Genomic DNA, 72,089 nt, shown 5'->3' on the forward strand with positions numbered 1-72,089 from the left:
AGGCACACTTAACCAGCATGGCTACCACAGCATTCTGCAGCGCCATGCCATCCCATCTGGTTTGCGCTTACTGGGACCATCATTTGTTTTTCAACAAGACAATGACCCCAAACACACCTCCAGGCAACTTGACCAAGAAGGAAAGTGATGGAGTGCCACATCAGATGACCTGGCCTCCACAATAACCCGACCTAAACCCAATTGAGCTGGTTTGTGATGAGTTGGACCGCAGAGTGAAGGAAAAGCAGCCAACAAGTACTTAGCACCTTCAAGACTGTTGGGAAACCAATCCGGGAGACTACCTCATGAAGCTGACTGAGAGAATGCCAAGAGTGTGCAGTCGGATTGTGTTCTGTAGGAACACCTGGTATTTCTATTTTTTTCCCTGATCAGAGAAGCTCTGTGCTTGATATTGCACCCACATGTGAATAATATTTTGTTTAGCTGGATTAGAAATATAAATTAAATCGCAAGCTGTAAACAGAGCCTTTTTGAGTGGTTTATTTTTAGGTGTTCTAAAATGTGTAAAAAGATCAAACCTTGGCCTTGCATTTACAGTAGGAACACTCAATTCTGGAAGTATAAAACAGACGTTTAACTGTAGGCTATTAATCAATGTAATAAACATCCTGATGTCTCCCCTTTCTCTCAATAATTATTTAAAATATATACGAAGACTCGATTAAACGGGACTTTAAAAACGTTTTAATTCAATGGAGGTTGGTCTTAAAAGAATGATTCCACCATGTGTATTTCTGTAGGGATGCAAAATACTGTAAAACTGGCAGCAGAAGCACATGGGCTAATAAAGAAATATGTAAAATTAGTCGAAAGAGCTGTGCTACTTCCTTGTGTCGTCAGCAGTGGCTGTTGTGCTGCCAGGAACTTTATGTGGAAATTAAATCCATCATGATTTAAACTAAGATGTTAGGGGGTAGGAGTGAATGGTGGTGGAATGATATATAGTAGGTAGGGTCAGTGTTTATAAGGGAGTATACATATCTACAGTAACGACTGAAGTGTATATCTAAAAGTGAGACTGTAATGATAGGATACAACGGATGTGGAAGCTAGACCATATCCATTCCCACATACGTTATAGCCTGTCATTGCAGCTTCACTTTAGATCTCTGCATACATCATTACTGCGGATACATATGTCCTTGTAAATCACTAACTCTACCTACTCTGTCATTTCACCACCATCCCGCTTACCCTTACATCTTTCTGTACTATAGTGCCTACTTATACATTTTAATGCATCAATACCCACCAAACACCACAAACGCAAGTAATAAGATCAACGTTGAACATTTAATTGACTTCACTATATAAAACATACAAATTATTTTAATGAAGCTTAGCAAAGAAATCTCTTATGTGAATGAAGTTAGCAGTACGTGTCTAGGGTGAAAAGAAAACAACCCAGTGTGGTTGGTCTTTATAAGAAATTGCCTTGTGACCGTTAAAAACATTAAAAGTAATCATTACTTTGTTCAGATGTTTAATTCAAAACAAGGCATTTTGTGGTTCTCTCCACACTGCGTAATTAATGGACAGGATCAGACGATTGAAGCTTGTTAAATTCAGTGTGTTTGAAAATATTACATGATATTAACAACTGCAGGCAGTCCTGGTTTGTACTTTCATATTCCTGACCAGTTTAGCCTCGTGGCAATTGTCCCAGATCCACAGATTTTATATATATATATATATATATATATATATACACACATACACACAACCCAGTCAGTAATGAATAACTAAGCACAATTCAGTAAATTGCACAAATGATGATGCAGTCAATGCCCTTTATCTACTACATTTTGATTACACTAATTGAGTGCCGGGTGGCCCTGAGGTTACAAAGCATACTTAGGACATTACCGTCATGGTACTAATCCAAGAACAGCATTGCTCTGCACCTCAAGTTCACTTCATATCAGGTTTTACAGATTTTCCTCTGTGGCAACAGGTGTATTATTAATTCCTGACCCACTGAAATAAAATAATTTGCCTGTACATGATTAAGTAGAAAATGAAAACCATGACTTAACGTGTACCTGAGAAAAGGAACCGTGAAACCATGCTCTAAAACAAATCTAGTCTATTTCATTTGATTTGTGCAGAGCGCCTGTAGAAATTCCTCTCTTTTCCTCTCCAGTTCCCATAGAAAGTTCTGCGTCCGCTCTTCCCTTTCTGTCCTGCATTGATGCAGTAGCCTCTGATAAACCTTTGTCTTCTCTCCATCACTGTGCTGTACACTGCATAAATTTTTTTGGACCCAGGCCTGGTCAATTTCTTTTTGAAGTCTAGCTTGCTCCCTGCTGTATAGCTCCCTGGCCTTCTGTAGAAAGAGAAATAATTTCCAGAGCGGAGGTATCATAAGACAGAGACGTGAATAAGCAGAGTAGCAACAGCTGCAACAAGAAATGGAATGACCCACAAGCAGGAGTTTTTGCTCTTCTAATGAGAAACAATAATGCACCCACCTGGATGGCGCTATGATTGTACTGGTATCTCAACACAGCCTCACAGAGGTTCCAAAAGGTGTACTCTGGCCACAAGATGGACTGAAATACCAAGCAGGCATGCGATGTCTACAAGAGACAGATAATACATTATTTTACAGAGTAGTGAAAGATTGATCATTGGGATTTGGGATAGTGGTACAGATTAAAATCCTTTCATTTACTAAATGGAATGGTGAATGTCTCTCACAGGGATGGGGCCACTGCGGTTGTGGACTCTTTGAATGCTGCAAACTCTTTAGAGTAGCCCTTTCCCTGTGAGACTCTGAGGCGTTTTGGTGTGGGCCTGATTTTCACTGGCTGGGTCAAATTGCTATTTGCCATTCCCACCGCCCATGTTCTAGTTAATGGGTTTGTTGCAGGCTCCTTTGCCCTGTCTCGGGGCAAGAGACAAGACTGTCCATTATCGCCCTCTTTTTGTGCTGGCAAAAGAACCTTTGGCTTGTAAACTTCGGGTGCATTTGTGGCCTTCAACTGGGGCAAAAGGGGGACAAGATGGCGCTATATGTAGATCTTTTATTGCTCTTATCAGATTATGAAGTGTCCTTGACTAATATATTACAGATAGTAAATTTTAGGACTTATTTTGGTCTTTGTATTTATTGGGACAAGTTACCAATTTACCCTTTTAGGGGTCCCTTTGGTCTGCCCTCATTGTTGTGCTGATTACTTGGGTCTCCAATAACTTGCTTGACTATATAGCCCTGAATATTCGCCCGCAACCAGACTATGTGCATTACACAGTTGGTGCAAGCTCAGTTGTTGTTGACAGGCAAAGCTAAGATGGTAGAACAGCCTAAATTTTTATATGGTTTTCAAATCTGTTTATTACTCATACATTTTTCGTAAGATTGACAGTCACCTGTCATCTCTGGTCTGGATGGATAAGCACCCTCATTTTAAATTGGCTACTCTTACAGTAATAAAAGCAATGGGAGGACTGGCACTTCCAAATTTCTATTTTAATTACTCAACCCCCTTCCCCAATCCTCAACCTGCAGGCTTTAAGAGGTCGGGAATCTAGTTATGGGCTTTCTATTTTGACCCAGGCAGCTAAGATTTGGAATTGCTCAATGTCATTTTGGGTGCCTTGGGTTTAAACATGATACCCCTCTGAACATGATACCCTGATATATCTCTGTGGGTTAACAGTGGAATAATAAGAGATATGGTAAGACCTTACACCTTTGTTATCTCTATTTCTACGAAGTCTCCATAGGGATCCACAGGAGACCTTGGGGTATAGGTTGATGATGCCAGTCACCTCACCGGGCTCTTCTCCTATACCCCGCCCCCAGGCCAAGGCACCTCAGCCACGTAACAAGCCAATGGCCCGGAGGAGGAGAAGAGAGAAATTCTGGAACACACAAGTATCACTTTCTCACATTTAGAAGGAGACGGAAAAAACGTTGACCAGAACACAACCCATCTGCAGCACAGGTGCGACAGGGTGGGAGTCCTGTGGATCCCTATGTACTTCGTAGAAATAGAGATAACAAAAAAGGTAAGGTCTTACCATATCTCTTATTTTCTACAGCAGGGTCCAAAGGGCTCTACAGGAGACCTTGGGGATGTCCCAAAGCAGTTTCCTTAAGGGTGGGGACGCTCCTGTGCAGAAATGAGAATCCGCCGCCCGAAGGAAGCATCCTGAGAGACAAAGGTATCAAATGCATAATACCTTAAAAAGGTATGGACAGAAGACCATGTGGCTGCTTTACACAGCTGCCACGGCAAGCTGCCCACGAAGGACCCACAGACAGAGTAGAATGAGCCTTAACAGGACGGTACAGGAAGGCCCTCATGAATGTAAGCCTCTGAAATTGCCAAGCGAATCCAGCCTGCCAAAATCTGCTTAGTGGCAGGCCATCCCTTCTTACGGAAACCATAGAAGGACAAATGACGAGTCAGACTTCAGAAATGAATTGGTACGGTCAACATAAGTCCTTAGAGCATGTACCACATCCAAGGAGGCCTCACCAGCTGAGAGGTCTGGGGAATTAAAGGCCGGCGCTATAATTTCCTCATGTCGAAACGAGATACTACCTTTAGGTAGAAAATCAGGGCGAGTCCGAAGTACCTCCCTGTCCGTGTGAAAAATCAGAAAGGGAGGGTGACAAGAAAGAGCCCCCAAATCTGACACCCTTCTGGCCGAAGCAATGGCCAGAAGAAAAAAAACAAAACAAACAAACAGTCTTAGCTGCAAGCCATTTTAAATCCACTGAGCCCATTGGTTCAAATGGCGGCCCTTGTAGAGTCCTAAGGACCACAGCCAAATCCCAAGGAGCCACAGGTGGGACAAAGGGAGGCTGGATGTGAAGCACACCCTGCATAAAGGTGTGTACATCAGTAAGAGAAGCATTTGTACGATGAAACAGCACTGACAGGGCAGAAAACTGCAACTTCAGAGAAGCAAGGCGAAGACCGTGATCTAAGCCTGCCTATAGGAAAGCCAAACCCTAAATATTCCAAATATCTGAGGATTATAAGCTCTGGGGCGACACCATTCAAAAAAAGGTGTGCCACACACTAATAAATCCTTGCAGAAGCAGGCTTTCGAGCTCTGAGCATGGGGTTAACCACTGAGCTAGAAAAACCCCTGGACCTCAAGAGGGCATTCTCAAGAGCCACGCCGTCAAAGACAGATGACTCAGGTGCGGGTAGAGGCAAGGACCTTGAGACAACAGGTCCAGATGTAGAGTCAACAGCATTGGAGTGTCTATGGAGAGGATCCGAAGATCTGCGTACCAGTGACATCTGGGCCACGCTGGAGCCACCAGCAGCAGCATGCCTCCTTCTTGCTTGAACTTTCGAATCACCCGAGGAAGAAGGGAGAATGGAGGGAACAGGTACGCGAACTGGAAGGTCCATCTGACCGACAGAGCGTCTACCAGGAGAGCCCCCACATCTCTTGTCCTTGAGCCATACACTGGCAACTTGTGGTTGTGCCGAGATACCATTAGATCTATTTCAGGAAGGCCCCACTTGTCCACTAGGAGCTGAAATATTTCCTGGTGAAGGGACCATTCCCCTGGGTGTACGTCGTGACTGCTTAGGAAGTCCGCTTCCCAGTTGAGCACTCCCAGAATGAACACTGCCGAAATGGCTGGGAGATTGCCCACCGCCCAAGTCAGGATGCGGGACACTTCCACTTTGCCGCCTGACTTCGAGTGCCCCCTTGGCGGTTTATGTAGGCCACTGTGGTGGCGTTGTCTGACTGGACTTGCACAAGTTTTCCGTGAAGCATGAGCCTTGCTTGCTGAAGAGCCCTTAGAACCGCCCTGAGTTCCAATATGTTTATTGGAAGAACTGATTCCTCTATTGTCCATCTTCCCTGGAAGAGATGTGAGCCTGTCACTGCAACACTACCCTGGGGACAGGCATCCGTTGTCAGGAGGACCCATCCAGGATCCAAAAGGGGCGGCCCTTGGTAAGGTGACTTGTGTGAAGCCAACAAGTCAGACAGACGTACTTCCGGAGACAGTACCAATGTCGGGGTTCGTATCCGGCGTGGAGATCCGTCCCATCTGTAAAGGATCAGAGTCTGTAGAGGCCGGGAATGAAACTGGCCATACTACACCATGTCGAAGGTCAACACCATGGAGCCCAGTAACTGCATTGCCGAATGAATCGACACCCGGCGACTATGCAGGCAGCTGCGAACCCGCTGCTGCAGTGTGGATATTTTGTCCCTGGTTAAGAAAATACTCTGTTGTTGAGAATCCAACAATGCCCCAAGATGCAGCATCCTCTGTGAGGGCGTCAGAGAGGACTTCTTCCAGTTGATCAACCAGCCGTGGCTTTGTAGCACTGTGATCGTCAGCTGTAGATGCTGAAGAAGCAATTCCGGAGACCTGGCCAGCAATAGCAGGTCGTCCAGGTAAGGCAACAGACGGACCCCCTGCAGCCGCAGTTGGGCCACCATCACTGCCATAAGTTTGGTGAACACCATGGGTGCTGTGGACAGTCCAAATGGCAGGGCCTGAAACTGTAAATGGTGTTTTAACACTGCGAACCTGAAAAACTTCTGGTGAGCCGAAGCTATTGGGACATGCAGGTATGCATCCTGAATGTCCATAGACACCATAAAATCCCCAGGTTCCATAGCCAGTATAATTGACCGCAGGGTTTCCGTTTTGAACCGAAGCACTCGGATAAACTTGTTCAGGGACTGAGGTTTAGGATAGGCCTGTATGCACCATTCGGTTTTGGAACCAAAAAGAGGGTGCAATAATACCCCTTTCCCCTCTGGGAAGTAGGTACCGGAACTATAACTCCCTGCAGGAGCATAGAACGTATAACTTTCTGAAGTTCCAATTACTTTTCCTGATACATCTGAAGTCCCGTAGGGAAGAATTGATGAAGAGGTCTGTAGCGGAAGGAGAGGGCGTACCCTTGAGAGACCACTTCCCTTACCCAAGGGTCTGTTGTGGAATGACACCAACACTGGGCGAACTGAAGAAGTCGGCCTCCCACCTTGGGGCCCCCAAGGAGAGGCCCACCCCGTCAGGCTGAGGGTTTAGGGTCGGGCTTTGCAGCTTGACGCCTTTTACTCCAAGCCTGCTTCTTGGGCTTCTGGGAAAGGACTGAGCCTTGGACGGAAGGTCAGAAAGGATGGAGTTCCAGATCCCGACGGCATTGGGGCCGAGGGTAAACAGGCAGACTTGGAAGCCGCCAAAGTGTCCACAATTTTGTCCAAATCTGGCCCAAACAAGACCTGACCATTAGAGGGTAAACTCTCTAAACCTTTTCTTGGACTCCTCATCCGCTCTCCAAGATCGCAACCAAAGAGAGCAACTGGCTGACACAGCAGCCGATGAAATGCGATATGTTAAGAGACTTACATCCAAAGCAGCCTCATGCGCATATGTAGCAGAGTCTCTGAGGTAACTTACCAGTTCAATTTGTTCACTGGTGGCTTCCAAAGGCAAGGACACTTCCAAGGCATTAGCCCAACGTACCATGGCCCTGGCCAGCCAGCATATAGTCATAGCTGGCCTACCGACCCCCCCAGAGAGGGAATAAATTGACTTTAAGCATACCTCCACTTTTCTGTCCGTAACATCCTTTAATGATGACATGGACGACATAGGGAGAGTCGCACTTTTGACAAGGCGTATAATATGAGAATCCACCTGAGGAGGAGTTATCCATTCAAGGAGAAGTATTTCTCTAAATGGGAAAGTGGCCTCCAACAGTCTCTGCGGTTGAAATCTCCTGCTTGGAGTTTTCCAGGCTTCTTCCAAATGTTCAACTAGCTGATCCGACAGAGAAAAAGCAGTCGCTGAACTTTTAACTTCCTTAAAGAAAGCATGTTTGGATTTGGCGGCTGGGGTATCCTCATCCCCAATATCCATGGCCACACGGACTGCACGAATGAGGCAGTGTACATAAATTTTGGATTTAGGCTCCGCCTCTTTTTGAGGGAGCTCTGATTCAGATCAGTCCTGAATTTCCCCATCATCAGTCGACACATCACCTGGATAGTAAGTAGACTGAGAAGACAGCACCTCCTTTCTAGCTGGACGCTGGAAAGACTCACCCTGTAAAATCTCCATCAGGTTTTGCATCGTGTTGGAGAGAGTATTAACCCAAACAAGTTCAGGCGACGCCTGGTAGGGGGTAGGTTCTAAAGGCATATTATGAGCCATAACCAGCTGTCGGGGAGTCCCGTGTGAAGTAGATGGCATAGCAACCTGCGGAGCGTACCCCAAATGTGGGGCCAACGGAGGTGCAGCAAGCCGACCCATCAGGGTAGTTAATGCTTGTGCAAAACAAGTCAAGGGCGGCTCTTGAGAAGAGCTGGGTCCAGTGAAAGAGAAAAGTACAGGGATAGTTAAAATGGCTGACAGAGAAAAGATTTTACAGTCAGACAGCGCTAGCAAGACACATACAATGCAAGAAAAACCTGTACTATATTCAACTATCAACTAACTAGACCTATTGTCTAGTATTAATAGTGCTACATACACTGACCTGCTTGGAGGAAGAGAGGTATGTAGGGGGGACCCAGGCTCCGCAGCTCCCGGTGAGACCAGCGTTTGTGCACAATAAAATGGCCGCTGGAGAACTCAAAGGAGGCATGCCTGGGGGAGGAGCGCTGACTACAACCGCCAGACCACAGTGGAAAGGCACGTAGCGCAGCGGGGGAGGGGCCGGCTGTGCAGTACAGGGAAAGCCCGCTCCCCTGGCGTGCTATTAACCCCTGGGATGCTGTGTGTTCTTACCATACGGCCCCATATCCCTGGTGGTCTAGTGGCAGCGCAGGCGCAGTGCCTGGTGTCACACGCAGCCTCTTCTCAGGGATCCCCCCAGCCCTGGGAAGTAAAATGGACTGTGCTGTCAGCGGGCACCCGCTGCGGATGCCCGCTGCTTACCTGAAGGTCCCCTGTGAAGTCTGGCCACAGTCCTGGGCGTCTGGGTGTTTTTGCTAGCCAAAATCCCCAGACACCCGCCGCGATCCCCAGCGCAGTACCAGCGTCTCGGCGCACGCGGGGTGCCCGAGTGGCAGCATGGGCGTCCGCTGGACTGCCCATGATTACCACTCTGCAGGAAAACTTTTCTGGGGCGGTCAACGCAGCCCCTCTTGAAGTGACCCAACTCCGGCCAAGCACCTACGAAACTGAGGTGCCTTGGCCTGGGGGCGGGGTATAGGAGAGAGGCCCGATGCATCCTGGGAGCACAAAACTAACTGTTGAGGTGCCCGACGACTGAAGTCATCAACCTATACCCCAAGGTCTCCTGTGGAGCCCTATGGACCCTGCAGTAGAGAACTGCATTTTGGGTGCCTTAGGGTTGAACACTATACCCCAATATCCCTCTGTTGTTTACCCGTGGGATAACTGCAAATCTCCGGTTAAAAATGCTCCTGCATACGTTGGGCTCCCGTAAATTTATTTTCATATGCCTATTCAGATATTTGGAGTGCACAGCACAAATCTTGGCTCATCTACGACACACTTGGAAGATAAATGTGGGTTCTCTGGAAGATGAGTGGGAGGAAGTCTTCTAAATAAATACAACAGGCTCTATGTTTATTCTTTAATGTTGGCTAAAGTTTGTATAGCTGATGCGTGGCTAGACCCCTTGGGTCTACTCTACACAGAATGGATATCTTTAATGAATAGTGCCATTGGTCATTAAAAGTATGTAGTTATCTATAAATAGGTCTAAATTGGATTGCATATGGGCCAAGTGGTTGGCCCCTAATGCATCTTTTACTGCCTGGTATATATTTAAAGGTTTCATACTATGTGGCATTAAATCATCATTCCTGTATCTAAAATAATGTATATGCTTGAGCTTGTCTTTTCTGTATGGTGAGCTGACTCTACTCATTTACTGTCCATTGATTCCGGTTAGTTTTTATGTTGTACTTGTTTACAACAACACAATAAAAAAAAAAAAAAAAAAAGGGGGGGGGGCGGATGGTGGGGGGGAGAATAGTGAATTTAAAACTTGTCCTCCAGACCCCACTACATAACTCTGTGTACCCAAGACACAGTGGGGTATAAATTAACCATAGTTCCTTTTATTTATAATTCATAAACAATAAGTGGGTATATATCTTACATACAATGTATTTCCTCCTGCAATACTCCATTGTAATCCTTATAATAGGTTAGCTCCCTCTATAGTCATAGAAAAAAAACCTCCCAGATTATATACAGTCAGGTGCATAAATATTGGGACATTTACAGAATTTCATATTTTGGCCTCTATTCACCACCACAATGGCTTTGAAATGAAACAAACAAGATGGGCTTTAACTGCAGACTTTCAGATTTAATTTGAGGGTAATTACATCCAAATCAGGTCAACGGTGTAGGAATTACAACGGTTTCTATATATGCCTCCCACTTTTTAAGCGGCCAAAAGTAAATAGACAAACTAAAACAATCCTAAATCTAACTTTCACTATTTAATACTTTGTTGCAAATACTTTGCAGGCAATTACAGCCTGAAGTCTGGAACGCATAGACATCACCAGACGCTGGGTTTCATTCCTGGTGATGCTCTGCCAGGCCTCTACTGCAAATGTCTTCAGTTCCTGCTTGTTCTTGGGGCATTTTCCCTTCAGTTTTGTCTTCATCAAGTGAAATGCATGCTCAATCGGATTCAGGTCAGGGGATTGACTTGGCCATTGCATAACATTCCACTTTTTAGCCTTAAAAACTCTTTGGTTGCTTTTCCAGTATGCTTCGGGTCATTGTCCATCTGCACTGTGAAGCGCCGTCCAATGAGTTCTGAAGCATTTGACTGAATATGAGCATATAATATTGCCCGAAACACTTCAGAATTCATTCTGCTGCTATTGTCAGCAGTCACATCATCAATAAATACAAGGGAACCAGTTCCATTGGCAGTCATACATGCCCACGCCATGACACTACCACCACCATGCTTCACTGATGAGGTGGTATGTTTTGGATCATGAGCAGTTCCTTTCCTTCTCCATACTCTTCTCTTCCCATCACTCTGGTACAAGTTGATCTTTGTCTCATCTGTCCATAGGATGTTGTTCTAGAACTGTAATGGCTTTTTTAGATGTTGTTTGGCAAACTCTAATCTGGTCTTCCTGTTTTTGAGGCTCACCAATGGTTTACATCTTGTGGTGAAACCTCTATATTCACTCTTGTGAAGTCTTCTCTTGATTGTTGACTTTGACACATATACACCTACCTCCTGGAGAGTGTTCTTGATTTGGCCAACTGTTGTGAAGGGGTTTTTCTTCACCAGGGAAATAATTCTTCTGTCATCCACCACAGTAGTTTTCAGAGGTCTGCCGGATCTTTTGGTGTTGCTGAGCTCTCCGGTGCGTTCTTTCTTTTTAAGAATGCTCCAAACAGTTGATTTGGCCACACCTAATGTTTTTGCTATCTCTCTGATGGGTTTGTTTTGATTTTTCAGCCTAATGATGGCTTGCTTCACTGATAGTGACAGCTCTTTGGATCTCATATTGAGAGTCGACAGCAATTGATTCCAAATGCAAATGTCACACGTAGAATCAACTCCAGACCTTTTACCTGCTTAATTGATAATGAAATAAAGAGGGAATAGCCCACACCTGTCCATGAAATAGCTTTTGAGTTGATAGTCCCATTACTTTTGGCCCCTTAAAAAGTGGGAGGCACATATAGAAACCGTTGTAATTCCTACACCGTTCACCTGATTTGGATGTAATTACCCTCAAATTAAATCTGAAAGTCTGCAGTTAAAGCACATCTTGTTTAATTTCAAAGCCATTGTGGTGGTAAATAGAGGCCAAAATATGAAAATTCTGTCAATGTCCCAATATTTATGCACCTGACTGTATAATGCGGCCGTTTCTCCTGTTTTTGTGTAATTTCCCAAGCGGTCTCTGAATACTAGTACTAAACATAGGTGGGAAACCGGAGCTGCCATGGACTATATTTTATGAAAGGAATTATTGGTAATTACAACTTTCCCCTTCAATACTCTAGGACAGCACTTATAATGGGACATAACCCATTGGAAGTGACTGTTTTCCCAAACTAAAAATCAATGATCCAAATGAGGGTGGGTCTATAAAGGTTTTCATATACAGATGCGTCCTCATCCACCTAGCCTCAATATGCCATGTAGCGCGACATGCCTGGCTACAGTGAGTCGCCAGTTCCCGTTTAACTTGGTTTGCCCCAGTTTGCTTCATGACACTACTGATTAATTGGAGTCTGTATACAAAGCAGAAGGGGACTTGGTGGGGAATAAAAGCCACAGCCTCTGCATCGTAACTTAGTATACATATTTAGATGCAGCTTTGTGAAGCGGTTTGTCGCATCCGTTTGCGACAGACGCATTTTCGGGCAAATACGAGACACTTGGTACAAGCAGAGTCGCTTGGGACCCGCACGCCGAGAGGGGCTGTTTGGCGTGACTGTAGCAATAGTGTATGAGGACACATCTGTATGTCCATATGCTGCCTTGCAAAGTCCTGTCATTAAAGCCTGAGAAGTTGCCACTGCTCAAGTAGAGCAAGTTGTTAGAATTTTTGACACTTTATGGTCACATTTCTTGTTTGCCTGTATAATACCTGTCTAATGACTCAAGAAATCGCTCTTAGTAGTTCCCATGAATGCAGTTTTTTTTCTCTCCTTATCCACCTGCTGTCCTTAAAAAGATGACAAAACTATTTCCTTGAAATAGATTGTATTGGTTCACATTGGGAATTCATTAGAGCATTAAGCACTACACGGAGGCTCCATGGGGCCGCAAAGAAAAAGCGTGAATTGCTCAATGCTCTGCACTACTGGTTATACACTTTTTGATGGGATCCCCTACACCAGTGTTGGCTAACCTTGACACTCCAGCTGTTATGGAACTACATAACCCAGCATGCACTGCTACAGTTTTGCTATTAGGGCATGCTAAAACTGTGGCAGGGCATGCTGGGATATATAGTTCCACAACAGCTGGAGTGTCAAGGTTAGCCAACACTGCCCTACACCTACATTTGGAGAGGTGTAGCCTTTTTTTCTTGATGTATACATCATGTCACACCTGCCTATTTGCTATTTTTATATGTCATACCAGTGATGTTTTATATTTGACTGGATGATATGAAGACATTTGGCATTTAACAAACTCAGTGGTGCTGGCTTTTTTTGGTAAACCTATCCTCTACATCCATATTTCTAAGACATGTCATTCTTTTAACATTTCTAACATAAAAATCTTCTTCAGTGACAAAGGAATCCATCATCCACACTATAATTTCTCAAAATGGTTCTGGAGGTAGACTCCTCTCTCTAGTCTGGGATTTGCAGGTTTTACAAAACATCTTAATTTTGAGCAGAATAACTTGCATCGCAAATTGCACAGATTTTATTTTGTTGTGACATGCTATTCTTCTTTCCCATAGCTTCTAGAAGGCAGAAGAAGAGCACATACAAAAATACCCCCAACTAAGGGTCTTCCAGCTGGGAAAGATCTCAGACTCCATCCAGCTTCCATACACCATTTCCTCTAGGAGCGTGTGCAAGAGAAAAGTAGTACTGCCGACATAAATACTGTTCAAGCTGTTCTGGCTCTTATTAGCCTCCCTGGCGCTACACCTATGACACTGTGCGCACATGTGCACAACATAAGTTTTGATTTGGGCGCACTTGTTGAATTTCTGCAACCAAAACTGCTCCTGGAGTAGACTGATGTACCTGGATAGCTAGTCTGTCCTCAGCTCATAACATTAGATGGTGAGTCGCTGGGAACAGTAATACGATAAAGTGCCTGAACTACAGGAAAAAAACAAAAAAACCCTGCTGCACTACAGTAAGGAAAGGCCCAGGGAAAGAGAAGAAACCACATTGCATACCATCATGGGGTGTGGTTTTTATGTACCCGTCTCCACCCAACTTAGAAGGGAGATAAGCAATTGTAAGTGCTGCCATGGAGTATTGTATGTACTTTACTGTAATATAGCCTAAAATAACTGTATAGTGTATTTGTGCGACCAATCACAAATTATCGTTCTGTCAGACATGCTAAATCGTGTGGCGCCTGACAGATTGGATAATTTGTGAGCTGCTAAATCGGCAGCATCTGGCAGTGTATGCACTGTCACGGCCGATCAACACTTCCCTGTTCCCTCACAGGAGTGGAACCCAGATATCGTGTGGCCATAAACTGTGACATCTCACAGTGTATGGCCACCAGATCCGATGGTTTAAGGCTGTCATATAAAATGTCTGTCGGTCTGACAAGCATTTTATCTGACAACATATGACCAGCATAATACATGTAGCAGGATAAAAAGTGTTAACGAAGATCTGGTTATAAACGTAGCGATGGGGTCCAACAGTTTACTGTACTATGTAGAATTTAGAATAAGGCTATTAGATTCTGGATGTAAATGTTAGTCCATTAGGGATATTTAGTTAATCCTAAAAATATAATAAAAAGTCTAAATAAAATTATACAGGTTGATTTAGCCATTCAATATGCATGCTTCACACAGAGATAGCTGCAGCAAGGTATTGCTACTCTGAGGCAGCACCTATTAACACTGACAGCTGGGAGAGCACCCATCCCCTTTTGCCATTTACACTTAGCAGAATAGCACACACACACACACACACACACACACCTTTCTGCATGTACCACATTGTAACAGAACACCAATTTCAATTATTTTTTGCCATTGTACATCCAATTAGTATTTTTTTTATTGGAGAAAAGAATTCTATGAAATATATAAAATCCACAAAGAGGATTTTTGGTCACTTACCGTTGTATCCTTTTCTGTTAAGCAGGCTGGGGGACACTGGACCATGGGATTGTGGATGGGGACCAAGAAGCTGGCACTTGAACTAAAACTTTTAACTTTAAATATAAGCTCATCCCCTCCGCAACTCTCCACAAGCCAGTGAACCTTCAAAAGAGCCCAGAAGGAGAGGTGATCACCCAGTGAAACTGTTAGAACAACAAAACAGTAGGGAAAAGATAATCAAGGTAAAAACCAGCCCGGCTGGAGCATGAGGGAGGGAACGCAGTGTTCCTCAGCCTGCTTAAGAGAAAAGGATTCAACGGTAAGTGACCAAAAATCCTCTTTTCTCTGGCAGCAAGGCTGGGGTACTCTGGACCATGGGATGTTCAACAGCCGCCCCCAGGGCAGAGAACAGTCAGGAAGCCTGACCGGAGAACTGCACGTCAAAAGTGGCCGTTGCTGGAGGCAAAAACCTGAAACCAGTAAAAAAAATAAATAAAAATAAAATAAAAAATGCGTGGACAGAACACCAGGTAACTGTACGGCAGACCTATACTGTCGTCCAAGGAGGTTGCCACTTCCCTAGTGGAATCTGCAGACATCCCCGCATGTGCCAGTTGCCATGCACTAGAATTTTCCCGAGTGCTGACTGAGCAAATTCAATGTGCCATGGACTGCTTCGCAGCTGGCCAACCACGTTTTTGTGCAATGCAAAGCAGCAGCAGAATTTGAAAGGATAACTGAAGACGTCTTGTCGCATGAAAAACCCCAGAGATTGGTCTATATGTAGCATAGCCAGATCAACCCAGTTCCGGAAAGTCGTTGATGGAGCAAAAACAATTCTCTGGGTGGTGGAAGTGGAACATCGAACCACTTCCTCCCGGAAAGTAGGAACCATACAGAGAACCGCTCAAAAGGTCATAGAATAAGAGAAAAGGCGGTCTGCAAGGCCCAGCCCCCCTTTCAGGAAACACGGTGAGCCGAGGCAAAATAGCCATACAAGCAGCATGCATGCGACAAACCTAAAGTCCGCCAAATACAAGGGCTCAATTGGAGCCTGCTTGAAAGCAGAGATGACCAGAGTAAGATCCCAGTGGTACCGGCGGACGAAACGGGAGTTGCACACCCTGCAACAAGGTTTAAATGTCTGTACGAAAGGCCGCACACCGCTGCAAAGAAAATGACCTGCCCGAAAATTGTACTTTAAACCAGCCTCCGAACCCTCCGAATGGATGCCAAGAAGCAAGAGAGGTGAAACCTGGGAGACATGAACTCTGCTCTGTTCACACCACCAGTCTGAGTTTGTCGATACTCTGCGGCAAGCTTGACTAAAATCGGACGCCGGCTCTGCCGCATAGTACAGACTACAGAGAAAGAAAACCTTAAAACCTGTGTTCAAAAGCCAGGGCATAAAAGCCAACCTAGGACAGTCCTTGTGCAGAGACGGATTCCGCAGAAGCTGGTGTGGATGGAGCAGAAGACGCCACCCGGGACCCAACGACAAGTCTAGAACTTTGGCGTACCATAACCTGTGTGGCCAGTACGGAACCACTAGGATAAATAGTCACCCCAGGATCCCTGATCCACTTGAGAGGCAACATTGGGATCGGGGAATAACAGATACGCCAGATGAACATTCCACAGAACTGTCGTGGCCTCTACAGAGAGAGTGATCGGGTCCCCGGATCTCGCACAAAACTGTGGAGCCTGGAAGTTAGGTCGAGAAGCCCAGAGCTCCACCAGTGGAAGTCCCTATATGTCCGAACAGATTGGTGAAAGACCACTGGATGGAGAGACCACTGGTTGGGAGAATGTGGTTCTGCTGAGGTAGGACCACTTTGCAATTTGCCACTACCGGCAAGAACACCGCTGAAAATGCCCAAGAAAGGGCTCTGCCCAGGAAATAATTCGGCCCTGCCTTTGCATTGTTTCTGCGATATCTGTGCCTGATGATCAACAGATGCCACCGCCTTGGCGCTATCCGACTGAAGATGCACTGACCGGTCAGCCAGGATGAACTGGACCTCCAAGAGAGACAGAAAGAAAAGATCGGAACATGAGCATGTTGACCAAATGTTTGGCCACCAAAGTACTCTTACGGCACCCTAACCGAAGAGACAGGTGTCCAGCTTGCAATAACTGAAATCGGATAAAATTAGAAACTGAGCGGAGAGGGACGCTGAGCCCCCCGTCCAAGATGGGAGAATCTCCCTCTGAAATTCTGCGAGTGGAAGCATCCGTGCTGAATGGTCACAAAGGTGGAGACCCTTGTGCCCCATAACGTCAAGCACCACAAAATTTACAGGCGAGGCACAAACCGTATCGTCCACTGACTGTCCAAGACTGTAGGGTCAGTGCGTGAGACACCGGCAAGAAAACCTTGCTGAAGAGAGGTGGCGAAGACCACCCCCGGGAACTGAAGGCACTGACAAGGGATCAGGCAAGAATTCCCAAAGTTGAGGATCCAGCCATGATCCTGAAGTACCAGAACAGTCCACTCCAGGTGTTCCTGTAACCGTGAAGCTGAATCAGCCTTCATGAGAAGATAGTCTAAATAAGGTATGATTGCGATACCTTCCTGTCACAGTAAGCTCGTCCTGACTTACATGAACTTGGTGACATGGAATCCTGGCTACACCAAAATGGTAGGGCCCGGAATGGATAGCAAATCAGACTGCAAAACAGAGGAGGGAAGGCAGACGTCTAGCAATATAGCCTGTTGGATTCCATGCTGTGGATCACTGACTTGAGAGATTCCTTCTGAAAGTGTTCAACCAGAACCTGGTGATCAATGCGCGAAGGTCCAAGATTTCTTCCGGCCAATCATTTGACGGTAAAGCCCCTAGTTTCCATTCCAAAGAGGACACCCTCCGAGTGGAGAGACTGGAAAGCCTGGACCAATGCCGCCCGCTTCTCGAGGAAGAGCAGTTGTGAAGAAACTCCGTATTGGTGGACCGCTGAGGTCGATGATGCCTGCACCCAGGCATTTAAAGACTACACACCAGAATGACGACTGGCAAACGGACTGGGTGGAGAGAGACTGACAGGCGCTAGGCTTCTTCAGATCCCTGACCACCGAGTACCGGCTGGCACAAGAAAATTTGGCCCCTAGGAGCCAAACCTTTGCTGGGGAAGAAGCAGTCTTTTACAGACTGACCTGGAGGGGACGCTCCATCCCAACAGGAGGAGTGAAAAACTGGAAACCGTGGACCTCACTGCTTTAAGAGAAGGCCTGCGCAATAAAAGTATTCAGGTCCGCCCACAGAGAACACCCCTACCAAAAGGAAGAGACCAAGTAACGGGTCGAATCTGAATCCGTCCCCAAGCGTGGAGCCAAAGTGAGATGGTCGTAGCTGAAACCTTGGAATCCACCTGAGAACCATCAAGCCCGGCCGCACACACAGTCAGCTGCACCGTGAAGCTGTTCCGCCAAGTCCAGTAGGGAAGCAGGGGACGAATCACTACGATGCCCAGCGATGAGTTTGCCAGCCCATATCACCAAAGCTCGAAGCCCCTGATAGAGGACCTGAGGCAACCTTTCATTAGGTAACTCACTGGATCCTTGAAAGGACAAAACACAGAGCGGGAGCCACATGGGTAGCTAAACGTGCCGCCGCAGTGTCAAGCCTGGGAGGCAATTCCCAGTTGGATGCATGATCCGGCAGTAAAGGATAAAAGGAAGCAAAGTTCAGAGAGATGGGGAAAGTCAAATCCAGCGCTTTCCAGGTGTCTACGAGGAGACTCGAAAAAAGAAGAAACAGCAACGATCTTCTTGCGCCGATGCAACGGACCCATCAATTTGGGAATCCACAACCAAACAGTCCCAAGAGTGGCGCCGCGCAGCCATTAGATCTTCTACACTGTGACTTGTGGAAGACAACAGTTCTTCATTCTCCAGAACCACAGCACCAGAAGCAGGCATCCTGGTTTCCCACACTGAGGAACCAGGCGCAGTAGCAACTCCAAACTGATCCTCTCACTGAAGCACCACCAGCATAGCCAAGTCGGAGACCGGCCCACAAAGCCTGTGTCCCACACTGGTCCCGCCAGGGTAGATGTGGCGCCCCTGGTCGGCTGCACCTCACCAGGCCCTGCATGACAGCGCAAAGCGTCCCTGAGACCACCTGTTCACATGCTGTGGCATAGTACCTTGAGTAGAGCGGCCGGCCTTGTAAAATCACATTGCCCCTGGCCTTGTAGGGAATCGTGTTTAAACCGAAGTACCCAGAGGAAACCCAAGCAAGCTCAGAGAGAACATACAAACGCCACAAAGTCAGGGCCGTATTGGGAACTGAACCCACAACGTCAGTGCTGTGAGGCAGTAATACTTAACCATTACAGCGCCTGTGCTGCCCCAACTTCAGGTAACGACGGTGTGACGTAAGCACGGCCACCCCCAAGCCCCAGAGGCTACTCACTGCGCCAGCTGTAAAGGTTGAAAGAGGTGGGTCACGTGCGACGCCCTGGGCAGTTCACGGACTCAATGCTATAGTGATACCATGAGCCTTGACTAGTGCCTATTACCACCCCAAAATGCACAGCAGATCTAACACTTAAATGACAGGTGGTACAAGACCAAGTCTCAGTGTCACAGAGTTACATTAAACCAAGACACAAAAGAAATAGATACTTAGCCTTCCACCACCGATAGCCACCGAGAGGAGGGGCCATCTCCCAGCTTGGATGAGATCAATTCGAGGAAAGCTGCTTCCGGCGTGCCACGCAGCCCCGGGCTGCACAAAGACTCCATCACCGCTTAGGGGGTAACTCAGCCATCTGAAACTCGGCCCTACAACGCATAGACTATATAAAAAAAATCAAATAAAAGTTACAATTGAAAGCCCCTTGGAATCGTGCCCAACTCCACAGGCACTTAGTACGCACTGGCTTGTGGGGAGTTGTGGAGGAGCAGCATATATTTAAAGTTACAAGTTTTAGTTTAAGTGCCAGCTCCTTGGTCTCCATCCACAATCCCATTGTCCAGTGTCCCCCAGCCTTGCTGCCAGAGAAACAGTGTTTTGTTTTTGCTGTAAAAGGTCTTACCTGCCACAGAAGAAAGTCACTGAGCCGGATTTCACCAGAGGTACGGATGAGAAGGTCAGGGTTTGGAGAATTTGAGGTGTACAGACAATGGTCCAAAAGACTCTCAGATATATCACTAGAAGAGAAAATACAATATTTTAAAGGAGAGAATTTTAACTTTTTTTGGCCTGTGACACAGATTAAGACCGGTATTCAATTAGTAGCAGTAAATTACCGCTGCTAATAGATCCTCCCGGGGCTATCCAATTAGCGCCCAAGTTCAGCCCGACGACGGCGCATATCAGGGATTTTTTTCAGGACCTGATTGGTCCAGAAAAATAATCCCCAAAAAGTGCTGTGTTTTTGCCGCTGCAAAGGCGAAATCACATGGGTCTGTGAATTTAACACTGATCCTATGTGCTTTCGGCAGAATAATCAGATTTGATTGGCCGATCAAATAGGACATTGGCAAAAAACGGGCATAATCCCGAAAATATATAGTGGCTAATTGGATAATGGCCATTGTCAGCATTGGTACCCATATTTAATAAATGGAATATGCCAAAATACTAAATCAGTGAGAATCTTAAAAAAAAGTTACTAAAATTATAAAATATTTGAAAGTTAACAATTTTCCAGCCACATATATGGTTGGCCTCATATGCGTAAAGACTGAAAAGAACCTATAACTTTTTCTTCCGATGCACAGATTGGCAGATAGATGCAATCTAAAACTTTCTCCTAGAAAGATACCTGGGATCTAGAAGACCCTCTTTCACTCCCCAGGCTGCCTCTCGCACTGCATTGCTGATCTCATGTCGGGATGTGTAAGCAAAGCAAACATTTAGAAAACACCTAAACACGCACAAATGAAAAAAAAACAAAACACAGGGACAGGTGTCAAAAATACATAGTAGATGGGAGGTAAATACAAAATCCGAAATATATGAGCCTGAAGGGCATACAATAACTTCTTGTTTGTTAGAACATTAAAAACAAAATTAAAATAAAATTGATTAACTCATCTACAACTAAAATATGAGATATTGTAAGAACTTATCCTTGTTATCTCTATTTCTACGAAGTCCATAGAGTTCCACAGGATATCTTGGGGTACAGGCGATGTCGTCATGCATTCAGGCACAATAGAGTTAAGCTTTCAGCCTCCCAGGATGCACTGGGTCCCCCTCCTATACCCCGCCCCTGAGCCAAGGCAAATCATTTTAAGTAACAAGCCACAGGCCGGAGGAGGAGAGGAAAGAGATAGAAGAAAGATCTGGAACACACAAGAATCACATTCTCACCAGAAGGAGACGGAAAAAACGATGACCAGATAAAAAGCCCATCTGCAGTACAGGTGTGACAGGGCGGGAGTCCTGTGGAACCCTATGGACTTCGTAGAAATAGAGATAAGGGTAAGTTCTTACCATCTCTCATTTTCTACATCAGGGTCCATAGGGTATCCACAGGATACCTTGGGGATGTCCCAAAGCAGTATCCTTTAAGGGTGGGGACGCTCCTGTGCTGTAAGGAGAATCTGACGCCTGAAGAAAGCATCCTGAGAGGCGAAGGTATCAAAAGCATAATACCTTACGAAAGTATGGACAGATGACCACGTGGCTGCCTTGCACAGCTGAATTGCTGAGGCGCCACGTCGAGCTGCCCACGAAGAACCCACAGACCGACAGACAGAGTGGAATGAGCCCTAACAGAGGATGGAACCGGAAGGCCTTCATGAATATAAGTTTCCGAAATTGTCATGCGAATCCATCCTGCCAAAGTTTGCTTAGTGGCAGGCCAACCCTTCTTACGGAAGCCATAGAGGACAAACAAGGAGTCCGACTTCCTAAAAGAATTGGTCCAGTCAACATAAACCTTTAGAGCCCGCACCACATCTAAGGTGGACTCACCAACCGATCGGTCTGGTGAATTAAAGGCTGGCACTATGATTTCCTCGATGATGTGGAAACTAGATACCACCTTCGGGAGAAAACTAGGGTGGGTGCGAAGCACTGCCCTGTCCCTATGAAAAATAAGAAAGGGAGGCCGACATGAGAGAGCCCCCAATTCTGAGACCCGCCTAGCCGAAGCAATGGCCAGGAGGAATACAGTCTTAGCAGTAAGCCATTTAAAATCCACTGAGCCCAGTGGTTCAAACGGCAGTCCTTGGAGAGCCCTCAGGACCACAGTTAGCTCCCAAGGAGCCACTGGTGGAACAAAGGGAGGCTGAATACGAAGCACACCCTGCATGAAGGTGCGGACATCAGGAAGAGTAGCAATCCTATGCTGAAACCATACTGACAGGGCAGAAACCTGCACCTTCAGAGAAGCAAGGCGAAAGACCGTGATCTAAGCCCGCCTGTAGGGAAGCCAACACTCTGGATATCCGGGATACCTGAGGATCATAGCCTCTAGGGCGACACCACTCAAAGAAAGTATGCCATACCCGATGGTAAATTCTTGCTGATGCAGGCTTCCGAGTTCTTAGCATGGTGTTAACTAAAGAGCTGGAAAAACCTCTGGACCTTTAGAGGGCTGTCTCAACCACCATGCCGTCAAAGTCAGACGACTCAGGTCCGGGTAAAGACAAAGGGCCTGATTCAGACCCACTCGCGAGCGGCTGTCCGCTCGCAAGTGGGTCGATGTTATGGACTGAGCATGCGCACGACGGAGGGAGCTCCGTCGTGCGCATGCGCCAGACGCGACGAGCGAAGGAAAGTCCTTCGCTCGTGTCCGATCAAAGGGGGCGTGCTGTCATTGTTGATTGACAGCACGCCCCCTTTGGTGGGCGTGCCTCCCTGACGGGGGCGTTCCCACGGGAACGCCTCCCGTCAGAAGCCGGCCCACTGACATCACTAGTGATGTCAGTGGGAGTGATTTGGGCTCTGATAGAGCCAAAATCACTCCGGAGCTTGCGGTTGAAAACCTCAACCGCAGGCTCCGGCTCGCAAATTCGATGGTCGCGATGGTCTCGACCATCGCGACCATCACAATGCACGCTCGTATAGCCTGTGGGTGGTGACCCACAGCTATACGAGCGTCCAGGAGGACGCTCCATGAAAATGGAGACCGGCCCTCATTCAGAGCGTGCGCTCTGCTCAGAGCGTACGGCTCTGAATGAGGGCCAAAGACCCTGAGACAACAGGTCCAGACGTAGAGGCAACCTCAGTGGAGCGTCTACGGAGAGAGCCCGAAGGTCCGAGAAACAGTGACGTCTGGGCCACTCCGGAGCTATCAACAGGAGCGCGCCACCTTCTTGTTTGAATTTTCGGATTACCTGAGGAAGAAGGGGGAACGGAGGGAAGAGATATGCAAACTGGAAGGTCCACCGGACCGGCAGCGTCTACCAGAACTGCCTCCTTGTCTCTTGTTCTTGACCCGTACAGGCAGTTTGTTGTTGTGTCGGGAAGCCATGAGGTCTATTTCTGGAAGGCCCCACTTGTCCACCATGAGTTGAAACACCTCCTGGTGAAGAGACCATTCTCCTGGAATGTACGTCCTGCTGGCTGAGGAAGTCCGCTTCCCAGTTGAGGACTCCCAGGATGAATACCGCTGAAATGGCCGGGAGATTGCCTTCTGCCCAAGTCAGGATGCGGGACACCTCCGCCAGCGCTGCCCGACTTCGGGTTCCTCCTTGGCGGTTAATGTAAGCCACCGTGGTGGCGTTGTCCAATTGTACCTGCACGGATTTTCCTTGTAGTACCTGTCTTGCTTACTGGAGGGCATTGAATACCGCGCAAAGTTCCAAGATATTTATTGGAAGCGCCGCTTCTGCCAGGGTCCTATCTTGGCCACTATCTTGTCTAAATCCAGGCAAAAATAGGACCTGTCCATTAAAAGGCAAGCATTCTAAGCCCTTCTTGGAATCTGCGTCCGCTTTCCAAGAGCGCAACCAGAAGGTGCGATGAGCGGCTACCACTGCAGAGGAGATTCTGGAGGAGAGGAGACCAATATCCAAGACCACCTCATTAATGAAAGTGCAGAGTCTCTGAGACTGCCAAATAACTCTGTTTGCTCCGCAGAAGAGTCAGAGTGTAGAGACGCCTCTAAACTATCAGCCCAGCGTTCCATGGCTCTGGCCACCCAACACACAGCCATAGCTGGTCTGGCCGCCCCTCCAGCAAGGGAATAAATGGACTTAAGACATATTTCAACCTTGCGATCCGTGGCATCTTTTAAAGGAGGTAAGGAGGACATAGAGGGCATGGGCAAAGTAGCACTTCTGACTAGGCGTGTCACATGATAATCCACTTGCGGAGGAGATTCCCACTTAGAAATAATTATCCGCAAATAGATATGCAAAAGCCAAACGTTTTTGAGGCTGGTACAGTTTACCCGGAGTTTTCCTCGCCTCCTCTACATGACCTACTAGCGGACCAGAAAGAGGAAAAACAGTGGCATCACCCTTAACATCCTTAAAGCAGGCGTATTTGGATTTGGTCACGTGGGATCGTCATCCTCAATAACAAAGGCCGTACGGACAGCACGTATAAGGCCAGGTATATAGACTTAGCCTCCGTCTCCTTAGTACAGAGGGGCTCCTGGTCAGAAAGGTCAAAAATTTCCCCGTCAGACGACACATCATCTTCATCAAACTGAGCTGTCTGCGACGCCAAAAGCCGCTTATGCGGCCGCAAAGATGACTCTCCCTGTAAAACGGCCGACAGGTGTTGCACTGAAGTGGACAAAGAATTAACCCACGCAGGCTCTTGTGAGACCTGGGGAGGTGAAAGTGGGAGACCCTGGGGTACCATCAACTGTCTGGGGAACCCCTGCATGGTCAACGACACCATGGATTGCTGTGAAAAGCCCACCTGGCGTCGAAAGCTGGCCCACAAGGGTTGTAAGTGCCTTAGCAAAACAAGCCCAGGGTGGTTCCTGCACAGGTGCAGTGACAGAAATCGGGCGTGATACAGATAACACGCCCTACATAACCCGTCAGCGGTTCCATCACCCTCCGCAAATGGTACATTACATTTAGTACATTTTAGCAGAAGAGAAGAATCCCGTTCACTTTCAGACATGATAAGTGTAACGGAGCTGTATGTGACACACCTCACAGACAAATGCTTGTATAGTGAGGCAATAAACACCCTGCAACACCGCACCGCAAGGGCTTTAGCAGAGAATAGGGATAGTAAAAATTGCTGAAAGTGAAAGTACAGGCAGCAGCGCTAGCAGATCGTCACATAGTGCAGGGTTTACTTCTGCATTGTATCAGCACGGAGCTCAACTATGCAGACACAGAGTCTGCTAGGAAACAGCGCTATATACACTGACCTTACTACTGGAGGAGAGGTATGCAGGGGGACCCAGACCGCGATGCCACAGTTTTCATCCACGTCCAGCAGCGTTTGCCAAGTCCAGGAAGATGGCCGCCGAGGAGTACAGAGAAGGCGGGCCTGGGGGAGGAGCAGCTACAAACAGGCACAGACCGCTGTAGAGAGGCTGTGTGCAGTGGGGGAGGCGCCAGCTGCTGTGCAGGGAAGGCGCGCTCCCCTGGCCTGCAATTAACCCCTAGGACGCCGAAACGTATCCGCACTGCTGCGGCCCGCTGTCTCAGAGGAGTAGTGGAAGCGCAGGTTAGTACCTGGCTCCACGTTGCAGCCAGTCCCCAGGGAGCCCCCTGCCTGGGAACTTGGGACTGCGTTGTCCGGCAGGGAACCCTCCACGGGCCTCCGCCGCTTACCTGTTCCCCTTTGATCCGGCCACAGTCCAGGCATTGGAGGTCACTGCTAGCTGTGACCCCCGATACCTACCAGCATCCCCGGATCGGTAGCAGCGTTCTGGTACCGGCAGGTTGTAGGAGTGACAGCATGGACGTCAGTACTGACTGTCCATGCTGTACAACTCAGATGTGCAGCCACAGCTGCATTGTTGAAAAGCTTCAGGGGCCATACAGCCCCCCTCTAGAATAGGTGCTCCGACTCCGAGCCGGCACCAACGAAAAACTGATTTGCCTTGGCTCGGGGGCGGGGTATAGGAGGGGGACCCAGTGCATCCTGGGAGGCTGAAAGCTTAACTCTAGGGTGTCCAGATGCCTGATGACATCATCTATACCCCAAGGTATACTGTGGATTCCCTATGGACCCTGATGTAGAAAATAGGAAATTGATAGCCCACTCATGGTTGACAACTCCGTCAAACTTTGACTGTAGCACACTCATCTGCATGCAAAGTATGGGAGAAAGATAGAAATGCTAGCATTTTACACAACCTATATTTTCTCAATATATCCCACACTTTTGACTCATACTTGTAAAATAGGGAGTGTCTTGCCAAAAGCCCACAAGTAATTCCCTTCAAGTTCAATTTACTTTCAAATTTCTCCCACCTATAAACTAGAGTTAGATGACTGTTGCAAGTTCCTGGGTGTGGGGTGGAGGAGTATCTGCTTATCCAAGCATTAGCCCTTTGCTATTCCACTACTGGCATTAAGCTTTATTGAGTAAATATAATCAATACTTGGAGCACTCATTAAAGCCATCTTAGAGCTTTTAAAAGCAATAGTCATCTACACAGACACATCCCCTGGTGAAATCTGACTGACAGAGAAACGTGTCAGTAGTTTTGAGATACAGATTTCACTATGGATCCCGGAGCTGTGCGAGACTCATCTGCAAATGGAAGATCTCTTCCAGCTGCGAGAATCATGAATTCTGACATGCTGTGAGAGCACAGATTATTAGCATGTGCTTTAAATTTTTTATCCATACTAAATGGCTTGGTAAAAGGTTTTCTTTGGTGGACTTGGTTACAAGACACGGGTTAATAGTCCTAAAGACTCATACATTTAGCGTCAAACATTCACTGCTATTTGTAATTGCAATACTAAATAGGGATAACAAAAGATATGGTAAGAACTTACCTTTGTTATCTCTGTTTCTAAGAAGTCCATAGGGTCCACAGGGTTGACCTTTGGGTATAGCTGGATCTGGTTCCATGGGCACCACGCAGTTAAAGCTTTGCTGCTCCCAGGATGCACTGGGTCCATCCTCCTCTATACCCCGCCCCCGAGCCACAGGCACCTCAGTTGGTAAGTAGCCAAGGCCGGAGGAGGAAAAAAACAAAACAAAACAAAAACAACTGAGAAGGAAGACTGGAACACACAAGAACCATACTCACAGAAAGGGAGACGGAAAACCGGTGACCAGCCACAGAGCCCATATGAAGCCAGGTGCATCAGGGTGGGTGCTCTGTGGACCCTATGGACTTCGTAGGAACAGAGATAACAAAGGTAAGTTCTTACCATATCTCTTGTTTTCTACTTCATGGTCCATAGGGGGTCCACAGGGTTGACCTTGGGGATGTCCCAAAGCAGTTCAACTAAGGGCGGGGACGCTCCTGTGCTGAAAAGAGAATCAGGAGCCCAAAAGGATGTATCCTGAGAGGCGAAGGAGTCAAAAGCATAGAACCTCAGAAAGGTCTGGATGGAAGATCATGTGGCCACCTTACACAGCTGAACAGGCGAGGCGCCACGGCTAGCAGCCCACGAGGGACCCACAGACCTAGTAGAATGAGCCTTAACAGAGGCCGGATCAGGCAAACCCTCCTGTGCATAAGCCTCACAAATAACCAAACGAAGCCAACGGGCCAAAGTTTGTTTGCCAGCAGGCCAACCTCTCTTGTGAAAACCAGAGAAGACGAACAAGGAATCCGACTTCCGAATGGAACTAGTCTGGTCCACAAACTTTGAGAGAACGGACCACATCTAAGGAAGCCACACCAGCAGAGAGATCAGGAGACAAATGTCGGCACAACAATTTCCTGATTAATGTGGAACTTAGAAACCACTTTAGGTAGAAAACCCGAGTGCAAAGCACCGCCCCGTCGAAAAATCAGAAACGGAGGACGACAGGAAAGCACCCACAATTCTGACACCCTTCTGGCCGAAGCAATCGCCAGGAGAAAAACCAGTCTTAACCGTCAACCACTTGAGGTCCACCGACTCAAGAGGTTCAAATGGAGGACCCTGTAAGGCCCGAAGCACCATTGCCAAATCCCAAGGAGCCACTGGGGGAACAAAGGGAGGCTGAACCCTGAGAACACCCTGGAAAAAATGTGCGGACATCTGGTAGAGTATCTATCCTACGCTGGAACCACACACATGATCCAGACACATGAACTTTCAAAGAAGCTAGGCGTAAGCCTAGGTCCAAACCAGACTGAAGGAATTCCAAAACCCTAGAAACATGAAACGCCTGAGGACCATAGTTTCTGGCCTCACACCCAGTGATCTCTCCAGGCTGTTTTTGGCAGGTGCACCACCCGGCAAGAAACCGCCTACACCCAGGACTTTGGGAGCCTGCAAGTGGGGACAGTATCTGGGAGCTGTATTTAAAAAAAAAAAAAAAAAGAAGGACCAGATCCTACAGACTTTCCAGCTTTTTCATAATCAGACGACTGGGCCCCTAACAAGAAGAGGATAATTAATATATAAAATGTTATTTCAAGTTTAAATCATAATGTCAGGGTTTAAATTTTTTTTTTTTTTTTTTTATTGCGAAGGCCCCCACCCGGCTACTTCTTGATGCCAACCGGAAAAATTTTTGGGGAGAGCACTGCACACCATTGAAAATAATTATGACACACTCTGTGGTAAATCCAGGCGGAAGCAGGCTTGCGCGCCTGTAGCATTGTGCTGATAACTGAGCTGGAAAAACCCCGGGACCTTAAGACGGATGTCTCAAGAGCCACGCTGTCAAAGACAGACGACCCAGTATGGGTAAAGGTAGGGCACCTAAGAGGTCCTGACGTTGAGCCAGAAGAAACGGAGCGTCGATGGAAAGGCTCCGAAAATCGGAGTACCAAGGACCTGGGCAAAGCCGGAGCCACCAGAAAAAGCGTGCTGCTGTCCTTTTTGAATTTTTGGAGGACCCGAGACAGCAGGGATATCGGAGGGAATAGATACGCCAGCTGAAACGTCCATTTCACTGACAGCGCGTCGACCAGGCTTGTGCCGGCGTCTCTTGTCCTGGATCCGTACACGGGCAACTTGTGATTGTGACGGGAGGCCATGAGGTCCACCTCCGGCAGTCCCCACCTGTCCACGAGTAGTTGAAATACCTCTGGGTGAAGAGACCATTCCCCGGGATGCACGTCGTTATGGCTGAGGAAGTCCGCTTCCCAATTAAGGACTCCTGGAATGAAGACTACCGAGATGGCCGGAAGGTGGCACTCCACCCTAGACAGGATGCGTGACACCTCCGACATCGCTGCTTGACTGCGAGTCCCCCCTTGATGGTTGATGTACGCCACCATGGTGGCATTGTCAGACAACTTGCATGGCCCTGCCTTGAAGAGCGTGACCGGACAACTGGAAGGCCCTCTACACGGCCCGAAGTTCCAGAATGTTGATGGGAACAACCACTTCTTCCGCCGTCCAACGGCCCTGAAGTGAAAGTGGACCCGTCACTGCACCCCAACCCGGGAGACTGGCATCTGTCGTGAGCAGAACCTAGTCCGGGATCCAAAAAGGGTGACCCTTGGTGAGATGTGACATCTGAAGCCACCAAGCAAGCAACAGTTGCACTTCCGGAGACAACACCAGCATCTGAGTCCTGATCCGGTGTGGTAAACCATTCCATTTGGTGAACACTCTTGGAGCCGTGGAAAGGCCAAAGGGCAGAGCCTGAAATTGGAAGTGAAGCTGGCATATAGCAAACCTCAGATGGTGTGAAGGTGCTATAGAAACATCGAGGTAAGCATCCTTGATGTCCAGGGAGACCATATAATCCCCGGTTCCATAGCCAGAATGATGGAACGCGAAGTTTCCATCCTGAATTTGGGCACGCTGAGGAACTTGTTCAGCGGAACGGGAACAATGACCCCTGTTTTCAGCAAGGACTGTATGGCTCCCTGAATCTGCAAGGCCTTGGTCTTGTCCTCAGGACGGATGGGGCACCGCCCCTGAGAGAGAATAAATTGATTTTAAACAAGTCTCCGCCTTCCTGTCTGTGGGATCCTGTAGGGATGAAATGGAAGTATAGGCAAGGTAGCGCTCTTGATTAAGCGAGTAACTTGAGAATACACTGCAGACATGGTTTCCCACTCTTTGCAATGACTTGCAGGAAACAGACAACTAGATGCTAAACGTTTCTGCGGCTGGAGTCTCTTACTAGGCGACTGCCAGGCCTCCGCCATATGATCAGTCAACTGGTCAGATAGAGGAAAAATAGCCGAAGTCACTTTTGCCTGCTTAAAATTTGGATACTTGGACTTAGGGGCCGGTGCGTCATCCTCTATAATCAAGAATGGACCGCACCGCCCTCACCAATGCTGGCACATTAATGGAAGATTTTGTTTCCACTTCCTGGAAAGGGGAATCCGAGTCAGAGTCCTCAGGCAAATCCCCCGCATCTGAGGCTGATAGTTGCGCAGACTGGAATGACATAACACGGCGTTTAGATGCCTTTTGAGGCTTGTCACTCCGTAACAGTTTAAAAGGCTGAAGATGAGGCCGCCAAACTCTGGACTGAACTGGAGAACACATCCACCCATGGTGGTTGATCCACCTGCGAGAGACCCTGGAAGGGAATGACGGACTGCCGCGTCACCAGAGAAAACTGAATATACATAGGTAACCCCGTATATGGATTAACAGTCTGAGGCCCATGGTGAGAATGCAATAATTGCGGTATACCCTGAGAAGGGGGGGATGGCTGTTTGGGGTAACTCCCTATGGGGAAGAACAGTCAGGATCGTCAGACGGTCCGCGATGGAAGCCAGCACCTGAGAAAACACCGCCCAATGAGGGTCCTGTCCCGTAGTTAGGGGTTTAGAGGGACCAGGTAACTGACTGCACCTCACGCACAGCCCATTCTGTGATAAATCCTCCATATTTACCCCTGCAGCGCAGCGTCTGCAGGAGAGCAGAGTGGGAGCCGCAGAGCGCTTAACTTCCTCATCAGACATGATAGATATACACACACACACACACACACACACACACAGTCAGGTCCATAAATATTGGGACATTGACAGAATTTTCAGATTTTGGCCTCTATTCACCACCACAATGGTTTTGAAATGAAACAAACAAGATGTGCTTTTTAACTGCAGACTTTCAGATTTAATTTGAGGGTAATTCCAGTCAAATCGGGTGAACGGTGTAGGAATTACAACAGTTTCAACATGTGCCTCCCACTTTTTAAGGGGCCAAAAGTAATGGGACTATCAAATCAAAAGCTATTTCATGGATATGTGTGGGCTATTCCCTCGTTATTTCATTATCAATTAAGCAGGTAAAAGGTCTGGAGTTGATTCTACGTGTGACATTTGCATTTGGAATCAGTTGCTGTCGACTCTCAATATGAGATCCAAAGAGCTGTCACTATCAGTGAAGCAAGCCATCATTAGGCTGAAAAATCATAACAAACCAATCAGAGAGATAGCAAAAACATTAGGTGTGGCCAAATCAACTGTTTGGAACACTCTTAATAAGAAAGAACGCACCGGAGAGCTCAGCAACACCAAAAGACCCGGAAGACCACGGAAAACAACTGTGGTGGGTGACAGAAGAATTATTTCCCTGGTGAAGAAAAACCCCTTCACAACAGTTGGCCAAATCAAGAACACTCTCCAGGAGGTAGGTGTATATGCGTGTCAAAGTCAACAATCAAGAGAAGACTTCACAAGAGTGAATATAGAGGGTTCACCACAAGATGTAAACCATTGGTGAGCCACAAAAACAGGAAGACCAGATTAGAGTTTGCCAAACAACATCTTAAAAAGCCATTACAGTTCTGGAACAACATCCTATGGACAGATGAGACAAAGATCAACTTGTACCAGAGTGATGGGAAGAGAAGAGTATGGAGAAGGAAAGGAACTGCTCATGATCCAAAACATACCACCTCATCAGTGAAGCATGGTGGTGGTAGTGTCATGGCGTGGGCATGTATGACTGCCAATGGAACTGGTTCTCTTGCATTTATTGATGATGTGACTGCTGACAAAAGCAGCAGAATGAATTCTGAAGTGTTTTGGGCAATATTATATGCTCATATTCAGTCAAATGCTTCAGAACTCATTGGACGGCGCTTCACAGTGCAGATGGACAATGACCTGAAGCATACTGCAAAAGCAACCAAAGCGTTTTTAAAGGCTAAAAAGTGGATTGTTATGCAATGGCCAAGTCAATCCCCTGACCTGAATCCGATTGAGCATGCATTTCACTTGATGAAGACAAAACTGAAGGGAAAATGCCCCAAGAACAAGCAGGAACTGAAGACATTTGCAGCAGAGGCCTGGCAGAGAATCACCAGGGATGAAACCCAGCGTCTGGTGAGGTCTATGCATTCCAGACTTCAGGCTGTAATTGCCTGCAAAGGATTTACAACAAAGTATTAAAAAGTGAAAGTTTGATTTAGGATTGTTTTAGTTTGTCCCATTACTTTTGGCCCCTTAAAAAGTGGGAGGCACATATAGAAACCGTTGTAATTCCTACACCGTTCACCTGATTTGGATGTAATTACCCTCAAATTAAATCTGAAAGTCTGCAGTTAAATCACATCTTGTTTGTTTCACTTCAAAGCCATTGTGGTGATGAATAGAGGCCAAAATATGAAAATTCTGTCAATGTCCCAATATTTATGGACGTGTGTGTGTGTGTGTGTCTCTGCATACGCACACACCAGGGAAGCTCAGTGTTTTACTCTTGGCGTACCCACAAGCATACAGCACACAAGCCCACAGATATGGCACAGTGTAGCAGACAATGGTATGTGACCAACCTCACAAATACATGAATTTATGTAATGGTGGGTACACACTGGCCGATATTGCTGAGCGACTGCACGATTACGACATCGTAATCGTGCAATCGCTCAGTAATCGTGCACTTCTATGTCGGAAACGACCAGCGATGCGCACTTCCGCTGGTCGTTTCCGACATTGTCCATCGCCTGAACATGCAGCACAATCTGACGATGTCGTCAGGTTGCTGCATGTTGGGGAATGGGGGAAGAGAGCCCGGCGCTGAACGATCTCGTTAATGATATCATTCAGCGGCTGTGCTCAATGCCATGAACAACATTGAGCACAGCCTGCCGGGGACACACTACGCGATATCACTCAGGGAGCATATCGTGTAATGTGTACGCACCTTAAGTGAGATCCAAGAAAAGCCCTTCCCACAAACACCTGCCAGGGCTGTAGGAGAAGCAAAGGGATAGGTATAGACTGACAGTATTTTGAAATAAAGCACAGAGTCAGCACTAGCAAGAGTCACATAGAATGCAGAAAGTTAATACTCACTGCACCTTGTCACTACAATCAACATGCCCAGATTCAGTGTCTGGGAGGGCTATCAGCTGTGTACGCTGTCCACGCAGGGGAGAGGTACACAGGGGGACCGGTCCGCATGCTGCCCGAGAGATCTGCGCTGCTGCCAGGGAAGATGGCCGCAGGAGGAATGCAGCTCAGCGTCGCCAGTCCCGAACGGAAAGGTGCGCTGAGCTGAGGAGCTGCTAGACAGGGAAGGCTGCCTCCCCTGGCTAGCAATTAACGCCCGGGATGCCGGCTCCCGCTGCCACAATGTATCCCTGGTGGTCTAGTGGACCCGCAGGGTATTCCTCTGGAGAGGGGGGGGCCCGCCGCCACTGCTAGCGCCTCCGGTCTGTCCCCAGAGACCGGAGGCAGAAGGATGCATGCACAGGCGGGGACCCGCGACTTACCTGTTCACCCGGCGATTCGGCAGCAGCCTAGGGATTCCTCCAGAGTCCGGCTAGTACAGACTCTGGGGTCCCGCTGCGATCCCCAGATCTATACTGGTGTCGCAGTACCGGCGGGATGTAGGAGCGACAGCTTGGACGTCCAATGGACAGTCTGATGCTGCCGCTCTGAAGACTAATACAAAAAAAAAAAAAAAGAAGAAAATAAATAAAAAAAACTCTTAAAATAAAATAAGCTTAGCCCCCCTGCGCTAAGGGTGACCCGACTCCAGCCAGGCACCAACTAAAACTGAGGTGCGTGTGGCTCGGGGGCGGAGTATACAGGATGGACCCAGTGCATCCTGGGAGCAGCAAAAGCTTTAACTGCATGGTGCCCGTGGATTCAGATCCAGCTATACCCCAAGGTCAACCCTGTGGACACTGAAGCAGAAATTATATACTTGAATTCTACATGATAACAGAATTCAGAGGTACTAGTTGCATACATATGATTAAGTGCCAGGCCAACGTCAAGGCTCCTCTATACCGGCGTCCCTAACATTAAGGGGTTCACGTCCGAGGTGTAAGGCACCCCAAAAGAATCCAGCCAAGCACCATTCCCAGGGCATCACACAAAAATGGAAGACAGGTGATAGTGAAGTGTAAAGTATAGATGTGTAAAAGATAAATCAATAAGTGTTAATATAATAAGAAAGAATTAAAATTACATAGATAATAAACAAATAGAAAAGTGATGAAAAAGTATTTATGTGAATTAAGTGGTGATGCTCTGAAAAAGGCCCAGCCAGAATAACCCTGGTGTCCCCACGCCCAAACGCTTACCCCAAAATAATTATTGCTACCAAATAGTAGCACCCACTCTGGGTCATATATTTACAATTAATGTACTGCATGATAACAGCACATATATAAGCCGAGAGCTGACTCACCGAGGAGGTACCCCAGAAACCTCCAAATGGCACTATACGGACCAGCACATCCTCCCAATGCTGGCTCCCTTCATGCCTTTCAGAAGTACAAATAGAAAGTATGGTGGTCGCTCAAATCAGCTTAATGATATTGCCCAGGTGCTTGTAAAGGGTGGGGTTTACAATGAACCAGAGCAAAAAAAAAAAGGGATATTACCTCCAGCACACTGCAGCAATATTGGCAAAAATACTTGAATCCTAGTTGCATACATTTGCAAATATATGATTAAGCGTCTTGACATTGGCCCGGCGCTTAATCATATTTGCAAATGTATGCAACTAATACCTCTGAATTCTGTTATCATGTAGGATTCAAGTATTTTTGCCAATATTGCTGCAGTGTGCTGGAGGGAATATCCCTTTTTTTTTCTCTGGTTCAGTGTAAACCCCACCCTTTACAAGCACCTGGGCAATATCATTAAGCTGATTTGAGCAACCACTATACTTTCTATTCAAGTGTCATACATAGAAATTGAGAGACTGTGCATACTATCTAAGGAGAGGGAATAATTAACTCCTAGCTCAAAAAAAAGGACCCATTATGGTTTCCAATCTATAGATTAGAGATGGGGTTCTCAACTCCAGAACCACCACCAAGTCATGTTTTCTGGATTTCTTTAATCATGCACAGGTGAGTTAATCAGTTTTGATAGGTCAGTAATTATCCCACATGCTTCCACAAACATATTTTACCAACAACCCATGTTTTCAGGAATTCTGAGAGTTGAGGGTGAGAACCACTAGACTAGAGAATTCTTTTCTACTAAAATTAGACTTTGTAATTAACAAGCAGATGTTAATTACCAAATCTAAATGAAATCACTGTGGATATGTTACTAGAACCTTTGACCTGGAGATATTTGTAGAATATTTTTTTAATTGCTTAGTAAACAATATAAAATAATCTCTTAATATTTCAAGTGTTATTTTAAGATACTCTCATTGCAGATATAGAAATAGATATAGAAATTAGGAGACCAATATCTGGCCACTCATTAAAGCCACTTGAGTCAATAAAATAAAATCCAGTTTGGCTTATTGTTCTTGCATATATCATAATGAAACACATAAGTTAAAAAAAAAAAAAAAAGTGTATTCAATTGATTTCCAGAAGGAACAAAAACTACTATTGACTACTGTCCACTGAAGTCACAGGAGCAGTGACTCAAATAACAAAATACAGTCACTTTTTCAAAGCACTTTCAGCAGCATAATTACAAGCACTCACTTAGAGTAGTCCTTAGTTTCCAGGACTGCCTGGGCAATAAGCTTCTGGATGTCCAGCGGAAGCAAAGTTAAGTCACCCAGCACTCTAATACAGACCTCATGCTTCTGAAGTTTATCCCTGTATACGGAGAGAACAGCAGTGGTCAAAATTAGAATGTAAAATATAATTACTGCACCACTTAAGGAGGTAGAGTAATTTCAAATATATAATTTTATCAAACAAGTATATTGTACCAGCCATTGGCCGCGTCGCTAGTTGTGCAGGGTTTTTTCTCTCTTCCCATCTTTCCCCCCCTAATCTTCCTGTATCCCCTTGGGCTCAAATTTACCCCTAGTCTTGCCCCGATTCCTCCCGTCCTCCGCCTCTACTTTTTACTACGGTTTCTGCTCTTTAAGTGTTCTCCCCAGAAATTTTTCCCAGCCGGGTGGCATCAAAAAGTAGCCGGGTGGGGGCCTTCGCGTATCTCCCTTACCATTCCAGCCCGACAGGTGTCAGGCTGCTCCCCCACTGGCTCTCAGTCAAAAGTGCCCATTATGCAGTGTCCCTTGTATTTGTGCCCCTGTAGATTTCCCCTTTATGCATTGCCCCCTGTAGTTTTGCTGTGCCCTTATGCAGTGCCCCCAGGCTGAAGTAGTACCCTTATGCGGTGCCCTCAGACTGGCCCCTTATGCAGTGCCCCCAGACTGGTCCCGGTCCCAGGCCAGAACTTACCTTAACTTGCTCGCCGCTCGCGCTCCCACTCCAGCTGCCTCGCTCTGGCTGGATCTAACTAGATCCAGCAGGCGCACGGGGCAGGCTCCTCACGTCGCCTGTGACATCACCCACGCACTGCATCACTGGGAACGCTTGCCTCTGAAGCGATCAGAGGCTTTTTTAGCCTCTGGTCACTTCAGAGGCCAGCGTTCCACAGCAGGGGTCGGCGGGGGAAAGTGCCAGGCGGTAGGCTTTTTCTAACGGGCGATGCGCCCACAGAAAACCTGGGGAGAACACTGTCTTTTCTTACCTCAGTATCGGTTTCATTCTCCTCTCCATCTTTTCTGTCCTCCTTTCCTTTTCTTACTGCAGCTGCTGGAGGTAGTGAGTGTGCGCGCCGGGTGCATTGTCTCCCCCCCCCTTTTCTATGTCTGCCCCCCTTTCCTGTTACTGTTCTAACCCTTATTTGGCTCTCCCCATTATCCCACTTTTCCTAGCTCGCTCTTTATTTGTGCTCCCCATCTAACTTTACTCTCTCTCATCCACTTTGTGTTCCTACCATCTGTCAGCTCGTATATACTCCAGTTTATCAAAAACATAAATAGACCTTTAGCAGCCAAAACAGCGTTGATCAGTCGAGGCATTGACTCCACAAGCCCTCTAAAAGAGTCTTGTGGTATCTGGCACCAATACATTAGCAGCAGATCCTTTAAGTCCTGTAAGTTGTAAGGTGGGGCCTCCATGGCTCAGACTTGTTTTTCTAGCACGTCCTACAGATGCTCGATCTGATTGAGATCTGGGGAATTTGGAGGCAACACCTTGAACTCTTTGTCATGTTGCTGAAACCATTCCTGAACATTTTTTGAAGCGTAGCTGGGCACATTAGGTCACTGCAATCAGGGAATACCATTGCCATGAAGGGGTGTACTTGATCTGCAACAATATTTAGGTAGGTGGTAAGTGTAACAACCACATGAATGCCAGGACCCGAGGTTTCCCAGCAGAACATTGCCAAGAATATCACACTGAAGGCTGACTTCCCATAGTGCATCCTGATACCATCTCTTCCCCAAGTATAAGCAAAAAATGCTGTAGGTTGATTCTTTAATAGGGAAGTGGATTGGATACCCACCCCAGTTTGATGTGTACTGTATCCAGTAGCAGCTCCAGGCACGGGCAAGCCGGTCAGTCGCCCGGAGCGCTACTGTTTCCAGAGGGCGCAGGAAACGCCCAGCTCCCTCCCAGCGCTATAGGAGATATTTAAGCTCTGGGGGAGGGAGCGGAGGGAAGGAAGGGGCGGCAACACAGGACGGCGTTGGGCGCAGCACAGCCTAGTGCCGGCCCTGACTGTATCCAGGGCCAGTCAGAGCCTAAAATTTTATTGGTAAGTGAAGATAGATTTCGGTGCCCCTTTGTGGACTGCACAATTAAGCCAAGAGCCTGAAAAGTGGTTTTGTCTCATGGGAAAAGCCGTACCTACGAGCCACAAATTAACTCTGGACACAGCGTGCGCCATATGCAAAGGGGCCGTGGCCTTGAGGCCATGCCTCACACCACCATTTCGTCACTTGTTTGGGGGCATGCCCAGCACTCCCGGAGATGCTGGGCTCCCCACACTGCGTAGATGCCATGTGCACGCGCTTCTGGGTTAAGTGCCTGGAGCTATTAAATTATACCTCTTGGTTAGCCAGCCTTTAGCACAAAAAATAGCTTTAGACCTCGGGATAATTGGCAGGAGGTATTAGAGTACTGCCCTTAGTATGCCCACACTACACTTCACACACACACAGTACCAGTCAAAAGTTTGGACATACCTTCTCATTCAATGGTTGTTTATTTAAATTATTTTCAACATAGTAGATTAATACTGAAAACATCAAAACTATGAAAGAACACACATGGAATTATGTTGTAAATAAATCAAAATATGTTTTAGATTCCTCAGAGTAGCCCCCTTTTGCTTTGATGACAGCTTTGGACACTCTTGGCATTCTCTCAATCAGCTTCATGAGGTAGTCTCCTGGAATGGTTTTGAATTAACAGATGTGCCTTGTCAATAGTCAATCTATGGAATTACTTGCCTTCTTAATGTGTTTGAGACCATCAGTTGTGTTGTGCAGAGGTAGGGTTAGTACACAGTGGACACCACTATTTGACTACTGTTGTAATCCATATTATGGCACCAACCACTCAACTCAGTAAAGAGAAACGCCAGTCCATCAATACTTTACATTGAATGAGAAGGTGTATGTATGTATGTGTATATATATATATATATATTTTTTATCATTTCATTAAACATTAAATTAATTTAATCAACTAAATCACTTTATATAATGCACCCCCCTTCCTCTCTATCCCCTTCTCCCTCCAAGACAGTGACAGGCAGCAGGTGAGTGATGACTGATTACCCTGACTTCCAAAAAAATGTGGGCGTTCTGGGAGGAGCAGCAGCTCCTCATCACTGGCACACGCAGTCAGTCAGGCACAACATTGAAGCTGGAGGACACGGGACCACAGTCAAGCACATGCAGACAAGCACAGCAGGCGGGCAGCGCCGGCGTGACATCATCACAGCACATTGTGCAGCCAGAGGGGGCGGAGCTGGAGATTTACAAGGCACTGGCAGCCATAGTCCTGTAACCGGGTTGACATTAATGTCATGTGTTCGTGGATCCGGATCGACTGTCAGTAGAGAGATTAAACCAGCGTTCATCTCTCTATCCCGTCAGTGGTGCCGGTACCTGAATTGCGACCTGGCGGCTTCACAGCGCCCTCTGCCGACTGGCGCCCTACGCGTTTGCGCAGTTGGCGTAACGCTTGGGCCGGCCCTGCCTGTATCACATAGAATATCATATATCTAATTAATATCAAATCTGACACATCAAAATCAAAGCAGCCTCAATTCATTGCAATGTATTTTGTACATGATGGATAAATATAAGCCGAGTTTTTCAGCACATTTTTTGTGCTGAAAAAGCCCCCCCCCGGCTTATACTCGAGTGGTGCTCCAGGACCACAATGAAAAGTACCTGCTTGAGGTGGCCGGCGGTAGCAGTGCGAAATATCCCCGGGGTACGCTGCCCTGTCTGATTCCACTGCGCTGGTGACCTGCTCAGCTCTGTATGCTTCCGGGTGAGCGGCGCCCGCAAACACCCCCCCCCCGTGGACCGTACGCCAGAGCAGTTAGCGGCGAGGGATGCTGATGAGAAGCCGAGATGCCCTCACTAGTTGCAATGCGCACATCCTGACAGTGGGGTCACTGTTATCCAGAGCAGCATAACTGTGCACAAAATACTAGATGTAAATAACCCTCAGCTGCAGCATTGTTGATACCATATTGGTTTTGTTGACTCTTTTCCCACTTACAGAGCTAGTTTACTGTTTGTCTTTGAAATAAATATTCAAAAACATTTAACCTACTGATGCCTCAATTAATGTAATTTTATTGGTATCTATTTTTATTTTTGAAATTTACAAGTAGCTGCTGCATTTCCCACCCTAGGCTTATACTCGAGTCAATAAGTTTTCCCAGTTTTTTGTGGTAAAATTAGGTGCCTCAGCTTATATTCGGGTCGACTTATACTCGAGTATATACGGTAATTAACGTCGTCCCATCATCCATACAGTCGATATCAATACCTGAAACCACAATCTCCAAGAGGTCTCATTTCTTAGTATTTTGCACAGAATCATACAACAGAGGTAATGAAAGTACATGAATGAAGCAGTCATAACATTTAGACACAGCAGAATATTAAATCCTATTTTGATGCGCCTTAAAAACACAGTACATTACAACATAGTGATATATAATAAATTTCTGTGGTTGCAGGGTGCACTGGTTTTATATGTCAATAAATGTATATAGAACAGGAATAGTCCTGTATCTCTCTACAGGACTATTATATCCTGAGACAAGTAAGGTCTGTTTTGCTTGGAAATGCTTATGTCCACTTAATGGGTATAGGAATATATATAGACCTATGTCAGTGAGTCACAGAAATTAGAAAAGCCCAGGGAAAAAAGGTATATATATTACACCACTTCTGCTTTCCCTTGTCTATATATATCGAACAAGGGAAGAGAGAGAGTGGTGAACATTAACCCCAAAGGAAACAACAGAGCGCTTCTGCTGTCCCTGCTCCTGACCTCGTTTCCCCTGTTACTATAGAGCATTGCGGAAGGAGAGTCTCAGTCCGGCTGGGATGAGAGGGTGCTATGGAGCAAAAGTAAGAAAAGATACCTCTGGTTAGTTAGTTATGAAGTCAGGAGTGCGGCTGCCGATGGTATATCAATTCGGCTGCTAAGTGTAAGCAGACCAGTCAGGTGGACGCACGTTTTGCCTCTACAGGCTTGGTCATCTGGCGATCAGGTGACACCGGTAGTAGGGTCTATGCATGGCCAGGGATTGCGGAGCAGCTTCAGAGGGATAGTTGTGTGACCACGAGGGGAGGGAGGGTTGTACTTTCTGGCACCATTATTTCATGTGAAATATGGTTCATTATTACTGGAGGGTGGGGGAGAAGCAGGGGAGCTGTGCAGAGCAGTGAAGGGGCCTCCATTTTACTGTATCCATTCAACTGTGACCATTTTGTGGACTAGTATAGTGTGTATAACTAGTGTTCCCTCTAGCTCCGGCGGCAGGCAGGGCGCCGGAGCTAGAGAGGGCAATCTTGTGCGCGCAAAAAGGGGGCGTGGTTATGAAAATGGGGCGTGTCTATAAAACGCATCCCCTTTTCGTCATACTTGGGGGCGTGCCCTGCGCTTACGGACATGCCGGGCAGCCCCCAAGCGCTGCAGAAAGGGAGAATAGATGTCGGGCGCATGCGCCCGGCGTCTACTCTCCGGCGGTGGCCGGGTCACCGCATGTTTGTCCACCCGCGGGACACTGTGTCCCGCGGGTGAGAACGGCTCCCGCAGGCTGTTAGGGCAGGGCGCTTTTTGCCCTCCTCCTGGAGGGCAGGGTGCTTTTTGCCCTCCAGAAGGAGGGCAGGGCGCCGCGCCCCGCTAAAACAGCCTAGCGGGAACGCTATATAACAGTTGCATAACACACAGAGCTGTGCTCCTCACTCACTCCTGTAACTTTTCGGGGGACGGTGGTCTGGGACCTACACTTTCATCCTGGCTGCTAGATTTTTAGAAAAATTTGTCAAGCCCTGGCTTAATATATAGCAAAATGACAACTGCCATAAAATAAACAAAATAAATTACCAGCCAAGAGATGGGCGACAAGGCCACCCTATATGGATATTTATGTGGGATGTAGTCAGAATCCCGATGGTGAGAATGCAGACGGTCACAATTCGAACAGATTCCGATGGTGAGCATTAGGGTTAGGGCCTGGGGAAGGGACGGTTAGATTGCAGGAGAGGACGGTTAGGAATGTGGTTAGAATACTTACCAAAATCCGTCTGAATATCGACAGTAAGGAAGTTGCTGCTGGTATTGTGACTGTCGGCATTGTGACTGTCAGGATCCTGTACGCAACCCATTTTTGCACGTTTTGGATTAGCTAACTGTCCACAATATAACATTCTGCTATTTGTATAAAGTTGCATGTATGGAGTTTCCAAACCCTCCCTTCTGTTCTATTATGAATAAACATCCACCTTCAGGCTTCTTACTTCTCTTCTAGAAGACGTGTAAACTTTTGACGGGCGAGTTCCATTAGGCCTTCCACCTCCTCTTCGGAACGCTTGAAATTCTCAATGCTGAAAGCATACACGGTCACCTCACAAATGCCAAGGTTTAAACACCAACGCAAGGTCTACATGAAAGGAGAAAAACAGCCATAAATTGGTTTCCCTTCTAATTCCTGAAGATACACTAGCACCATGGGGTTTACACCTCACAACTTGGAAGCTGAAAATGTACATATTAATCAATATAGCTTCTGTGCAAATTATATACCCAGACATTAGACAGTTTATTAGTTAATTCAGAAAGCATAGACCTGGAAAAAGGCATGCAAAGTGGTAACCTGAAGCAATAACCAAACCAGGTAGAAACCATAAAACCCAATTCATACGGGAGGCTGCATTTTCAATCACTGCAAATCTGAAAAGATGAACAAATGCAGCAAGAGCTGTCTTTTATTAGGAGATGCCCACCGCCGGCTTCTCAGTTATTCTACATGTGTCCGAAGCCACAGCATTGGATAAACAGCGGGACCATCGGACCACTGAGCTACCCTATGGTTGCTTAGAATGTCTGCCACAACTAAATTGGTTGAGGCCAGTAATCTGCGCTGGAAGATGCAGTCGCTGGCTTCGACACACCTCCAAAACAGCATGTGTGTTTAACGCCACTCTCTGTCAGCGCCCTTAAACTGTTTAAAAGCCTGGAACAAAAAGTATGGAAAAGCAACTGGCATATAAGTTCCAGCAAATTAAAATCAGCACCTAATACCATTCAATTGAAAATAAGAAGACGTGTCAGATTAAAATGTTATCGCCACCAGCAAGGAAGGTGAAACACTAAAGTGCAGCTACAATAGGAGTGCAATGAAGCGCAAGATTTTCTCATCCAGGAAGACTGTTGAAAGAAGATAACATCCCAAAGAGAACTGGTGGGGTGATGGAGTAGGGGCAACTAGAAGATGGAATAAATAAAAGATGGAAGAAAATTACCAGCAACATAAAGAAACACTATAGTATAGACCTAGCTCCAACTGGCACTAAGAACACAGACTTTAGCATCATAAGCAAACTCATGGCTTACCACTCACAAAACATACATGCAGCGGTAACCCTTGTTTCTCGTACTAGCCAAGATAGGACCGTCAAACACAGACAGATTTGGAAGGATGGACCATATCAGAGTACCAAGAATAACTTTGTTGGGAACTGATAGAAATCACAACCAATCTGAGTCTCCAAAAGGTAAATTAATCAGAACAGCCAGTAAGCTGGAGAGATGCAAATCCAGGTCCTTGCTCTGTAAAGATAGAGCTCGCAAATAGACCATTGAAATGGCTGGGACGAACGTTTTCACTCATCATGTTAGCTATCTTCATGATGACCTGGGTGTTAAAAGAGGCCACTTGATGTTTTAGCTAAGCCACCACAGTGGCTGAGCTTCAGGATTTTGATTGGCTGAGTGGGTTCATGAGAGCATGCCTTATGGGAGCAAAGGTGAACTGCCATACCCCAACCGTGAAAGATAGTGTTCACTGTGGCCAATAGTAAGAGAAGCACAGAAGAGTCTATCTACTAAACAGATGAGATTGATTAATACACAATCACATGGAATAAAGGAGTCCGTGAGAAAGCTGAATGCTGTGAGTTATGTAAAGGGCCAGAGATCTTAAACTCAAAAACACATGTGTAATTTCATGCAGGTCAACAAACTTCAGGATTGTCCCAGCAACCCGTATGCAGTACCATCTGGTTTAGTGCAGGTCGTTTAGCCGGCAAGAACCAACACAGAGAGCACACTTTGACTAAGGAAGTCACCAGCCACACGAGAATGCTTGGAAGATGAAATGTAGTATTCAATTATAGTCCTTAGAGATAGGGATGTGGAGATTTCCTTTGCGTGACCTAATCAACAATCAAAAGGACTCCATGTTAAATCACACCAAATAGAGAAACTTGTTGAGTGCTTTTGCTGGGAGCCAGAATTAAATTGGAGTTGAAACCAAACACATTTGATAAACTGTAACCACTACATCCAAAAGCCCCTGAATAGTGTCCCAAACGCATTTGCTGTTAACTGGGAGTTAAAAAACCTGGGACAGGAATGATCAGTCTAAAAGGGATCTCTCAAAATAAATATTGTACCCTCTAAAAACTGTGTTGCACACATTCAGTTAAGCATGGAGTGTGATTAGCAAACACACAGATTTATTCAATATTGGGGATTCCTATTACACTGGTGCTAAAAGCTGCTCAAGATTGAGCCCCCACCTCAAATGTCACCATATTTCCCGCAAACTCTTAAAATAATAATTTGAAGGGGCTCAACCTAAAGCGAAATATAACAACAAGATAGACAACACTTAAAGATACATCCCTTGCAGTGTGGTTGGTCTCAAGCAGGGTTTCTTTCTTCTCTTCCTCACTCACAGTCAATTGTTTTGTTCCCAAAACCATAGATAGTGTGTACATGTAAAGGCTCATACACATTGGACGATATGCTGCATGAGCGATATCGGTAGCGACGGGCCCGGCATTAGTAAGTGCATAAAACGTGCCAAAGCCAGCAATGATGAACGACGGTGTGGTGGGGGGAGCGGGGCGGCATCGTTAACCATATCCCCAGATTGAGCTGGAAGAAGGGAGCGTGGAAGAGCTCCTGCAGAAAAAAAAGACGTCCGAAGTCCTAGTGGGCGGCGGCACGGAAGAGAGCTCAAAGGCTGACGCCCACTAGGTGAAGAGGACACCAGAAGTCCTGGGGATGTGGCAGTCGCGCAAAAGAGCTAATTGGCTGCCACCTCCCAGGTGAAGACACTGGAAGCCCTAGTGGGTTGGCGCCCACCAGGTGAAGACGCCGTGGAAGTCTTGGGGGAGGTGGTAGCCATGTAAGAGCTTGAAGGTTGCAGTCCCCGCCCAGGTGAAGCTAAATAAATTATTAAAACATACGGGGTTATGTTGTTATTTTAATATTTCTTTTACAGGGGTACTATAGGTACCAGCGGGCGCTTAATGCCCCACTTGCTGGTACTTGTGGTTCTCCAAGTACCAGCATGTGGGGGAGGCTTGCTAGAACCTGTAGTTTACCTGCAAAAGACAATATTTTTACTTCTTCCTTTGCACTACACTTTTACATAATCAGCTATCAGCCCTAGCCTGGGGTGCCCTGGAGAGGGGCACCGCTTTATTGGGAGAAGTGGGGGGGGTTCCCTGGCCTGGGCTGACTAGTGATCAGGGGTAATGCTTTGGCCGGGGGACCCAGTGAAAGGGTCCCCCTGGCTGTGGCATTGCTACCCCCGCTAAAAAGGGTCCAGTACTGTTTATGGATAATACAGGGGACCTCTACGCTTTTTGTCCCCTGTATTTTCACAACCAGGACAGACTGTGCAAAGCCCGGGGCTGGTTGTGTTTTAGGGGAAGGGGGATACGCCATTAAAAAAACAAAAAAAAACAATTGTTTTCAATTTGTTTCTTTTAACACAGATGCATGCACTAATCTCCCAGATCAGTCCATGCATCTGTCTGATTTTTTTTTTTCAGATGCGTGCAGAATGGATCGCACTGATCGGTGCATGCAGTCAGCCATCTTTAGATCTTGCACGATAGTTCTTATGTCAAAATGTGCTGTTTAAGCACCATATCGTGTCCTGGAGTGCCAGGGAGAGTTCAAGGGAAATAGTTTACAATATCGCATCAAGAGCACATCGCTCCGTGTGTAGGGGCCTTAAGAAGCCGTTCAGGGCTGGGACCATGAGCGTCAGCGAGTCCTTCTGTCCCCCGCTGCTGCCACTGCCTCACACGCCTGTGTCCTGCCCCCCGCAGCAGTCTCTCCCTCTGCACCCCCGAAACACCTCCTGTGTGCTGTCCCCTCCACCACCAGCGCTAGTGTACCATTTTGTTGCCCTTGTCCCCTGCAGTTGGCCAAGTTTGCTGCTCCTGTCCCTGATGGTTAATAAATTCTAAAAAAAGCAATGAAATTCCATAGACAAAAAAACCTTACGGTTTCTTACCAGCATTTCCCAAAGTGTGTTAGGAAAAGTAGAAAAGAATGAATCAATTCATTATTATATCTTTATCCAGGAAGGTTCACATATAATATGCCATATAGTAAGGTATAATTTCATCTTACTTCATTTTGATTTTTTTTAGGCAGCAATAAGGTTCAGCATCTATCTATATAATAAGCAAAGTGTGTGTGTCCGTCTGTTTATCCTTTATGCACGGCCAGAGTTTTGTACCTAGCTCCACCAGATTTGGCATGGTGGTGTAGTTTGACCAGGATTAGGATTTTGCCTTGGTTTGAACTTCATCGGGGCCACACACTGTCACACAATCCCATAAAAACGGGATAACAGGTTCTGAGGCTGAAGGGCTGGCTTCATACACAGTGTCACACTCTGGCAGGCTCATGAGCAGCTCAGCACTCGATAAATTCAGTCTTTGATCCTGGCAAAGCTTAGCATACAGAGTTTACAAACAGCAAGGGATATTGATTGCAGCCACACATTGCCACTGTGGACAGGCCCCCTTCTGTCTGGAAATGGGACTCTAGTCCTGGCATTCTTCCCCTGATGACAGCCCTGGTAGACATGGTTTAAAATGTTGATCTGCAGAGTGATTTCAGGGGGTGATTCAGCTGCAGATAGAGTGACGGATCACACAGATTCACTGCACATGTGCAGTATGGGTCCACAATCCTTCACACAGTCCGGCAGTGGACTGTCAGTGATTGAGTCCGCTGCTTTTTCTGGATTGGTAGCGAGTGACGACAGATGTGTGTCACCAGCATTGGGGGAAGTGGAGAGGCCAGGATCTCCGTTGACTGCTGGAGATTTCCTAGCCTGTTACTCATCTGGGGCGGCTGGCTTGTCCCATTAAGGCTTCTGAATTTCTGCCACTCAAACTAAAAAAGCAATGGACGTGTTCCTTGCACAATACAGATACAGGGCCGTATTCAATTAGATGCGAAAAGCAGTTTTCTGCTGAAAAGTATCGCGAGTGACATAATTTCGCCATGCGATACATCTCCTCCGTATTCAATTCCGCTTTCTTTTCGCCGGTGCGGAAACTTAATGCAATGGAACCTGCGAAACAGTTTCGCCTATGAATAGGTGTCGAAAAAAAGTGCAGAATTGGGGTTTTGAGGTGCAAACCTTGGAAAACTCCCCTGCATCCTTGGGACAATCCTCCAAAAGGTAAACTTCGTCAAAATAAAAAAAAATACTTTAGATCACCCCAGGAAAAGTACTTTCATTTTGGGGGATGAAAAAGCCCAAAGTTGGGAGCCACATTTAAAAACTAGCGAAACAAACTCCAGGCAGGTAAATTTTTTACTATTTTTAAAACTTCACTTTAGCAACTTTAACATATGCTAGCACCCATTTTTATGTACCCCAAATTTGCAGGGACTACTTATTTTCAACAAAAAACACTGCTAAATGCTATTCTTTACCACTTATGCAAATATGCTAAATAGCAGCTATTGAGATCATTCAAGTACCCCAAATACCTTCAGCAGGCCTATTCGGGGATATATATATATATATATATATATATATATATATATATATATATATATATATATATATAGATCCCCCATGTCAGTGCATCTTTTGGGGAGTGTCAGGCCGGTTTCCCCAAATCTGACAGTACTTTTCGCATGTTACAGTTTCGCCGGGTCCCATTTTCACTGATTTCTAATTTAATAAGAGGATAAGCGGGGGCACGTGCGATACTTTTTCGTATGAAAAACCAGTGATGTCAGTGAAAAGTACAGGACTTTTCGCGTCTAATTGCATATGCCCCACGGTATGCCATCGCATACCGTAAACTGCAGATTCAACACACTCAGAGTGAGATTGCTGTCACTCACAAAATGGTGGAGCTGCTAATACACAGAATTGTGTGCTCATTTGAATACACACATGCAGTCTATGCAACGGAGGTCTGAGCAAAAGATAGAGCTGCGCAGATAGGATAAGAGTGGGGTGGATGAGGGAGACAGAAAGGCATGGAGATAGTGGTGGGCTGTGGAGATTAAGCAGCGCACATGGGGGGGGGGGGGGGGGGGAGCCAAAGTGATACAGATGGGTGGAAAACATTGGTGCGGATGAGGAAGGGGGGGGGGGGGGCAGAGTGAGACAGTTTGGGGGGACAGAGCAACGTGGATGGGGGAGTACAGAGTGGCATGGATGTGGGAAGACGGAGCAGCGCAGGTGGTACTTCCTACGGGTTGCTGTCTGAGGCTAAAACACAAGCATTTATAGTTGACAGTGTTTACAGCTTCAAAGTGAGTCAAATAAAACACACACTATTTGTCTCTATTGCAGATATAGAGGTATGGGAACCCCCACACAGAAACCCCATGTGAGGATTTGGAGGAAATAGACAAGAGTAGGGATTAGATATTTGCAACTAGGTACCTCTCAGACATCCACCTGCATCTTCCCACTATATCACTGGAGTGGTTGGACACAGTCAAGAGTGGGGGAGCTGCCATATTTACAGATATAACATTGACATAAGAGGTCTTATACTCAACTTCAAATTGACACTATGATGAAACTGGTTAGCTTACTGTATGTCTTTGTATATGGTCTGCAAAGAAGGCTGTAGTGTGAAGGATTTACCCTTTGGTGCTTAATCTCAATTACAAACTTAAATGACAGTTGTTCATATGATCCTTTGTAGCAGAGGCAGGCATAGCATCTAACCTCTGCAAGCTTTTCAAAGCCCTGGGAATGGCCCTCTTGTCTCTCCACATGGCATTTTTGGGCATATCTTCGGTTCCCATCCATGATGAAGGCAACATGTTTAGGCATTGGGCCAGCCTATTGTAAATAAATAAATAAAAAAAAAAGTCAAAATATACTGCATTATCGCAAATATTGTTAGACTAATTATACATATCATTAATAACTGGCAAATAAATGTGAATGGAGAATCCACAATTATTACATAGGCTAGATGTGTTATACTACTTTATAGTAAAATGTCTGTATTAAAGATGCTTACCTTCAGCACATTTGCACACAGCCGTTCAATCAATGAAAGCTCCTTGTCCCGAATCCAAGACATGATGAGTCCAACTTAGAAAATAAGAGCGTTATGCAAGCAACAAAAAAATGTGTACCAAACAATAAAAACCATATGTACAATTTGTATTTTATTTTCAGTGAACCTGTAAATGTTGGGGCTAAAAAAAAAAAATGAAATTATTCTCATAAACCTATGCACTCTACCATGTCAATCTAAAATCTACCAGTTCACTAGCGTGAAGGGTGCTGTTCCCTGCCTGATTTCAAAAGGGCAGAATGCATCCTGCCCTTTTGGCGGCGCCCCGCTAAAACAACCTGCCGGGTACCGCAGTGACCTGCGGGTGGGAAAAATAGCAGTGCAGCGATCATGTGCCCGGCATTTATTCACAGACAGGAGAACTTGGGTGCAAGTGTCGGGCACGCCCCCAACAGTGACGAAGAGACACACCCTTTTCTTGTGGTCACGCCCCTTTTTGGGGCACTCACAGAAGTGCCTCTATCTAAGTCCGGCGACCTACCCTGCGCGGGACTTTGAGTGAACACTAAACGCTACTCCAACTCTATAGATTAAAAGTAATTTTACCGTAAAAGTACCATTTATCACAGATGTATTCCTCTAATACAAGTCAAACAGAACATACCTTAAGCAAAAAGTCGGCAGTAGTTTTAAGACATGTCACTTTGTCAAAAGGCTTTGACCGATCGTTTTAAAGCAGTAACAGATATAAATGTTAAACCATCCTAGTTTAGAATTAATTTCGGTTGCTACTTTAAATAAATCAGCACCTCTGACAAACCAACGTTTAGTAAATCTACCCGTAATAGATCCGTGATTAAAGAGCTTACAATTTAGAGCGAAAGGAAATAAAAAACAGCCATAAAAAAAGTCCTGTCATTTTTGAGTGTAGATAAATAAGATTTTTTAAATGTGTGTGCACGTGTGTGTGAGAGAAATGAAAAAGACTGATACAAAAAGCAGGAATTTACATAAATAATGGTAGCCTTACCTGATGACATTCTTATTACAAATATAAGCTTACATTTTTTTTTTATATATATGTAATAAGCTTAATAGCAATCTTAATGAATATAAGGCAACACCCACTGGCCAAATTAATGATCCAGAACTAGCAATGACTGGTCATGTTTTGAGCATACTGTATCAAATTTTCTATAAAAACAAAAATCTACTTAGATGAATAACATAAATCGTATGCAATATGCACAAGAATTATATAATCTTCCTTGCTGCTCATGACAATGGAATACTTCATACCAGTGGTTTTTGAATCAGTGCCCTAGACCAGGGGTTCCCAATCATGGTCCTCAAGACACACTCAAGGGCCCCATACATCAGCGACGGATTGGCCCTATCCTGCAACCCGGCATCGCAAAAATCCAACATGTTGGATTTTCCCGATTTGACGATCGCGATCAAAAAAATTACGTGATTGTCTAATCGGGAAATTTAACATGTAAAATTTCAGCGATCCTGCGACGGACAGCTGAACATCGATGGGGGGCGGTCTGCGTTTTCACCCAGAAGATCTGCATTTTCATTTACATTGCTACATCGCAACAATCCGTCGCAGATGTATGGGCACCTTAACAGTCCAGGGTTTAAGGATATCTATGATTAAGCACAGGTGAATTAATTAATACCACATTTATTTTGATTTAACAATCTGTGCTCAAGCATAGATATCACTAAAACCAGGACTGTGTGCCTTGAAGACTGAAGTTGGGAATAACGGTGCCCTAGAGAAGAGGTTCCCAAACAGTTCAGGTATCCATGGTTGATCACAGGTGGTTGAATCAAATTGAATGAGGTACTAATTATGTCACCTGTGCTCACCCATGGATCTCTCTAAAACCTGAACTGTTGGGGAGCCTTGAGGACCACGTTTGGGAACCTCTTGTCTAGAGTACCAACATTTTTTCCACAGCACCACTAAGCTAAAAGTTTCTTATTGAGAAACTCAGCAAAAAATATTAAATGAGGGTTTTGTTTGTCCATATATTATATGATTGGCAGCCACCAGCATTGGTTTTGCCTACTGTACTGACCAAAAATTATTTTATTTGGTACTGGACCACCAACCTGTGGCACCCCTGCAGCACAAAGTTTGGGAACCAATTCTTTATACTGTATCATACAGGGTTATTTTCTGAGCTATAGCTATATGAGGTAGATAACAACTGGCGTATGAAACTATTATCATTATTTCAGAGAACCCTAACGCGAGGCATCCATGTCACATGAAAAAGAAATAGAATCTAAGCTGGTCATAAGATTTAGGAATGGTATTCTTCGGAACTACAAGTCCCAGAATGCTTTCCAGTGGTTATCCGAGCATTGTACTCCAGAAGCCTGATAACTACAGGTCACCCGAACAGCATCAAATAACCACGACCAGCTGCTTTATGTTACAAAGCTATCAGATAACAGTCACACAGAGAATTCCCTTACCCCAGTGTCATCACCTCCGTCTCCTTCCCATGAGAGACACTTCCGCAATCACAGGCAGCAGCAGCCGGCCACAGGCAGCGCACACTGCTGAGGTCACCCCGTCCTCGTCTTGTGACGTCATTGTGTGGGCGGAAACAATGGGCGGAGTCAGTGAGTGGACAAGACGTTATGTAATGTATAGGAATAGGACCTATTACAAAGGCGCCGGCCTGGGCTGCTGCACCTCTTGAGTCCTGCTATAATGTAGTGCCTCTTATTATAGAGATCCTCCCAAGTGACGTTGGTCTGGAAAAAGCATGGCTTTGCTTAACTGCTTTCCTCCTTGAAAGAATACTTAAAAAAATGAAATAACTAATTTTAAACCTTTATATGGAGTGCATCTATTCATATTTGTTTCTGTCGAGTTAAACCACTTTAGCAAATTGTCTTACAGTTAACCGAACTAACCAGGGTACTGCAATGCAGTGATAATCTCTCTCGAAGCGAGTGGTACTGTTAATTACAATGGATGATTGTTTTTATTTTTTTTGTACATATATGTAGAGACAAAGCGTAGGGCCATGGAATTGTAGAGATGGAAGCCTGGCATTGAATATCGCAAAAATTCGTCATCATCGCGATGGTTATAGTATAGGCCGAAAAGGGGACAGGGCCTCTCAGCACCTCCGCCCACGTCACTGTAGGGGTGTGCCCAGCACGTCCTCTATTCTGCTGCACACCAGCGGCATGTGCTACTCCTCCACAGCCAGCCATTGGATGGGCATCGGAAAGCTGCATCCATGCTCAGTGCTGTCACTCAACACCTTAGACCAGGCCTGTGGCTCTCCAGCCATTTTGAAACAACAAGTCCAAGCATGCTTTACCAGCTGATTATTGGGACGGTATACTGGGTCTTGTAGTTTCACAATAACTGGAGAGCCACAGGTTAGCCAGGCCTGCAGTTAGATGCTGCATTGCCGGGTATTGTTCCCAGTGCCGCAGCTCCACACATTTAAACACCTTACAGTAAGCCCTATTCCTGGCGCTTTACTATTTTTCTAGCACAGCCTGTGAAATGACAGTTAAAAGCTGATTGGTTGGCACTTTATCTCCCTAGAATTGATAAATCTCCCCCTCGGAGAGAATGGACATCTGCTCTGCACCCATCTCTTTTTGCACTTCAAAATATAAAGGTGCCCTGCTCAGCAGTACCATGTCCCAAAAAAATTGTCAGTGAGCCCAATGGGGCATATTTAATTAACTGCAAAAGCCACAGTAACAGGTCCCGTTGGCTTTGGCAAGTTTTCTAAAGAAGTAAATGCTTGCAGTCTATAGAATTGCGTGCAGAATCTGCCCCCTTTAGTAGCATAACATCAGAAATACTGATTATAGAATACTATAAGGATACAAATGGAAGGCTTGTGTTTTGGATAATGCATAGACTATGCTCTACCTAGTTAACAATTGTGTAACTGCTACTGTTAAAATATACAGAATGGTTTGTGGTGCTGGCAATCTTTTCCCTTTTTTATCCAGATTTAAATAAAGGGAAACAAACACTAAATAGGAGCCTTACTTGGGTGAGAGTGAGTAGGAATAAACCTAACTAAACTGTGATGTGTGGGAAACAGGGAAGAGCAGATGTCCAGATGTGATGTTATGGATTAAGGGGGTGAAGCAGAGGATCAGGAGGCGCAGCATGTGAGGTCCCCGATGGGAATACAGTAATCACATGCTACCTATGGTAATATGCAGCATCATTCAGCTGTGCACTGAGCACTTTAGTTGGTAGTCATCTTTGCACTGTTCTGCCACCGGAAACCCGTCAATCTAGGTAGTCAGTCACTAGAATTGTGGAATATAAAATCATGAGCAGTCTTAACCTGGCGGCGAACCCTGCCCCTCCGGTACCCAGATCACATGTTCTATCGACTCCACTTACACTACACTGGTGGTATGTAAATATATCAGAGGTTCCCAAACGCGGTCCTCAAGGTTCCCCGACAGCTCAGGTTTTAGAGATAGTAATGGTTGAGCACAGGTGGTTAAATCAAATTGACTGAGGTACTAATAAATTCACCTGTGCTCAGCCATTGATATCTCTAAAACCTGAACTGTTGGGGAGCCTTGAGGACCGCGTTTGGGGACCTCTGAAATATACACATAATGTCAGCATCTGTTCGTAGTAATAGCTAAATTCAGGAGATGGACTTCCTCAAAACTGTGTCAGTAGGATGCAGTGAGCATTTTGGGCGTTATTGATGCTTCCATAATTTCTATATTCATCAATCCAAATCAAAAGAGAAAAATAGACTGTCATATCTTGACATAATATAGCTGCAACATTACTAAATGAAGTACAAACAACTGGAGGAGGTCAATAGGCAAACAGCCAATCAGAAATGGCTAGGTAGTGCTGTTTGTCATCATCTTGTATCTTTACCAGATCTCCTGTAACTGCAAGAGATAAACCTTACAAGAAGTGTAGATGAAGATGCGTCCAAGTCTAATTAGGCTGCATCACCAGGGGTTATGCATGGTAGGCTGCATCACCAGGAGATATACATGGTATACAGGGGAGTAGCGAGGATGGCTCCAGTGGAGTGCCTGCTCAGGCCAGGGCGCTGGAGATCAGCCATTTGATGAAGGGCAGAGTACCTGCTGAGCTGAGCATGAAACACATAAAGAGATTAGTACCTCTAGACGGGGCATGGTGTGGATGGAGCGGCGCTTGTGGTTCCGCCCACACCACGCCCCCAGTATGGATGCACTGATCTCTTTATGTGCTTCAGGCTCAGCTCATCAGCAGGTGATTCCCCCCACCCCTCCCCAGTCGAATGGCTGATCTCCGGCGCCCTGCAACAGTAAGGAGGGGGGAAGGAGATCTGATTAAGGGGGAATATCTGTGTGTGTGTATGAGTGTGCGGGTTGGTCTGTGAGGTGGGGAGATCTTTGTGAGCGGGAGAACTGTGTGTGTGTGTGAAGGGGGGGATCTGAGTAAGGAGAAGATCTGAGTGAGGGGGGAGCACTGTGTGTGCGAGGGGAGGCTGAGTGAGGAGGGGCGCTATGTGTGAGGGGTGTCAAAGTCAGATGATTGAATGGAATCATTTATACAATTATCTGTCGACACTATCGTCCCTTGTCTGATAGCATGTGAACGGCACGCTAGTGTGTGCCGGTGCGAATTCAATACAATTACATGCGAACACACACACGCACCCACACACGCTCACTTATAAAAAGGTTCCCACACATTATAAATAATAACCAGAGTTATTAGAGGTATTGTTAGCTAATAAATACGATGTAAAATGTATTTATAAGAGATCTAAGGTTCAGAATACAGTGGACATGTCATGTTTGGTATCATACTAAATCTCTGTTTATTTGCAGACATCCGTTTCTATCGGCAAATAGATCGCACTGTGCGTACATTAGTTATGGATAATAGGGAGTTACTGATTAGAATGCCATTTTCTGTATGTAGTGTTGTAGCCAGTTTAAACTCGTTCTTCGGTGGGAAAACGCACAATAGAGACTGTTGGAGAACTGACCCATACCCCTGATGACACCATATGAACTGACCAATGACCAGACTGGCTTGAAGCCGGGACCAATGAAAACCTGCCAACTGTGTCCTTTGTTTCCAATGTAAACTGAATTGAATATAAACCTGAGTCCAGCACTCAGTCATCTCCATTTTGTGACCGCAGGCTTCAGGACTGAATGCATGCTGGATTCAGTGCACTAGCGTATGTATGGGCTGTACTATGTATTTTTCTATGTTATATTATCTGAATTGTTAAACTACTTTATTTGTTACCCCTTTTCATATAAAATATTTGTGCGATTGGAAAGCAATTTCATTTATAGCGACTAGACGGCATTAATAGGGGGGAGAGCTGTGTAAGGGGGAGTGCTGTGTGTGTGAGGGGGGAGTGCTGTGTGGGGGAGAGCTGTGTGTGTGAGGGGAGGCTGAGAGAGGGGAGAGCTGTGGTGGGGTCTGAATAAGGGGATCATGTGTGTGTTGTGAGGAGGAGATATGTGTGAGAAGGGGGAAGATCTGAGTGAGGGGGGAGAGCTGTGAGAAATGTATACACTGTATATATATATATATAAATTAATATGGAGCCAGAGGCAGTATATTGCATATCGCCTTGTGAGATCTTAATCCGGCTCTGGGAATGAACACAAGGGAGGAAGGGTGGAGCCACGGGCAATAACAAAGAAGCCGGTTATCACCCCTGGCTTCTCCTCTTTTGCACCTCTGAGGTGGGTCCCACCTACTACCCTGGTCCTGCCGTCAGCTGGCACGGTTTGCACAGAGGAGAGAACATGGCTGCTGTGTCCCTGCTGCTGTGGAGAGGCCTGAGCCAGGTGCTGCTGATGAGAGGCCTGGGTCATGGCACCTGTGACTGGGAGGAGCCTGAGAGGTGAGTCTGGTGAGGTCACGCCTGACTGCTCTGACACTAAATGCCAATAAGGGGCACTACCATGGCATGTGTAAAAGGGAAACTGTGTAATAACTTAAATAAGGGGCAATATTGTTAGGCATAATATGAATAAGGGGCACTACTGTGGCATAATGTGAACTATGGACATTTCTGTAGCATAATATGAACTGTGGGGACTATTGTGTAGCATAATGTGAAAAAATAGCCAAAACTGTGGCATAACACAAATTAATGGGCACTAATGTGTGGCATAACTTGCACTGTGGCCATTATTGTGTAACAATGTGAATAAGGGGTACTACAGTGGCGTAACATGAATAAAAGACACTACTGCGTGGCGTAATGTGAATGAGGGGCACTACTGTGTGGCATAATGTGAATTGTGGGCACTTGTGTGTTTTATTTTTAAATGGTGGAATTACTTTAGTGTGTTGGAACATATCTAGCCCTCCATGTCCCAGTTTGATACTTCCTCATGTTTATTTTCATTTCCCTTTAATTTGCTCCTACATGGTGGACACGCCCCCCACCTGGCACACTTGGGGGGTGGGGGCGCGGTAGCACACACATGCTCCGGGCGCCATGGCTACATGGTACACCTCTGGTGGTATAGATATGTGTGTATATTTCCATCATACAAATCAACTATGAAAAATAATTTCAGGGAGATTGAAAACGCAACACCAAATCTTGTGGCACTAAAGAGGCGTGTCATAAACTTGACTTCTGCCCTACTATAAATGAGCACAGCTCTGATGTTTCATCAGTTTTCAAGTTATATAACCACCTACCTGCCTTGAGCTTGGGTTGCTGACATTAATATAGGCCTAGGCTTCGGCTGTCAGGTTGCGGCCTAGGATCGGCCGTTATTCACCTTTGTGGTGGCTTCCCCTGGTCTTGAGGTCAGACGTCAGGTGCAGCGGAGGGTATTCTACCTAGTACCATGTGAACTGCTTGGGACTACTGTGTGCCTGGTTTCTGTGGTTGCCATCATGGATGCGGCCATGACAGTTTGCATCACCTGACGACTCCATACCCAATGGTAGCATGATGGTGGTCAGCTGATGCTGTCCACCAATGATCTGCTACTGCAGGGGATAAAGCCAGACTGCAGACCACAGGAAGTTGTTTGAGCAATGTTGTCATTTTCCAGTGTCTGCTGATGCTACTTTGTTCCAGGTCTGTCCTTGTGTTACTCCTGTGATTACCAGTGCTCACTCTTGTGCTCCAGTGTGTTCAGAATATCTCTCCTGTGCTTGCAGCAATTACCAAGTCATTGTACTCCAGTGTGTTCAGAATATCTCTCCTGTGCTTGCAGCAATTACCAAATCTTTGTGCTCCAGTGTGTTCAGAATATCTCTCCTGTGCTGCAGCAATTACCAAGTCATTGTGCTCCAGTGTGTTCAGAATATCTCTTCTGTGCTTGCAGCAATTCCCAAGTCATTGAACTTCAGTGTGTTCAGAATATCTCTCCTGTGCTTGCAGCAATTACCACATCATTGAGCTCCAGTGTGTTCAGAATATCTCTTCTGTGCTTGCAGCAATTACCACGTCATTGTGCTCCAGTGTGTTCAGAATATCTCTCCTGTGCTTGCAGCAATTACCAAATCACTGTGCTCCAGTGTGTTCAGAATATCTCTCCTGTGCTTGCAGCAATTACCACGTCATTGTGCTCCAGTGCGTTCAGAATATCTCTTCTGTGCTTGCAGCAATTACCACGTCATTGTGCTCCAGTGTGTTCAGAATATCTCTCCTGTGCTTGCAGCAATTACCAAATCACTGTGCTCCAGTGTGTTCAGAATATCTCTCCTGTGTTGCAGCAATTACCAAAGCATTGTGCTCCAGTGTCCAGCCTCAGTACCGCTGTCACTCTTGTGCTCCAGTGTGTTCAGAATATCTCTCCTGTGCTTGCAGCAATTACCAAGTCATTGTACTCCAGTGTGTTCAGAATATCTCTCCTGTGCTTGCAGCAATTACCACGTCATTGTGCTCCAGTGCGTTCAGAATATCTCTTTTGTGCTTGCAGCAATTACCAAGTCATTGTACTCCAGTGTGTTCAGAATCTCTCTTCTGTATTGCAGCAATTACCAAAGCATTGCGCTACAGTGTGTTCAGAATCTCTCCTGTGCTTGCAGCAATTACCAATCACTGTGCTCCAGTGTGTTCAGAATATCTCTCCTGTGCTTGCAGCAATTACCAAATCACTGTGCTCCAGTGTGTTCAGAATATCTCTCCTGTGTTGCAGCAATTACCAAAGCATTGTGCTACAGTGTCCAGCCTCAGTACCGCTGTCACTAAAGCATCCAGCCTCAGTACCGCTGTCACTACAGCATACATCCAGTGTCTGCTGATGCTACTTTGTTCCAGGTCTGTCCTTGTGTTACTCCTGTGATTACCAGTGCTCACTCTTGTGCTCCAGTGTGTTCAGAATATCTCTCCTGTGCTTGCAGCAATTACCAAGTCATTGTACTCCAGTGTGTTCAGAATATCTCTCCTGTGCTTACAGCAATTACCAAATCTTTGTGCTCCAGTGTGTTCAGAATATCTCTCCTGTGCTGCAGCAATTACCAAGTCATTGTGCTCCAGTGTGTTCAGAATATCTCTTCTGTGCTTGCAGCAATTACCAAGTCATTGTACTTCAGTGTGTTCAGAATATCTCTCCTGTGCTTGCAGCAATTACCACATCATTGTGGTCTAGTGTGTTCAGAATATCTCTTCTGTGCTTGCAGCAATTACCAAGTCATTGTACTTCAGTGTGTTCAGAATATCTCTTCTGTGCTTGCAGCAATTACCACGTCATTGTGCTCCAGTGTGTTCAGAATATCTCTTCTGTGCTTGCAGCAATTACCACGTCATTGTGCTCCAGTGCGTTCAGAATATCTCTTCTGTGCTTGCAGCAATTACCAAGTCATTGTACTCCAGTGTGTTCAGAATCTCTCTTCTGTATTGCAGCAATTACCAAAGCATTGCGCTACAGTGTGTTCAGAATCTCTCCTGTGCTTGCAGCAATTACCAAATCACTGTGCTCCAGTGTGTTCAGAATATCTCTCCTGTGTTGCAGCAATTACCAAATCACTGTGCTCCAGTGTGTTCATAATATCTCTCCTGTGTTGCAGCAATTACCAAAGCATTGTGCTACAGTGTCCAGCCTCAGTACCGCTGTCACAAAAGCATCCAGCCTCAGTACCGCTGTCACTACAGCATACAGCTTCAATACCGCTGATACCACAGCTTCCAGCCTCAGTACCGTTGTCACTACAGCGTCCAGTCACAGTACCACTGTCACTACAGCATCCAGCCTCAGTACCGCTGTCACTACAGCATCCATCTTCAGTATCACTGTCACTACAGCATCCAATCCTCAGTGCCATTGTGCTTCCTAGATCCTCCGGTGTATATATTGGAAGCTATGCAGAGGTATAGCATATTTCTGGAAGAAACATCCACTAGGGCCACTGAAGCAGGATTCTCTATTCCTGTGAGTACCAGTCACCTGATCAAAGGATTGTGACCTGCCAGCTGGGTGCAGCTAAACCCATATCCCGCTTGGAGGGGTCACTGGAGAACACCTCTCAGCTGGTTAGACTCTGCACCTTTGATCAGGTCTCGCCAACGACTGCTACTCGTGGATGAGGAGAGCTTGTGTACAGGCCCCCATGTCTCAGACTTCCTCTTAGCACTGAACCTCAGCTTGTACCCCTCAGCAGGGGATTCCATACAGCTGGTTGTGACAGTTTGCTCAGGCACAAAAAATATGCAAGCCGCCGGGTTGGAGGATAAGGTGGGGGTTTTTGAGTCACTCTCTCGATTGGAGGCTCATGAGACATTTCTGCAGGTTGTGGGGCAACACCTGCAAGAATTTTCAGGGATATTCAAAGAAAATGTTTTTGCTTCTTCTGTATCGTCTCCAGCTACTTTTGAGTGCCACCAACGAAATCTCCTGTGCCTGGTTCTCCTAGTCTACTCTCCTCTATTGCAGGTGAAAGCTTTAAGGCTTTGAGTCTATCTTCCGGGGATCCTCTGTCTACATCGGACACTGGGCCTGATTCAGAGCCGGACGCTCTGACAAGAGCGCTTGCTCTGAATCAGGGCCCTCCTACCTAAAACCTCCTGGCCGCTCGCATAGCTGTGGGTGGCCACCCACAGCTTATGTGAGCGGCCAAAAAGATGGTCGCGATAGTCAAGACCATCGCGATCATCGGGTTTGCGACGAGACCCTGCAGTAGGGTCTCGCTGCTGCAAGCCCAGGAGTGCTTTTGGCTCTATCAGAGCCAAAAGCACTCCCACTGACATCACTAGTGATGTCAGTGGGACCAGACCCAGACGGTAGGCGTTCCCATGGGAACGCCTCCGTCTGGGCAGCCACGCCTCCGGCACGCCCACCAAAGGGGGCGTGCTGTCAATCAACATTGACAGCACGCCCCCTTTGGTGCGAGACCCATAACGACAGCTTGGCCGTCGTTATTCGGGTCTTGCGCATGCACACGACGGAGGCGCCTCCATCGTGCGCATGCACACTTGGGCACCATCGACCCTCTTGCGAGCGTTCGCGAGCGGGTCAGAATCAGGCCCACTGTTTCCAGTGAGCATAACCGCCTTATGAATTTTTCTCAGGTTTTAGAACAACTCCGTTTGCTCCCCAGAATATTCCAAATTATCTCTAAGTTCTCTGGTGCCACTGATGTATCTAACATCACCGTCAGGGAGGCTGGAGTAAGACATTGAAGCTTCCTGCGCCCCCAAACTTTCGGAGAGCGAACGTAAGCGCTACAGGGTACTACATCTATGCCTGTATTGTGGTTATGATTACATTTTATTAGAGACTGTGCTCTTTGTCCTTCAAGAGATGGGGACAAGGGTGTGTTCCTCGAAGACAGAGCTTCCTGTTCTTCCCCGTCACCACTGGTGATCTCTACTCCTGCAGTTTCAAACAAAAAGGGAATGCTATTCAAGCAAACAGAAGTTTATAACTGGGGCCCGGCTACAAGATGTTTCTTTCCTCACTTAGTGAGGTAGGAGGAATAGATCAGCCTCCTAAAGTCAGAGACACAATTCATACTGAAACTACCCGGTCGTGGGTTAGACATTCCCTGTGATATAGGTGGTCTCCAGCCGGTTGTTCCTGAAGAACCAATTGGTATACCAGACTCGAACTCTTCAGTCCTATATTCCAAGAAGAAGTCTCAAGTCCCTCATTCCAAGAGGGGAATTCATGTTCCATACCCCAAGAGGAAATGTCAAGTCAACTTCCCCAGGAAGGGGTTTTAAATCCCATACCTCAGCAGGGGGTTTCAATTCCTATACCCCGGGAGGGGGCCTTCATTTTGAATTTTATGCTCCAGGAGGGGGCCTTTGCTTTGAGTCTAATGCTCCAGGAGGGGGCTTTCATTTTGAGTCTTACACTCCAGGAGGGGGCCTTCATTTCGAGTTTCACGCCCCAAGAAAGGGTTTCAAGTTTCGTTCCCCAGGAGGGGTCTTCTGGTGTTATACCCCAGGAGGGGTTTTCAAGTTTTGTACCCCAAGAAAGGGTTTTGAGTCACTCAGCCCAAAAGGGAGTCTCTGAGCTTGCATCCCGAGAGGGGGTTTCACATTTAGTACCCCAGGAGAAAGTCAAGTCAACTCCCACAGGAAGGGGTTTTTAGTCCCATACCCCAGCAGGGGTTTTCAAGTCTCACCCCAAGAGGGGGTTTCTAGTCTCTCACTCCAAGACGGGGTTTCAAGTCTCATACCCCGGCAAGAGTTCTCAAGTATTGAACCTCAGGAGGGGGGTCTCAAGTCTTATACCCCAGGAGGAGGTCTCAAATCTCACCTCAGGAGGGGGTTTCAAATCTCACACCTCAGGAGGGGGTTTCAGGTCTCTCACCCCAAGAAGGGGTTTCCAGTCCTGCACCCCAGGAGGGGGTTTCAAGTTTCTCAAATATCTCTTTCCTAGAGGGGGTCTTTGATTCTAGTGGCACACCTGAAGTGGAGTTTTCAAGTGTAATATCTTAGGAGAAATCTTCTGGTGCCTTTCTCCAGAGCGAGGTTTCAAGTGACCATCCTACCCAGTAGATCTTTCTCCCGAAGACAAAACTATTCTTACAATTAAAGCTTCCAAAACCAAACAGAATCTCCTAGATACGAATAAATGTCTGGAAGTTCAAACTTTTGCATTTTCGGGAGTTTTGGAGTCCATAACAAAGAATGAGGCAAAAACATTAATAGAAGGATATGGAGGTAAAGTCTTCGAAAATATTAGTAATAGAATTAATTACTTAATCATGGGACATGATGGTGATGAATCTAAATGAAAGAAAGCAGAGGGCTTAGGAATTAATATTATAGATGAAGACAGCCTTTGTGTATTACTTACTACCAACTCCAATTCTTCTAAGTTTCATTTGAGTTCTTCTGGTGAGTTGAGTTAGGAGCTTCAATCAACCTTAGTTGAATCACCCAAACCACAGGCTAAAGAATCTCCATGTGATCTGGTCTCCAAGGGAAATTCTGTAACTCTGGAATCATCTAACACATTGATGCCTATAGTCTTTGATGGAGAGGTGCCCTAATACACTGCGTTGCTGAAGTACTTTGACACATTAATAAGAACTGATCCATCTTGTGGTATCAATCCCACCAATCTTGCTAAATTCCTCATTATGAACTTCAGAGGGAGAGCTTTGGAGTGGGCTAACCCACTTATTGAGTCTAAGGGGTAAATTTACTAAGCTGAGAGTTTGGAAGAGTTTGCAAACTCTGGAGAGTTTGGGCATTTTTTCCCACTCTCAAATTTACTAATGTCAAACGCGGTAGAGATCTCCTTTGCTACGGGAAAATCTTGGAGAGTTAGCAAACTCTTCAATTCACCATCGGCAAAACTCGAGAACCTTTTCACTGGTGAAGATAGGATTCTGGAATTTACCAAGCAGAGAGTTTCTAAACTCTCATGAGATGGGAAAACTCTCCTGTGAAAAAAATACACCTGCCTGTGATCTGAGAGTTTGGCAGAAATATACACCGATCGCTGTGATCCATGTATGTTTCTGCCTGTAAATATAGAAAAAAAATGTAAATATCAGAAAAAAATGACATAGGGCCCCCCCCCCAAAAGCCTAATCAGCCCCAGGCTTGCCAGCCAGCCCTGGTTTCTAAAATTACGGGGAACAAAATGTGTAGGGTTCCAACGTAATTTAGAAACCAACACCAGGCTGCAGGGCCAGTCCTGGTTTAAATATGGGGGGGAATTGCGTAGGGTCCCTCCTATATTTAAAACCAGCACCAGACGCAAAACGGCTGGGCTGTAATGCCACAGCCCGGAGACCCTTTCACCGGGGCTCCGGGGCCAAAGCATTATCAGCCCAAGCCGGGGATCTGATTCCTAGATCCTCTGGTGTATATATTGGAAGCTATACAGAGGTATAGCATATTTCTGGAAGAAACATCCACTAGGGCCACCGTAGTAGGATTCTCTATTCCTGTGAGTACCAGTCACCTGATCAAAGGACCTTCAAAAAATGCGAGAAGGTGTGAGTTGAATTTTTACTGTAAATCGCGACCTATTACATTTGGCCCTCTGTGAGAGTGCTGAATTTGCAGTTAACCACAGGGTGTGATGGCATACCATATCTGTATTGTGCAAGGAACATGTCCATTAAGGCAGGGCCTTTTGTCAGGACTGCGACTATTTCAGTACATAAAGATAGACTACTTTTGCCAAAGTTCCATTGTGGTCATTGGAGGAGCTATCCTGTTTGCTGGCATGCTTCTCATTCAGTGGATAGAGTGTTAAAGTGATCATCTGTTTCCCAGGTGTCGTCAGGTTGTGGGATTCCTAGATTGCTCATTATTTCAAACCTGATTCCATTTGGGTCACATGTTCTGAAACTTCCTATGGATCACAGACCTCTAGTATAAAGCCTGTTACTAACTGTGTCTCAGTGTTTGTGCAACGTTGCTTTAAGGTCTTTCTTGGACTCCTGCCAGATCCCCGCTGTGCCTGTGGATTGCTGTGGACTACAGAGCCCAGCATTCCTAATGTCTAAGTATTGGTTTTTGCTCCATCATTGCGCTTTCATCATTTTGCTGCACTATTTACTTTGCCTGTTGTCTTTCCGTTCCTGTGGATATTAAACTCATCCTTGTCACAGTTGTCAACTGCACCATTACAGTATCATCACGGGGCTCAACCCCGCTCTGAACTCTAGCCACGTTGCAGGGCTCAACCCTATTCCGGAATCTCATCACACCACAGGGCTCAACCCTGCTACAATCTTCTCCGCATCACGGGGCTCAACCCCGCTCTGAACCCTAGTCACGCCGCAGGGCTCAACCCTGTTCCGGAATCTCATCGCCTTACAGGGCTTAACCCTGCTCTGACTTCACTACACGGCAAGGCTCAAGTTTGCTTCATCTCTCACTGCACCGCAGGGCTCGGCCCTGTCCCGGAACTATATTATTCTGCAGGGCTCGCTCTGCTCTGGATTTTCATTACCAGAGGGTTCTACCCTGGCAAAGGTCCTTAATGTCATCCTGAGGTGTTAGCCTCATACTGGACTCAGGGTTCCCTATCACATTAGTTCTTATGTGTCAAAGACTGCATATATATATATATATATATTTGGGGATTTCTTCCTACATTTATTATTGCATATGTGAACCTCTGTGCTGTTTGAGACTTTATATGAGACTTTGCAGATTATATTTCTTTTGTGAATAAATTCTATTTTACTTTTATCCTGTGCTACTTAGTTTCATGAAAAGGTCATTCCTAAGACCACCGCAGTTTATTGTGCCTAGTAGGCCTGCCTCCCTCCAGGAGTTCCAAGTTTCGGCAGCCGTGACACCTTTTTTGCTTTTTTGGGTTTGAGTGATAGAAATTCAGTAGGTTTTGTGAAATTTCAGATCATGTCTAATGAAGCCTTAATGGGACATGTGAAACCGTAAGGTTTCTTGTCTATGGAATTTAATTGCTTTTTTTTATTTATTAACCATATCAATCATGTGTGTTTCTGCCTGCCTCCAGCAGAGATGGGGGAGAGAGATGAGGGGATCACACTGTTTGCCCGGCGGCTGCTCCTTCCACCTTGCAGATTCCAGGGAGCCGCTAAGAGGGTGGGGGGGAGGGAGAGGAGGCGGCTGCTTTGTCCTCGCGCCAGCCGCTGGGGGTGGGTGCGCTGGCGCTGGGCTGCCCGGGATACCTGTGATTGGCGGCTGCTAGAAGATGATCTTCCAGCAGCCACCCACAGAGATTTTCTGACTGGCCTCATCATATGCGACCATGTCAGGGAAAGCCCAGCCTGTGACCGTGCCAGGCAAGTAGTTTAACAAAGTTTGTGTACATTGAACCATTAGAAAGCAAAGGTGTCACTATCTCAATCATGCTCAAAATATTCTGTATTTCGGAATATTTGGATATGGGAGACTCAACCTGTATAGCATGTCTTTATTTGTGGTCTTGTTGAAAGCACATTTTACATGATGTGTAATAATACTTAAAAATTAAATGTTTTGTATGTTTATAAAATTTTTATAAAATACTAAATTTAAAACCTGCCATTTTGATAGTAAGTTGCTACTTGGAGTAGTTAATAATAATAGAACCATCTCCCATGCATTATGATTATATAACCATTCTTGAGCCTGTTGTGAGTTTATAAATTCTGTCTGGGTAATTGACTAACCAGATCTAAACACCTTTGCATGTCCATGACATACTGCAACATATTTGGCGTTTCTACTGTTCCTCCCAAGACTCTAGAAGGAGATCATGGACAACCTGAGGTTTCCAGCCATAAAGATGCTCAAAGGGTGAAGACCCTATAGAAGCTTGGGGTACTTCTTGGAGAGTGAACAACAAGTAGGGAAACAGTTTGTCCCAATATTTCTCTATCTAAACTTACGATTCAACAGCTTCACAAATCCGTCCGTTTAAGGATGTTAAACTGATGTCCTTACGAATGTCATCATTAAAGGTTTTAACACACCCTTAATTAGGTGGGACATGATATTAGTTCCTTGAAAGACTACTTCTAGAATAACTTAACTCAGTTAGATACAAACCTTTGGGGTAGATGTTTAAGAGGGGATCCGACTGGCACTATTTTTAGGTATTCTGACTAAAATATTATTTTCTAGCAGGTAGGGAGTAGGGATGGAAAAACCTAAAAAAATGGATTGCGCTTATACGTGGATTTTATGTATAAAATAGTATACTGTATTCCATAACACTTGACTCAAATTCAATTCAACAAGGCTTCTCTCAATAAAAATAGGGATGGACATCGGAAGCCCACCATGAAATGCTGGCTGGACTCCACCATTGAAACTTTTGATGCAATGGTAACTAACCAGCGCAGTTGGCAAGGGATGGGATCAGGGCTAGGGGTAGGGCCTGGAGCAACATACATACTCTGTCCTCTCTAATGTAGCTGCTGTGCTGTGGGGACTGGAGGGTACACTATAATTAAATATACAGCCTGGCTCCAGATTCCATCATGCCCGGCACTGGTGGGGAGGCCACTGAAGTGAGTCCAATGTGTTACAGCCAGGCAGTGAGGAGCAGAGACACAGCTGACAGTGTGAAAGTGTGTCACTGTGCTGTGTGAGTGACTGCTGCTGGGCGAGGGCTGCACTATGATGGGCTCTCTGAGACAGTTTTGAAGTTTCCCTATTTGACATAACATCGATCACTAACAAGAGCAGTGTTTGGAAGACCAATGCGCATTTGCAATGAAGAGCTTCCAGGCTTTGATGGCTTAAAAGCATCTTCACCGGTGTCTGAATCAATTATAGTTTCACTAGAAGAATGTTGTTTGATTTGCAGCTTGCAAGTGCCAGCCCATGGAATCTTGCACTTGCTACAAGTCAAGAAAGGTTCCTCCTTCTGAAGGGGAGCTTTTGAACGACCAAAGAACTTCTAGGCTTATGTTTATAGAAGGATTAGATGTTAAGGTGACTGAAGCTCTGAGAAAGCGTCTAAACAGGAAAGACACGTGCCACCACAGACTGGTAACTGGTGTTCATCTGTTCTTCAACCTGCACGTGCACACATAGGCTATGTCAAACAACATTCTTCTAGTGAATCTAACAGTGATTCAGACACTTTCTCTCATATTTTCTGGCAAACTTCCGTGACCCCATCTAGATACTTTTTCAGTTCTACAATAATAAATTTTTCTTCATAATTCAATCTCCTACCATAAGTACCTGTTTGGCATTCCAATTTTCATCCTTACTGTAGCGCTCATTGCCATGGCTGCTAGAGGAAATATTTACCTCCAATAATACTGCTCCCGGACTGGCATAATCAATACCAGGCAATTTTACATATGTGTTGTCAGATGAGGGGGTGTGTCAGATCAGGATTAGCTTCCCTGATACTCTTCCCTTCTCCTTAATTTATTCATGACCTGGCGCTGCAATATCAATACCTCATCTCCACTAACCCCAAACAGTGTCTGCTCAATGAGCACCAAACTCCTCTTAAATTTATCAGTAGGCCCCAGTGTTACCAACTGCTAATTTAGAGGCAGAATCTGAAAACGTATTGCCATAGCATAGCTGTTACATAAGATCATGCATAGCACAACGTGTACACCAGGTGGCATGATCATATCATGGAACACATAGGAGCTGATGCAGAGTGAGACTTATGCCAGGTCGTGCATCACAAAATCAGTGTGCCTGACCAGAAATCAGGCGCATGTATATGTGCTTATATAGATCCGAGTGACTCTGACAATCCCACTTTTGTCTGGAGTTCAGGGACAGGTGAGTGAAGTATTGGACTAACTTAGATGAGTACAGTAATAGCGCGTAATTAGGAAGAGATTCAATGCATATACACCCATCCAGACAGTTCTTATTTCTTGTGCTTGAGGGTAGATGCAAATACATGATTATGTTGGTCGGTAAGCGATCTGCCTGTAACTAGCTGATTGCTCCACTGACACTGATTGGTGATTATTTCATTGCTCGTGCATATATTCTGTTTTTGTGTGCATGTTTTAGCCATTTTTGTTTCTTTTTGTATCTGTTGTATTTGAGAGATATTTTAAGTTCTAATAAAGCTTAATAGCAAATTCTTATTTTACAAGCAAAAACAAAGTTAAAAAGTATGTACAATTTAATTTAAAATATTATGTATACTAAAATATATAAAACTAGGTTACCAAAAAAGAATACAGTATCAGAGTAATCATTTGCTAGTATTCATTTAAGGTATTGGTTTACAAGAAACAAGAAATCCGAAACTATATTACCACAACAAGTTTGGAATAAAATGTAAAGGAGAACAGTGGGCCTGATTCAGCACTGCACTGCTAAATGCAGATTCCCGTTGGTCGAGAATTTATGCAGGCGCCTGACCCGTACTGCGCATGTCCAGTATGAGTCCTGTGTGTTTGCACGCAGACTGGCAGCAGACTGTCGGTGATTGACAGTCTGCTGCCATTTGTGGGTGGGGAGGGGTGACGGCCAGGCGTGTTCCCGATTTGGGGCGGAAGGAAAGAGGCCATGATCTCCGTCCGACGGAGATTTCCTAGCCTCTTTCTCTCATCTGCGGCGTCTGGCTTGCATGACCCCATGCATCGCAGCTTGAGTAAGTAATGCATGCAGGAGGCGTGATGCCTCCTGCATGCATTGATAAGCGTGATGCCTCCTGCTGCATTACCATAATTGCAGGGATGAAATTGCAAAACTGCTTGCGTGCAGCTTTGCAATTCCATCCTAAACTGAATCAGGCCCACTGATTTTTTTCAGAAGCTACCCAACCCTCATATCAGTTCTCGGAAGACACTCATTGCTTGGCTTCTCCGGCCCACCTAGATGTTCTGGCGCTACAGTAACCTTCCTATATGGCCTCCCTCACTCCCACCTTTCTCCACTCCAATCAATCCTCAATGCTGCTGCCCGGCTCATCTTCCTGTCCAAACTTACTAAATCTGCCTCCCCACTCCTACAAGCCCTACCCTGGCTACCCTTCCCCTTCAGAACACAATTCTAGCTTCTCACACTCACGTACAAAGTCCTCACCCAATCCTCTCCCATTTACATCTCTGACCTTATCTCCTGATTACTTTCCCCCACTCCTGCCTCCAAGATTTTGCCCATGCTGCTCCCTACCTCTGAAATTCTCTCTATCTCCCTATCAGACTCTCCACCTCTATACTAAACTTCAAAAGGGCTCTCAGTACTCACTTCATCAAAGCCACCCAGCTCTCATCCTAACCCACTGCTCTTTGCTCCTTCCTCACTGTCTACTCCATCTGTGTCATAGAAACATAGAATTTGATATCAGAAAAGAACAGTTTGGCTTATCTAATCTTCCCCCTTTTTTACCTTTATGTCACACCTATCTGTCTGCCCCTCCCCTTTAGATTGTAAGCTCTCAAGAGCAGGGCCCTCTTCCCTCATGGGCTTCTCCTTTTCCTTACTTACACTATCTTATATTCCCTACAAATGGCACCTAATCTGCTGCTGCCCTGCTGCTTATTTGACTGTTATGATCATGGATGCAGCAATTTTTTTAAACCATGTCCTTGCCCTGCATTGTTTTGTACTGTAAGTCACTGTTTTCTTATTTTGCTCATTTGTAAGATGCTGCAGAACCCTTGTGGCACCATAAAAATAAAGCATAATAATAATAATACTGAGGCAGTCGGGTAGTTTCAGGTTAAACTCAGGACACTGTTTCTGCGCATGCGCAATAGATGAAAGCTATGCTCCATAGCATGGAAAACTTTGATAACAGAGGGCTTCTGACAATCTTCGTATTAGGAGTATCCTTGATGATGTCCAGGGCCCTGGTATCATCAATGCCCTCACGAAAATATTCAACGAGATCACAGATGCTAATATGGACAATGTCATCTTGTTTGACCGAGTTCATCGTGCTCTTCGTCCCATGTGGACTCCAGAGCGAATCTCCCAGAGACATTATTTACGACTTGCACTACACTGGTCCGAGAGGAGATTCTCACTAAAGTGATGAAATTGGAGGCCATTGAATTCAACGGCACTAAATTCAGATCTTCCCTGACTTGTCATGGAACACCCTCCAACAGTGACGTCTTCTTAAGTTGCTCACTGATGTTCTTAAAGAAAAGGCCATTAAGTTTTGCTGCGGTTTTCCGCTAAGTATCCAAGTTTCCCACATTGGCTCCCATGCTGTTCTACAAGACCCTGATGATTTGGATAAATTTGCAACAACCTCGACGTCCCTTAGGTGATTTAGGTGAGTTCTCATGTAGATCCCCCCCGACCTTTCCTGATTTGTGAGCAATAGCGCCTAATGCAGGGCAGTAAGCGTGAATTGCCCACCCTGTGTCCTGAGTGGTGTGAATTTGATGGTCATATGTCGGTGGCCTCTTGCTTTTCTCAAGTTTTCTTGATGAATGATTGTTTTTTCTAGATGTCTCTCCCTCTTACTGGTGACATTTCATTATGCTATTTTATTCTGTTATTTTTGTGTATCCATTCTGTGGCATTTTCTCATATCTATGTTTACCCTGCTATGTTGTTTCTTTCATGTCAGGGTTTTCTTACCTTTCGCTCACTAATTGCTTTGCAGGCTCCAATTCTAGAATTTTTTATTGCATTCACTTCTGTGGTTTTTGTACCCTATTGTCTCTCTATTGCAGATATTTTCAATGTGTTTGTTTTTATTTGTTTCTCTATGGTATTGCTGATCTGGACAGTGGCCACTGATCTTATCCGCTCTCCACTTTCTGATCATGTGCTCTGGCTTACCACTCATTTGGTCCGGCAGCAAACTTTATATCCAATTACTGTTTTGCTATGTTTTTGTAAGTTTCATTCATTGTGTGGTGTTTTTTCTTTGTTTTCCCCCTACTTTCCTAACTACTTTCCCTTCTCCCTTCCTTCCTTGCTGCTCCTGTCAATGCATTTTCCACTTGTGTTCCTCCTGCTCATTCATCAGGATGGGCGTCTCTATGCATAGCTTTACTTGGTCCTCTTCACCTCTTGGTCCCATGGCTACGTCCATACCTGATTTTTCAGCTATATTATGTTAACATGAAGGGGCTCAATATACCCAAAAAATGTTCCACTTTATTCAGAGGGCTCTCCTCGAATAAAGTAGATATTTAATTTCCCCAAGAAATGTACTTTAAGTTGCATTCCTCACCAAAACTAAGCAATCATTATTACATCCATGTCCATGTTTTCTGTAATTCTAATCCTGGTGTCCTGCAGTGTGCTTCTTCCTGAAGTCACTCATATTTTAGAAGAAAGGGTTCAGGTCCTGAAATATAAACTCTTTGACCAGTGTCGAAGCCGGATGATTGGCTGAGACCAGATCTTAAAATTAATATCGAGCAACACTATTTTAGGTTGCCTCTGATGATGACATCTTGCATCGTCAGCATGAAACCATGGTGTGTGATGCTAATATGCTATTACAGGTTGAGTCTCCCATATCCAAAATGCTTGGGACCAGGGGTATTTTGGATATCGGAATATTCCGTATTTTGGAATTTTTGCAAGCTATATTGAAATGTCTTAGGAATAGGGCCCAAATCTTAACAAATAATGCATTTATACTTTATATACACCTTATACACACAGCCTGAAGGTCATTGTATACTATATTTTCAATAATTTTGTGGCTCAAACAAAGTTTGTGTGCATACATGAATTTCATTGATGTTTCATATACACCTTATACACTCAGCCTATAGGTAATTTTATTCTTTATTTTTAATAATTTTGTGCCTTAAACAAAGTTTGTGTACATTGAACCATCAAAAATCAAAGGTTTCACTAGCTCAGTCATGCTAAAAATATTCCGTAATTCGGAATATTCCGTATTTCGGAATATTTGGATATGGGAGACTCAACCTGTATTAGCATCGTGCGATCGCATTTCCACTGCATACTGTTTAAAACCCTATCAAAACCCAATATGCACGGGTACACATATAAATATAATATATATATTTAAAGACTTCATATATTCAGTGATGACAGACTTGTAGACATGTCTGTGACAAATAATCAAGAATACACAAAGATGCTGTGAGTGTTTACTTCAAATATATGCACAGTATGTGTGGCAATTGAAATATAACCCAGACACTGATATGCACAATTGAAGTGACCTAAATGTAGATTAATAAACAATTGCCAGTGTGTAGCTATTGTTAACAAATATCCAATGCTGATGTATTTAAGTTGTATTA

General features: G+C 45.7%; 1 protein-coding gene across 2 annotated transcripts; it reads right to left on the reverse strand.

Annotated features, from left to right (window-relative positions):
* Positions 1 to 682: 682 nt before the first annotated feature.
* DHDDS (dehydrodolichyl diphosphate synthase subunit) lies at positions 683 to 51,617 on the reverse strand. Of its 2 annotated transcripts, XM_088442133.1 has the most exons (9): positions 51,479 to 51,603; positions 48,986 to 49,059; positions 48,685 to 48,801; positions 41,963 to 42,105; positions 35,643 to 35,759; positions 20,527 to 20,628; positions 19,795 to 19,909; positions 2,493 to 2,600; positions 683 to 2,347 (listed from the first exon to the last, which is right to left on the reverse strand). In XM_088442133.1, exons 2-9 carry the CDS (start codon positions 49,046 to 49,048, stop codon positions 2,108 to 2,110), a joined length of 1,005 nt encoding a protein of 334 aa, XP_088298259.1. In that variant the 5' UTR covers positions 49,049 to 49,059; positions 51,479 to 51,603; the 3' UTR covers positions 683 to 2,107. The 2 variants fall into 2 exon arrangements, with proteins under 2 accessions (XP_088298259.1, XP_088298260.1); XM_088442134.1 differs by lacking the exon at positions 35,643 to 35,759 and having other exon boundaries at positions 51,479 to 51,617.
* Between the last annotated feature and the right edge of the window lie 20,472 nt (positions 51,618 to 72,089).

The sequence above is a fragment of the Taudactylus pleione genome, unplaced genomic scaffold, assembly GCF_031769625.1.
Source record: "Taudactylus pleione unplaced genomic scaffold, aTauple2 ptg000305l, whole genome shotgun sequence".
NCBI lineage: Eukaryota > Metazoa > Chordata > Amphibia > Anura > Myobatrachidae > Taudactylus > Taudactylus pleione.

What these genes read in the sequence shown, in the direction of transcription:
- DHDDS (XM_088442133.1), bottom strand. Translation starts at nt 49,048, where the DNA reads ATGTCTTGGATTCGGGACAAGGAGCTTTCATTGATTGAACGGCTGTGT. An exon ending in ACACGTCTTCTAGAAGAGAA is followed by an intron (nt 35,760 to 41,962) that starts GTAAGAAGCCTG and finishes CTCCGTATACAG; the next exon opens with GGATAAACTTCAGAAGCATG. An exon ending in GAGGGTCTTCTAGATCCCAG is followed by an intron (nt 19,910 to 20,526) that starts GTATCTTTCTAG and finishes TTTCTCTTCTAG; the next exon opens with TGATATATCTGAGAGTCTTT.